At 38.5% G+C, this 72,089-nt stretch overlaps 2 protein-coding genes and 1 pseudogene across 2 annotated transcripts; all 3 read right to left on the reverse strand.

Moving 5' to 3' along the window:
- Positions 1 to 341: 341 nt before the first annotated feature.
- On the reverse strand, positions 342 to 29,279 carry LOC149250525 (uncharacterized; annotated as a pseudogene).
- A 74-nt stretch (positions 29,280 to 29,353) lies between these two features.
- Positions 29,354 to 30,823, reverse strand: LOC149250526 (uncharacterized). The gene has a single exon (XM_089453686.1). The coding sequence runs from the start codon at positions 30,821 to 30,823 to the stop codon at positions 29,354 to 29,356; it is 1,470 nt and encodes a 489-aa protein (XP_089309812.1).
- A 1,390-nt stretch (positions 30,824 to 32,213) lies between these two features.
- Positions 32,214 to 33,503, reverse strand: LOC149250527 (uncharacterized). The gene has a single exon (XM_089453687.1). The coding sequence runs from the start codon at positions 33,501 to 33,503 to the stop codon at positions 32,214 to 32,216; it is 1,290 nt and encodes a 429-aa protein (XP_089309813.1).
- Positions 33,504 to 72,089: the final 38,586 nt, after the last annotated feature.

A 72,089-nucleotide genomic window follows, 5' to 3' on the forward strand; every position in this document is an offset into this window, starting at 1 on the left:
AAGCATGTCCTTTATCCTTTAATTACCCAAAATAGAGCAGACTGCCACGTCCTTGATGTGTTTTCCACCATTTTCATGTACTTGTGTGATGACAAAACCTTTCAAAAAGATTTGCCGCTTTGTCAATCATAATTGATCAACTGAATTGTAACATGCAGCTACAGCTACGAAACTGCTGTGTAATTTCAAAAACACAGTCTTCCTTTCATAGCTAAATGATCGCCACTGTTCATGGCTTAAGCACCTTACTCCCTTGATCATTTTGAAAAGATTTGCTTGCAACTTTTCAAGAAACAGATATTTCTCCTGAGGAAAAGATGCAATGACACCGATAACACCATTCAATGTTCCAAATATAACTGTATGAATCTGGTTAATACCTCTTCTCCTCCTACATCAGAACTTCCACTACCAACCCAGTTAAACTCAAAATCCCTTTCACTATTTCCCTTCACTTCAGTGTTCATCCCCAAATAGGGATCAACTTCAGGGTCAGCACTTGAAGGTGTATTTGAACCACTTGATGACCTTTCTTTTATAACCTTTCTACTGTTTGTAGTTTCTCCATTGGGCAAGTTGATACAAAGTGCATTATCATCCTGTTCTTCCACTTGACAATTTGGTTTCTCTATCTGCATTTCTACATCACAGGATTCTTCATTACAGCTAGTTATGTTGGGATCTGAACTTGATGGTAAAACTTCTGGCAAACCATCAGCATGTCCAAACTTGGGACACGACAAACCTGGTATGCTAGGAAATGGTGGAAAAAACGTTTAGCTGTGAAGTTTGAACATCTGCCTTCATCTTCCCAGTTGTGTCAGAAAATGATCCGTTACCATTCAGTGTATTGATTGCCACACATTCTTCTACCCCTCCTTCAACATTTTGCACTGGAATATGTCTCGAATAAATGGATATAGGAACAGAGGCTTGATTTTCTCTAGAAACGGAATTCATGTTGTTATCCAGTTCAGATAGCAGCTCATCTGAGTCCTGCTGTGCTGTATGGATTTCCTTGTAGGGCATATTTGCATTTGATTCACCACTACCTTCGAGCATACTGGTCCCTGAGTCTGATGGTGGAATATTGGATGTCACCCCCGAGGCATTCTCAGATTTAACTACTTTCATTTTAGCCTTCACACCAACATTATGCAATGATCCTTTCATCTTTTCCAACTTTGAATTCTCAGGAATTTGACCATCTAATGAGTGTCTCTCCTTCTTATGAGACGTAAACTCTTGGAAAGCTCCTTTAACATTAACATCTAAGCCTGACTCATTAGTTGGAACTAAAACCGTCTGGCCAAATAGCTTGAGACTTGATGGTGAAATGCTTGTACTGGATGATTCCATATTTGTTTCCTGCAAGTTGATGTTATCATGTGTTTGAAGTGGTCCCCGTCTTGCATTGTATGGAGCAAATGCTGCGTTCTTCCGAGTTTCACCACCTAGATTGGAACCTGCACACAATCTGTCAGGTGCAGATGAAACTGCTGATAGTGACCTGTTCTCCTCTTCATTTGTTGATGGACCAATTTGACTAGCAGTGCCTGCCTTCCGAGGATATGGATGGATTGGCTTTCGTTTAGGTCGTGTATAAAAATCGCGGATCTCAAGTATGTCTTTCAGCTGGGTGAAAAATCTCAGAAAACATAATATCCAGTACAATGAGAATATCCCTGAAAACTGAGCTCAAGATTGTTTACAAGGAATAGTTTCAGACTGCTCCAAATTCGAAGAATAGAAGCAAAACCCACAAGAGCATTTCCCTGATTGCTCTGATACTATTTTGAAAACCCTGATTGAACGACCAAAAACCGCTAAGTAAAATACAACTGCAAACATGTGCCAGTACCAAGACACCTAACGACCTAATGATGAGGATAAGCGGTCGGATATGATAGACGAAGTGTATAGGCTGACAACTGTTGATGGATTTTGATGGATATGACAGCTGTGAAAGAATGGCTATGGATTCGAACAAATCCCCAATTTCGTAGCGCAGCCAGTGCAAAATATGAATTATGCGCTACGAAATCACCTAAAACATGTTGCGCTGCGAAACTGCTAAAAAGGATTTATGTGCTGCAAAACCACTTTAAAATGATTACAGGTGCTACGAAATCACCTAGACAATTTCGGCTTTGAAATGAGTTTTGGACATATGATATCCATGTGAGATGTGAGACCAATGATAGACTTAAAACAAAGAATTGACCCCTTTATACATACCAACAATACTCTTAACAAGACTCCTATGACTTAGACACTAAAGTAAACAAAAAATTAAACCTAGACTAGCACCTAACCTTTACAATCAAACTCATGTGAACAATTTGTAAATTGTTTCTTAAGTGATAACACTTTGAAATGAGGATTGACTGATATGATTTCTGCATTAGAATATCTCTCATTATCTGAGCTTTGTTGAGTTACTTGGGATAAATCAACAACATCATCGTTGTCAAAGTAGTTATCATAAATGATTTTACAGGTTTTCCTAGATTTCTCTTTTTCGTCATACATTTTCAGACAAGGAAGGTCAAGTGGTTCTTGTCTGAAAATGATCAAAGGATGTTCTATAGCTGTCTTATTATCTTGAAAACCTAATGATGATTCATTTGAATAATCCTCTGTACTTTTTGGGATATCTTTAATATTGAGAGGGGAAAAATTATCATCACTAAAAACATCAGGATAAAGAGAAAAATGTGATTCTGGAACAATGCATTTGAAAATATCATCATAGACATCGGGCTTTAGATCATACCTTTGTGTACTGATACTTTTTGAAAGAGAAATAGTTTGCTGTTCTAACCTTGGCATCTGCATTTGTTGATTTGCAATGATATTATCTGACCTTGTATCAAAGTCATCTCCTGGTTCCAAGGTAGGCTTTCCTCCAGCATTCTCGCTTTTGTCTTCTTGCATTAGAGCATGCATGACTCCTAGGCTTTGGGGACTTTCTTCATCATGGCTGATTTGTATATTCAACTTGGAATCCTCATTCACATTAGAAGAAAATGAGACAAAACTTGAACTAATTTATGCTTGATCAGACATAGGAGGCAGGGAATACTCAGCATAATCTGAAGATTCTTCATCCATGAGTTCACTTTCAAGATCATACTTTAGACAATTAAGATGAAATCGCATATTAAAACCCCTAACAGATTCATCTTGTTTCTGTAGATAATCAATTTCATAGTATACCTGGTCATAGTCATAACAATCAAATTCAAAAATGGAAGTCTTAACGAATTGGTCCCAGCTGTGAGTTGATGAAACTGGGAGGGTTCTGCACCATTTTCTAGCTTCCGCCGTGAATGTAAGAGTAAAAATTCTGCATAAAATGCCTTCATCAATTCTCTGAATATCAGAACTTGAAACTTTTTGAATAAATTGAAGAGCATGATTAAAAGCAGAAGAATTATTCTTACCATTGAATTTTACCTGAGACAAGAGTCTTACCACTTCTGGTGGAGTGTTGGAAGAGGTAGGAACATGGATGCAACTCCAAACGGGAAGTTTGTGAGTAGCCATCCTGATTCAGATGTTACAATTGAAAATCATTCCAACAGACACTATGTTCAGGCCCTCCTTCTAGCGCCAAATATGTTGAAGCCCCGAAAATCGGGTCGACAACAAGGGGGATACCCACCCGGTCCGGACCTTGGTTGGCAGCTCCTTATCCGTTTGGTATAGCGGGTCTGACTGGGGATAATGGGACCAGTTTCCCAATCTAAGGGGTGTGTGTGTGTGTAGAGCTGGATGATGCTAATCTAAGAGTAATTGAAGCTAATTTAAGTCAAACTTCTAAACTAACTCTATGCTATTGTAATCTAATGAGAAACAACACATCTGATCTACGCTAACTCGGGGTGTATTTCTTCTATTATGCGATCTAAAGAGATTTTGAACAATAACTGGTAATAAAGATCATTCAGCTATCATAAGAATAGAAATCAATTAAGATAAACCACTCTGCATAAAAAGTTAAGCAAAACAGTTGTGAACAGCATATCGCATAATAAGTTATTCATATATCAAACACAAATAAATGACTCCACCATACAGAAGTGCCAAATGGTAACCCACACATTCATGCATTAACATATAAACAACTGAAAATTGTATATCACTTTAAGAATATAAGCAGAAATTGGTCAAGAGATAAAAGTACCATTTATGACTAATCCTACTCACAAGCTTCAAGCAAAAACGATTTATCTCTACTTGTTCTAACATCTACTAAGAGTACAGAAGTGCAACATCAGTAGCAGACATCAAATGCAAACATTAATAAATCTCGATCCATCCATTCATCAAAACCTCCTCTGAGGGTGCAGAAGTGCATGTTCCAAGGACAAGTTTTTGACAAATTTCTGGACCTTTCTCCAAATGCAATGAGAAGGGTTAAAATACTACTTCCTAATTCTAATAATAGTATTTTTACAAAATTTAGGATGCGGTTTTCAAATGACCGTCCTTTTTCTAATCTAATTAAAAGAAAAAACAACATTCTAAAATAAGGCTACTTCTGAATTTGGTCCTTAAAGTTGCAAGTGTTCAGCATGGGCTTGAGGAGAGTCGGCTGACTGACTTCTACGCTGAGCTGGGCTGCGAAAACAGCATCTACGAGAGCTGGCACTACTTTTTCGGCCGCGTTTGTGATGCATTTCACCATCATCCATTGACTGTGTGGTTTGACCAAGTATGTCCAGTAACATTCCCAATTCAACCTGTTTAATGCTTGGATCGCTTTTCCATTTGCATGCGCTTTTTGCTTCCATTCTACTTCCAATTGTAACTTATTTGGTAGGTACCCCGGGGTGGTCTCTGCGATTAAATTTGCCATGTGTAAATTCTCATTTACACAGTCGATAAGAATGCTTGCCTGTGTAGCCGCTGTCTCCGCTGCTCACTCTGCCTGCCTAATTTGATCGTCCCATTTATTAAAGAGCAATTCTTTATGATTTTCGTTTATCCTGGGTGCACCTGCTCTTTTCCCTTCATCTTCATCCTGCCAAGTTAAGTATTCCGTCACCCGTCTGTCACTCTGATCATAGTCACTCTGCAAGTCTACCACTTGATTGGTGATTTTATCGCTCAGCTCGCAATAGTGACTCCACTGTGATATTTTACGTCCCAACTCTTCCTGTTGCTGCAGTAGTTGCTCATTTAAGCCAATAGATTCTGAAATAAATTATGCCAGCTTAGGCTCATCTTTATGCATTTCCTGTAAAGTCTGCAATTGTTTTCCTTTCTCGTCTAGACTTCTTTGATAGCCTATCTGCATCTGCTGAAAGTCTTCCTGCAGCTTCTTGAGCTGTTTAGAAGCTTCAATATTAGCATTGGCTTGTTGAAACTGTCGTTGTAGCAGCTGTATTTGATCTTCTTGTTCTTTCAATAGTTGTTGAACTTCCGATGCCTTGTCAATAGTTGCAGAAGCATATGCTCCTGCGATCTGAGACAGCTTAGTGAGATTTTCAGTCGGGTTATTATTGGGGTCTTTCCATAAGACATCCAAATGTTCAGCATCTTGTGACAGTGTATTTTCTAGTTTTCGTTTCTTCCTCTGTCTCCTTACAACTGCTTTGTGTTGGGGACTGTAGAATACATCCAGTGGGGGAATTTCTTCTACATTAAGTAGAAGTTCAGAAGGTGGAGCGATAGGAATGTGCTCCGTTTCTGTGACACTGCTGACTATGGTCGAAACCACTTCTTGCACTACCTGTGTATTGTTCACAGGTGTTTTTGGGGCTTGCACTTCAAGATTAATCAGTTCATTGAAGGTTTCCCATTCTTTGTCCAGTTCTGTTGTGACGAGTGGTGCTTCGATGATAGGAGGGGGGACATCTCTTGGCGGGGAGGCGATAACTTGCTGTACATACCGTTTTTGTCCTTTTTGAGCGGCTCCTCTTTTTTGGACCAATCTTTGGTGGTCTCTGATAGGTCTGGGTTCTCTGCCGCAAATTTCTTAACGAATTGTGCATTGTAAGTTGCCTGCGGTTCAGGAAGATGATACATAAGCTTCAAATCTTGTGCAGCGAATGATCCGATGAGCCCGTGTCCTTGAACCTTGAATTGTCTGTTGTTCATGTCTGCATTGTCAAGTATCCACTTGATCATATCCGTATATGGTAGAATTTTGGGTCTTGCTGCTATCCTGTGAAGAAATGAACATGCTAGCTCCTCTAAGGACACCTCGGAAGAGCATTGTGAGCCCGCGACAGCAGCAACCTTCATTATTCTAGGATTTTCCTCTTCAAGCAGCCTGTACATGCTTTCCCATGTCGATATCCCTGCGTCTCTGTTACAAGCTGTGTCTGTATACAAAGGCACCATCTCCTTCGTCTTTTCCTTCGCTCCAGAGCTTTGAGCTTTATTTTTCTTTCCCATTTCTTCCTGCGTTTGGGTTTGAATCATCTTAGCTCTTCGTTCCTGCAGATTACGAGTGAAATGGAAATGACTGATCCAGAAAGGTGATAGGAGAGTTTTAAATGCAACAGATGTATCAAATATGCCACCTTACGTGAATTAATTCTCTACAAAGGCACGCGTCTTTACTTCATTTAATAACTGACAACTAATTCATTTACTATCATTAAAAACGCATGATTTCGAGTCAGATTATGGTAAGTGGCTTTTCTCTGAATGGCTTGCCTGAAGGATTCGTAATGAAGTGATTTACGATTTGCTTACGTAACCTCGCATATCGCGCCATCGCAAATCGCACCATCGCAGATCGCAAGAACGCAATATCACAGCGATCGCAACATCGCAAATCGCAGAAGTTTGATGTTTGCAAAATCTTGTCGGCTCATTTCTGCGATATGCGATCTTGCGATCGGTGTTATCGCAAATCGGAAAATCTTTAAGTTTTTCCTTATGAGTATAACTTTGTTGCGACGCGATGTTATACTTAACACGAGGGTCTTGCGCATACTGATATTAAAGAGAAATGGAGGCATTTCCTATCTTTTTTTTTTGCAACGCGACTTTAAAGATTTTTTCCTTATCATAGACTTAGGTTTAAAATATTCAAAAGACCTACCTAAGCTTATGATGATAACCTTATTTTGAGGAAAGGAAACTTTTGTTCTTCCTAAAAATTAACTAAGGGTCCCCATTCATTTAGTATTTTGGTCAACACTTAAATGAACAAAGGGGGGGTTGTTGCCGGCCACAACATTTCCTCAGATCCATTGGGTGTTGTTACTCTGCAACTGCTGTTACTCCCGAAAATTTTCCGAGTGTTGGATGTTGTTACTCCCGAAAATTTCTAAGTGTTGGATGTTGTTACTCCCTGGATGTTGTTACTCCTTAGGTGCTGTTACTCTGCCACTGTTGTTACTCCCGAAAAAATTTTAAGTGTCGGATGCTATTACTCTCTAGATGCTATTACTCCTTGGGTGTCGTTACTCCGTAATTGTTGTTACTCCATAACTGTTGTTACTCCGCCGGTGCCGTTACTCTGCAATTGTCGTTACTCCACCGGTGTCGTTACTCCGCAACTATTGTTACTCCGCCGGTGCCGTTACTTCACAATTGTCGTTACTCCGCTGGTGCTATTACTCTGTAACTGTCGTTACTCCACCAGTGTCGTTACTCTGCAACTGTTGTTACTCCGCCGGTGCCATTACTCTACAATTGCTGTTATTTTTCCGGTGCCATTACTCCGCACTACCATTACTCTGCCGGTGTCGTTACTATGCAACTGTTGTTACTCCGCTGATGTCGTTACTCCACAACTGCCGTTACTCCGCAACTGTCGTTACTTCGGCGGTGTTGTTACTCCACCGCTGCTGTTACTCTGCCAGTGTTACTGCTCCGTGGTGAAATGTTTTCTAAGTACCTAGTGCTGTTACTCTACACATGTTAATACTCTGCCAAGGTAAGTCTTCAAGTACATCCCTAATCAACTCTATGTATTTGATTGTTGTTTCAATTATGACCGAGGACGGTCATATCTTAGTTGGGGGGAGGTGTTGCATTTGATAGAAAATGTATTATATTTAATATCAATGATGTCATGTCATCATTGTTATTAAAATTTCATGTCAACTCATACATCTCACGATTATTACCACCATAATCCATAAAAATTTGTAACCCCCACTTATCCACATACATTGGAACTTGAATCATGCACGACGAAATTAATTTGGTGAATGGGGAAATATATTTAATTGTCTAGGTCCTCTTTGACATAGTGATTGGGTAGTCAATTTATCTTTGTTTATCTAAAAACATGATTTTTTTTTAAGCAATAATTATGAAAATATGATTTCATCATGGAAACTTTCAACTTTCCTAATTTGTCAAGTCCCTGATTTTGTAAAATTTATGATGATGACCACAAAATTGTACTTAAATCTTTCCATCACTATCTAATGAATTATTCCTCAAACCCAAATCTTAATAAAGAAAAATATATTTATCAACAGTAATTAGAAGGTTATTAGTATTTGAGGAGCAAAATTACCCGATTTGAAAATAGTTACTACAAAACGTTTAATGCCATCGCTAGCTCTTAAGGAGCTGGCGTGCCACCCCACTTATTAAGTGATCTTTTTTTGATTAACAATAAGCATAGTTAAATTTTAAACATAAATAGCCAACTGGAGGATAGGAGGTCTCATAATGAGCCGACCTACCATGATCATAGGTCCTTATAGAATGACATTACCGCTACTGGTCACCAAGCTAGGGTAATGGCCTTCGGTCATAAAACTAAAGGACAAGAGGTCTCATCACGAGCTGACTTGTCTACTTTTATTAGTTCCTGTGAATGGCATTGTTATTAACTAGTTACCAAGCCAGAACAATGATCTTCAGTAAACATCTAAGTAAATTGAAATGATTTTGTAACTATGTACTTATTTCTAATAGATGGGACACTGGCATCTCAATGGGATAAAAAGGCATCCTTGTCGAGGCTATGGATGCCTACTGGCAGCAGTGGCCATGCCTATGGTATAGAGGTTAATTCAATACTATGATCTACTTGGTTACCTTGTTTTCTCAAAAGTAACTGCTGATAATGCCGCTGTTGCATATATAAGGTTTGCTAGAATTCGTGGTTCATGGGGTAATATTTAATCAATTCTTAGATAATGGTGGTCATGGTTTATATATATTATTGAGTTATCAATATTTACTTTACATGTTAGGGATGAAACTTTTAGGATATTTGATATTTAACATTTTGTATCATTTAATCTATCATTCCTTTATTCTACAAGTTTCATATCTTTAACCAAAGATAATTGCTTTACCCAATCAATATTTATTTAATCCTAGCTTAACAACACTACTATTATTTTGGGGAAGGATGAAGAGGGCTAATTCTGATTTTTAATCCTGATGAATTATTGATTGAGGATACTCATGAGATGTGCTATAGAAATCTTGATGACAGGGAAACTAATCAGTTTGGGGGAAGGAAATCCTGCTACACTTTTTGATTACTTTCTTTGAGCTTGCATGGCTTCCACCTTTCACATCACTTACACAAGCTCAACCTACATTAGCTTCAAAAAATGTTAATCCATAGATGTCATTCCATGTTATTTTGTTGAAAGCAACAATTGAGGTGAAATAACATGAGTGTTTGATTTATTAAAAGTTTAGGAGAATATCATAAAACAACCACTGAGCATTATTCACTCATATTTTTCAAACCATTATTTCCCCTACTTTATACAGAGGCATTGGGTTGCATGTGGACATGCAACATATTCAGTTTGGGGGAATGTTGGGCTCTTAATTGGTCATTATTATTACCACTTCTTAACATTCATTTCATCTATTTCCACTATTCTTTTATCACATTATTTACCATAATTTATTATATAATTCCATTTCATAATCATTTATGCTCTTGTGGATAAATAATATTTGATCTCATTTATTTTTAATAATTAATGATTATTATGCATGATTTTCATTTATTCATTCGTTATAACCTCACTCATGATTTTAGCCTCCAAGATCTCTTTGAAATTGCAGATTTGGTCTTCAACAGATAATTAGATATTCCAACTCAGGAATTCGTTGGCATAAGAAGCGGCCTTTTTGCGTTGGACGTTTTGTGGAAATGAAAGCGAATTTGGAAAATCCGAGGCATGGGTTTTGTTTAGAATAGACCAAATAATGAGCCATTTTCAGAAATTCGATTTGTATTGGGAGAAACACAAGGTTTTTCAAAGGAAATATTTGCAGATTTGTTGTTGCGGCCATTTTCCAGAATTACCCGAATTGTAATAACCAAACTTGACTTGTTCCAGCTGAATCATGATGGAAATATCTCTCAGATCTCATCTTGAATATTGAGATCAGTTTGTTGTAACTTTCCTTTGGATGTTTGTATATTTAACAAACCTAATTTAGAGAGAAAGGGGAGCTAGCTAATGGAAGAATTGAGTCTTGTAACAATGGAACTCTTGTTAATGAAATTTCCAGACTTCTGATATTTTTCTCAATATCTGAGTTAAGCACAACCCTGACTAGGGAGTTGGGCCCACTCTTCTGATCAAGTGCTATGCATGTGTCATTTTTATGTATATTTCTTTTACTGGTTGTATTTTCTTTATTGCTGTTACAGATTTCCATAGATTGTTGTGAATGCTTTTCTTTCTGCAATTTAGCTTTCATTACTTTTACAACGATGCTTTGATTTCTTAATTGCGAACCCTTGATTGATGTAGATTGTAACCTTGCCCCTGCATATACTTTGCACGTTACCTTGAAAAGAGTATGCACCCGGATTGACATATTAATGTAGGAAACAGGATTGAATAATTTGTTCATACTCGGACACCAATAACGCACGATGCCCATTTCAGAGCGTCAAAATGCTACTGTTCAGGCACTTCTCCTTTAAATTTGTTTAGGAATTCATCCACCGCTGTCAACCAATCATACATAGGTAGATCCCTCGCCTCTGTTGCTACACATCGTAGTGACCTTATCATCATGTTGCTGTTTAGTGTGGTTACCTCATGTAACCAATTCTTCCATTATTCTATTTCCTCATCTGAATTCGACGTGTAGGAGCTTTTGCGCTCCCATGAAATCCTACCATTTCCTGTTGGATTCACCTAGTCCTACTCTCGCGTGGTTATCTTGTAGATACAGTTGATATCATCATCATTATCATCGTTGTGCACCGGTTCTATGTAGCGCGCTCCTTCTGCAGGGTCTAGCGATACCACTACACGTAGTGACTTTTTCTCAAAAATCATCTTGTTCTTCTTGAGATTTATCACCCCATTCATATCAATGGCCCAATATATTCCCAGTAGCATACGATAGGGATTGTTTTCATCAACAATCTCTATCACTTTGAAATCTGCAAGTGCGCTCACACCTTCAATATCCATTGTTACTCCCTGCAATCCTCCCATGGGTAGGATCTTTTGTTGGTTCACCATTCACAATTGAATAGGAGACCACTGCAACGCAGGCCTACCCATGTGCTTCCATGTATGCTTTGGCAGTACATTCGCGTCTGATCCTAGATCCAGAATTACTTGGTCCATTTCATACTCCTCGATTTTTGCAGTCAATCTCATTTCCCTTCCTATTCGTGATGTGTGCTTTCCGAGCTTCTGGACTACGTGAGGTTCTCTTGACCTAGCATACCTAGTGATAAGTTCCTGCAGTCCCTTCACAACCTTGCTATCACGCAGTAGCTTCATGCATGTCTCCATAAAGGTAGTGAGCATTGAAGGATCCATCTTCGGTTCTAGTTTATCCTTACTACCTGAAGTGGAGGCCTCCGTGAAGCTCTTCTTAGCTTCCATGAATGTCTCCTTCATGCACTCCACATCAAACTCTGGTTACTTTCTAGGAGCCTTGCAAACCCAATAACTTTCTTCGAGTTTCTTTCCTTTGTCATCTCCTGTCATGATACCACTTCAGAGCACGATGTTTACATTCGGGTCCTCCTCATGTGGCTCAGACCTCATCATTTGCAAATTCTGAGTCGAGGGAGGCTGGAATATCCCTTTATCGTGCATCCTCGCTATTAGTGTAGGGAAGTCCTCTGTCTTCCGATCAAACTGAGTAGAATATAAACATGATGCTCTCGTTAGATTTGTACAATCACGGGCATAATGCCCTAGCCCTCCACAATTGTAACAAATTAGCTATCTGTGACCCCTTCCTGGTCCCATTCCACCTCAACCTCATCCACGCCCCTAAAATCCAGTGCGTTCCATCCCTGTATCTTGATCGAGGGCTCGCATTTTGGTCTGAATTTTGTAGGTAGGAGTCTGATCCATCATCAGCTCATAACTTCTGTAGGTGCGCTCATCATGGCCTACTGATCTATAGAAATTACAGAACAACTGCTGGGACGTCTATGTATACTTCTGCAAGAGATGAAAATTATCCGTAGCATGCTTTTCTCCTATCTAACAAATTGTGCACCATAATGCAGGTGCCATGCTCTGTCCTACTTTTGCCTCTGGTCTTAATGGCATCGGCCCTCCTGCTGCCAAGTAGTTCATGAAGACTGAACAATGGTCCTTGTCATGCCCTTAGTCTTTGCATTTTATGCACCATACCTCCTCACACGTCTCTCACTGAGTTGTCCTGTCCTGTTTCAAACTATGCATTTCCAGACACAAATTTTTCAGTTGCGCACGGATTTGTTGGACTCCTAGGCTAGGATCTTGTATTGGGGTCTCGTGCAGTCTCATTACAATCTCCACAGCTTCGACCTAGGTGGATAACTTATGTTGTGACAACGTTGTCCTTAAATGCGGCGTTAGTGACGCTACAAACCATGCGTGGTGCTGTCCATCTGTCAAGGTCATGTTGGCTTCAGGAAGCATACTCTTCAGTCTCTAATCTAGATCCTAGGGTTCTCACCTGGAAGCATCACAATTTCCTTAAACTTGATAATAGATTGTGTCTCCAATATTGGCCTGCTAAATACCTTGTTCAGCACATCCTGGATATCTGCAATCCCTGCATTTGGATGGTAATTAGAATTCTTAATGTACCATGTTAGTGCACGATCCTACAATGTGCTTACCAATGTTTCCTTCTTTATATTCTCATCCATGACTCCTTGTGCTTCCCATATAGCTTTTACTATGAACCAAAATTAGTCCGGATCTTTGTTCTCTACTCCTTTGAACATCGACAATTTTATCGCGCTCACCATATTGAACTGTAGTGGTGGCGGAGGTGGTGTGGGCAGAGATGTGGGTCAAGATGGTGAAACCGGTGGTGGTGTAGGTGGAGGTGGTATGCACAGAATTCGCTGCCTTATAAAACTAATTGCACTTCTTGGTGAAACTTTTGCGAGATCTTCGTCGCTTTCTCACCGAGGTGAAATCAAGGGGCTATTTTATATTTCTACACTACCTTCGTTTCTATAGATCCTCCCACTCCGCGTAGCCCCAAACATCAATTTATTCGCATAACCCACTTTTCACACAATAGAATTTTAATCCAACTGTTCAAAGATTTAATGTACTTACCTCGCAGTCCTTTGAGGAAGCGTCATTCTACCTCACTATAGCTGACTGAAGTATCTACCTCGAATTCGGTGATAAACCCTCCTATAATTTGATCAAGCCAATGTTCCACAATGCGCGCGATCTTATCTTTCGATGCTTCTAGTCTACACACCAATTATCGAGTCCACACAATCGGTTTGTCGAGCCTACACCTTCCCTCACTATCTTCTAGCTTTGCGATCCACTCATACAACTCAGAGGGGAAGGTTGCAAAGAAAATTTCGTGGGTTTTTGTATATAAGTAGTGCTCTAACCATTGTTCATTTGATACTCATAGATTCCTGTTTTCCTTTGCCGCAAACTCATGAATCTTTCTGTCCAACCACCCTTCAATTTCTTTCTGTTGGAAATAATATTGAGAGGGGGGGTGAATCAGTATTAGCAAGTCAATAATATTTCATTTCCATATTCTGATTCATATATGCTACTTTAGTTAATGAAACTTGCGTGTATACGCAATTGTATATAAGGAAACTAGCGTATACCCAGTAAACTTATAATTTAATTAATTCTTCATATGTTGATCTTTCATCTATGCATCAGAACCATATAAACAGTAACCAGGAGTAGTAAAAACAAAATAGATAGCCATACACATGAACAAAAGATATAAGGTAGAAACCCAATGTGGGTGAAAACCACCTGCTACAATCGTCTCTATCTTCCTTTTAATAAGAAACTTCTTTTTACAATATTTTGTATTGGTGTAGTCTTATACCACTACGTAGGCTTCTACCTGTAGAAGGCTACAACCTTCTCTCGTTATCCAGCTTCTCCTGGAAGGGAGCTACAACCCCCTAGCTCTTGTACTAGCTGATGTACTAGTACGTAGGTGCTGACCTACAAAAGGCTACAACCTTCTCTATTCTTCCAGGGACCATGTTTCATAAATTTTCAGACTGGATCCATTAATAACATCAATCAAACGTCAAATATATCTGCATCAACCAATCTCCTTGCACCAACCAAAAACTGAATCAAACAACCACTTCTCTGAATGTTGTAACTAGAATATAGTAACAGTAACCAGAACCCAAGCGAGAACCTAGAACACTGCAACAGCAATCAGAAGTAGTTAATTCATATTTTATGAGGTGTACGCTACTTCAATGTGACGAACCTACATGAATACGCATTTGTATCAACGAAAACCTGCATATACGCACTTTTGAAATGTCGAACCAGTGTGTATACGTGCCTTTGCTATAAGGAACTTGCGTATAGATCTGTAAACGATGATTTAACATTTACAATTATTCGGACATCAGATATACCTAGATCATCATATTTACATATTACGACATGCGCCAATTATTAAGATAAAATATAAAAACCACACAAAGATACTTCTCTTCAAGCCTTAAGATCTTGACCCATCAATAGAACTTATCCTTCATCAAGCGCTCAGGTTCATCCTTGATTCAAATCCAACTGTGCACCATAACCCAATAACCTGTAATCTCGATCTTACTCTTCATTAGATATGAAATTCGTAAGTGCCCTTGCCTAATGATCTTCTCCTCCTTTTATAGTCCCGGGCCTTACTCAATACCATGGTCCAAAACCACTTAGAAACAATACCTTGGTCCAAATACATGGGGTCAACACTTCAGACAAGATACCTTGGACCAATACCATGGGTCACAATACCATGGACCAAATACCATGGACTAAAACCAAGTTTTCCAACATGTACACACCTTTCCTTCCGTGAAAGTGTGTGTGTACACATACGTGCCTTTTAGTCTGCGGACCCGCGTGTACACGCGGCTTGGTCAATGGGAACCTGCGTATACCTTTCTTTCTTCATTTGGCGAGCCTGAACTGTGATCTGCCATCTATGAGAGTTGCCATCAAGGACAACACCCGTGTCATAGTGCCAAATCTATGTCATAATTCCAACAATATCCCCCTTTGGACTTGATGGCAACCCCAAGTCACTCTCCCCCTTTGTCATCAAGGGAAAAGGGTTATGCTCCCCCTGACTGCAAGCAAGGTCTACAAAAATATGTTCTAAAAGAAGAACATGACTCTATACATCATAAATGACCTTCCTATCACCAAAGACTCATACATACATCCATCTCCCAACCAAGTGGGGATATACCAAAAGTTTATACATTGTCAAAACAAGAACATTACATCATCCATCCCATGCATAGTGGGGAAACAAAATAGGTCGTTACATGACCTTGATAATAAAAGATATACATGACATAGAGACAAAATATCTAAAACAAGACTATGATAGTTATCAACAACTATCATCAACAACATCTGTCAATCACCATCCAGACCAGCAACCATGATCTTCCTCTACACCTGTTTCACCTGAATCAAAAACAACTGTGAAATTGTACCAAGATCTTCTAAGATAATGCCAACAATGAATTATTAGAAGTATATGCTCCCCCTAAACCTGTGCCAGATGATCACTGTCAGACCCATATTAGACTCTTTTCATCTTGAGTCTGGCCCACTATTTTTCTTCAAACCAACATATACTCGACTGTATCAACAAAAACCAGTGTATGTATGCGGATATGCTTCATGAAACTTGCGTACAACCACCTTTCTTTGAACCAGATAGGTTTTAACAGCAAGATGATGCATTAACTAATCCCAGCTTCTGTCTGAGATATTCAAATGTCTCTATGGGCAGCGGTTTGGTGAATATATTAGCAACCTATTCTTTGGAGGGAACATACTCCAAATTGACCTTTTGTTCAAGCACTTGTTCATGGAGAAAATGATATTTGATAGGTATGTGCTTGGTCTTGGAATGCATGACCGGATTCTTTGAAATACTGATTGCACTTGTATTATTACATAGAATGGAGATGGGTGGAGTACATGTGATCTGAATGTCTTGCAAAGTTTGCATCATCCAAAGGAGTTGTGTGCAGCAAGATAATGCAATTGAACTTTGTTTCTTGCTGAACCAAGATACTAATCTGGAGCCCATATAAAATGCACCACCACCAGTGCTTTTTCTGTCATCCACACTTCCTGCCCAAACTGCAGCTGTATATGCATGAAGTGTAAGATTTATATCTCTAGGATACCATAAACCAAAATTCTGAGTTCCTTGAAGATATTTGAAAATCCTTTTGACTTCCTGAAGGTGTGATTCCTTTGGATTTTCTTGGAATCTTCCAACTATTCCCACTGCATGCATGATGTCTGGTCAAGTACCTGTTAGATAGAGCAGACTGCCAATCATGGATCTATAGGTTGGTTGATGCACTGCTGCTGATTCATCATTTGAGCTGAGACTGCATCCTATTACCATAGGGGTACATACTGGTTTAGAATCTTCCATGCCATGTTTTTTCAAGATCTGCTTGAGGTACTTGGTCTATGATAGAAAGATACCATATTTATTTTGTTGAACTTGTAAACTAAGAAAATATGTGAGCTCACCAAGTAGGGACATTTCAAATTCTTCCTGCATTACCAAAGCAAAGTTTTGACTCATGGCTTCTTCGTTGCTACCAAAAATGATATCATCAACATACACAACAAGTATTAGTAGTTTATCATTGTAAATCTTTGTATATAGATTGCTATCAGTTGATCCTTTAGAAAAACCTTTTTGATGGAGGTATTTGTCAAGACGGTAATACGAGACCCTTGTGTTGGGTGTGGAGCCTGATTATCTTCTATATTCAAAGGTATCGCCACATAGGACCCCAGTTCAAAATGGGGGGCAGCAATGCCACCCGTAAAATATTCGCTCTAGGGGGGGTCCGGGGGGGCGGGGGGGTGGCTGCGACCTTTGGGAGCCCCCCCCTGGCGGGGGGTTTCGGGGGCAGCGCCCCCGAAGCTAAAAACAGCTGTAAAATTTCCTTGTAAAAGTATAGTAATTTCTAGTCAATCTGGGCCGTTCATTAGGCAGATGATCTGACGGTAGAACTTATGTTTAGTTTAGGGTTTTTTCCCTAGAAGGCAACCCCTCTCTTTGTATGAGGGTATTGTATTTGAGGCTGTGATATAGATGTGTATTCTGTGAGCGAGAAATAGAGAGGTGAGACTGTGAGAGAAAACAGAGGATATTACAGCAGATTTGTTGTAGGTTGTGTCTCTTCATTTTGCTGGATAATAGAAAGGAAGGACTGTCTGTTTGGGGTGGACGTAGCCCAAACTGGGTGAACCACGTATATCTGTGTCTCTCTTGTTTTCTGCGTTTTCTGTGTTTATATTTCTACAATATTTTATGTGTTCCATTGCTCCGTAATATATAATTTTCTAACAACTGGTATCAGAGCCGAAGGTCTATTTGGCTGATAAACTCGCAGGAAAGAAGGGTCCCTGGTTCGAGTGGGAGCAATGGCGGAAGATGGTAAGTTTAGGGTTGAGAAATTTAACGGCCAAAACTTCTCGCTGTGGAAGATGCATATGGAAGATTATCTGTATCAGAAAGATCTATACCTACCATTGGGCAGAAAAACAAAGATGCCGAGGGGTATGAAAGATGAAGAATGGAACCTTCTCGATAGAAAGGTACTCGGAACAATACGGTTGTGCCTTGCTGCGGCAGTCGCCTTCAACATTTCAAAGGAAACCACGACAAAGGGTTTGATGCAGACGCTGTCGAAACTATATGAAAAACCCTCGGCCTCAAACAAGGTATTTCTTATGAAACGGTTATTTAATATGAATATGTCGGAAGGTGGATCTATTGCAAACCATTTAAATGATTTTAATACAGTTACAAGTCAGTTAGGTTCTGTAGGGGTAAACTTTGACGATGAAGTTAGAGCTCTGTTATTCTTGTGCTCATTACCAGAAAGTTGGAATGGTTTGGTAATGGGCATTAGTAACTCCGTTTCTGGATCTAGTACTTTAAAGTTTGATGATGTTGTCGGTGTTATCCTTAGCGAGGAAATGCGACGGAAAAGCTCTGGTGAGACATCGGGAAATTCTTTGAGTGCAAAGTCTAGAGGAAGAAAAATGGAAAGAGGAAAGAGCTCAGGATATCGCAGTAAATCAAGGAAAGGTAGATCCAAGTCCAGATCGGGGATAGTGTGCTGGAAATGTGGAAAGAAAGGACACCTAAAGAAAGACTGTAGATCTCAGAAGGGAAAAGAAGGAGATGCACAGCAAGAAAACAATCATGAAGCAAATGTGACAGGTGAGGTGTTACAAGATGCTTTGATTCTTTCTTTCGAAAATATTACTGATTCCTGGGTGGTAGATTCAGGGGCTTCATTCCATGCCACACCTGATAAGAAATACTTTCATGACTATGTTCAAGGAGATTTTGGACAAGTTCGTCTGGGTGATGATAAACCCTGTAAAATTGTTGGAATGGGTAAGGTTCTTGTAAAACAGCAGAATGGAAACCAATGGCTATTAAAGGAGGTAAGGCATGTTCCAGATCTAAAGAAAAATATGATTTCAACAGGTCAGTTAGGCGGTGAAGGTTGTGTGACAACTTTCACAGATAAAGCTTGGAAGGTCACCAAAGGAGCCCTGGTAATATCAAAAGGCGAAAAGGTTGGTACATTGTATTTATGCAATGGTATTTCTAACTCTGTTAATGCTTTAACTTCCAAAGGAGCAGATGCAGCATTATGGCATCATAGGCTCGGACACATGAGTGAAAAGGGGATGAAGATTCTTCACTCAAGGAATTTGTTGCCGGGTTTGAAGAATGTTGATTTGGACTTCTGTGAGAATTGCATTTATGGAAAACAGAAGAGAGTCAGATTTCTCAAAGTTGGGAAAGAAAAGAAGAATGAAAAATTAGAGCTTGTGCATACAGATGTATGGGGACCTGCTCAGGTATCATCTCTCGGTGGCTCTCATTATTATGTTACTTTTATTGATGATGCAACTAGAAAAACTTGGATTTATTGTATTAAGAATAAATCTGATGTATTTGATACTTTCAAGAAATGGAAAGCTTTGGTTGAGATTAAGACAGGAAAGAAATTGAAGTGTCTTAGATCAGACAATGGAGGTGAATATTGCAGCAAAGAGTTTGATAGGTACTGTTCAGAACATGGAATTCGCAGAGAGAAGACAGTTCCAAGAACACCACAAGAAAATGGTGTGTCAGAAAGGATGAATAGAACAATCATGGAGCGTGCAAGGTGCATGAGATTACATGCAGGATTGCCTTTACAGTTTTGAGCAGATGCTGTAGATACTGTTGTTTATCTAATAAGCAGAGGGCCTTCAAGTTCCTTGGATGGTGGTGTTCCAGAGGAAGCATGGACAGGTAAAAAGGTAAACTACTCTATTTTAAAGCCTTTTGGTTGTGAGGCCTTTGTCCATATTGATAAAGAAAATAGAACAAAGCTTGAGGCAAAGTCAAAGAAATGTACCTTTATTGGATATGGTGTTAATGATTTTGGTTATCGCTTATATGATTACGAAAATCACAAAATCATTAGGAGCAGAGATGTAATATTCAATGAAAAGGTCTTGTATAAGAATCAGTTGCAGGAAAAGAAACAGGAAAAGGAAAACAAGGAATACGCAGTTCTTGATGAAATCACTGAAAAAGGAAAGGTGCCTAAAAATAATAATAATAATCAACAACCACAACAACATCAACCACCACAACAACAACAGGCACCCCAAACACCTGAAAGTAGTGTTAGAAGATCTACCAGGATAAGTAAACCCCCTGAACGACACTCTCCTTCATTATATTATTTATTGTTGACTGATTCCGGTGAACCCAAATGTTATGAAGAAGCAATGCAGGTTGAAAGCAGGAAGAAGTGGGAGGTAGCCATGGAAGAAGAGATGGACTCCTTAATGCATAACCAAACTTGGGATTTAGTCAGGTTTCCTGTAGGAAAAACTACATTGAAGAATAAATGGGTCTACAGGCTGAAGGAAGAAGATGGAGGAAAACAGAGGTATAAAGCTAGACTTGTGGTGAAGGGGTTTGCACAGAAGAAAGGTATTGATTTTGATGAAATATTTTCTCCTGTTGTTAAAATGACTTCAATCAAAACTATTTTAAGTCTTGTAGCAGCTGAAGATTTGCATCATGAGCAATTAGATGTAAAGACAACCTTTCTCCATGGGGATTTGGAGGAAGAGATATATATGCAGCAGCCACAAGGATATGAGGTGAAAGGGAAGGAGAAACTAGTGTGCAGGTTGAAGAAGAGCTTGTATGGCTTAAAACAGGCTCCAAGGCAGTGGTATCTAAAATTTGACAAGTTTATGTCTGAACAAGGTTATACTAGATGTCACTCTGATCATTGTGTTTATTTGAAAAAGAAAAATGATGGCAGCTATATTATATTGTTATTGTATGTAGATGACATTCTTGTTACGGGATCTAACATGGAGGAAATAAATGTGCTCAAAATAAAATTGGCAAATTCATTTGCAATGAAAGATTTGGGAGCTGCAAAACAAATCCTTGGTATGAGAATAACTAGAGACAAGAAAAATCGTAAATTAACATTGTCTCAGAATGAGTACATACAAAAGGTGTTGAAAAGATTTAACATGCACAATGCAAAACCAGTTAGTACACCTTTTGCTAGCCATTTCAAACTTAGCAAGGAAATGTGCCCAAAGACCCAAGAAGACATGGATTATATGTCTAAAGTTCCATATGCATCAGCAGTTGGAAGCTTAATGTATGCAATGGTCTGCACAAGGCCTGATATTGCACATGCAGTGGGAGTTGTAAGCAGGTACATGAACAATCCAGGAAAGGAACATTGGATGGCAGTGAAATGGATTCTCAGATATTTGAAAGGTACCACAAATCAAGCATTATGCTTTGGTGGTTCAAACATCTCCCTACAAGGATATGTTGATGCAGATATGGCAGGTGACAGAGATAACAGGAGGAGCACTAGAGGATATGTATTTACTGTTGGAGGAATAGCTGTCAGTTGGGTTTCAAAAATCCAAAGTGTTGTTGCACTTTCAACAACAGAAGCAGAGTATGTTGCTGCTACAGAGGCTAGTAAAGAAATGATTTGGTTACAAAGGTTTATGGGTGAATTGGGTAAGGAGCATGATATGGGCACGTTATACAGTGATAGCCAAAGTGCCATTCATCTTGCAAAGAACTCAGCATTTCATTCCAGGACTAAACACATACAGCTCAAGTACCATTTCATACGATTAGTGTTGGAAGATGGAGAGTTGAAGCTGGAAAAGATACACACTAGCCAAAATCCTGCAGATATGCTAACAAAAGTTGTAACCAGGAAGAAACTGAGAATATGCTCAGTTTCAATTGGTCTTCAAGGATGATGATGAAGATGAGAAACAGCGAGGTCCAAAGAGGAGTCATTGTCCAGCAAATGGAGCAGCGGTGGAGTTGCTACAAATCAGTCTCCAAGTGGGAGATTGTTGGGTGTGGAGCCTGATTATCTTCTATATTCAAAGGTATCGCCACATAGGACCCCAGTTCAAAATGGGGGCGGAAATGCCACCCATAAAATATTCGCTGCAGGGGGGGTCCGGGGGAGGCGGCTGCGACCTTTGGGAGCCCCCCCCTGGCGGGGGGTTTCGGGGGCAGCGCCCCCGAAGCTAAAAACAGCTGTAAAATTGCCTTGTAAAAGTATAGTAATTTCTAGTCAATCTGGGTCGTTCATTAGGCGAATGATCTGACGGTAGAACTTATGTTTAGTTTAGGGTTTTTTGCCCTAGAAGGCAACCCCTCTCTTTGTATGAGGGTATTGTATTTGAGGTTGTGATATAGATGTGTATTCTGTGAGCGAGAAATAGAGAGGTGAGACTGTGAGAGAAAACAGAGGATATTACAGCGGATTTGCTATAGGTTGTGTCTCTTCATTTTGCTGGATAATAGAAAGGAAGGACTGGCTGTTCGGGGTGGACGTAGCCCAAACTGGGTGAACCACGTATATCTGTGTCTCTCTTGTTTTCTGCGTTTTCTATGTTTATATTTCTGCAATATTTTATGTGTTCCATTGCTCCGTAATATATAATTTTCTAACACCTTGGAGCTTGTTTTAGACCATAGAGAGCCTTTTTGAGTCTGCATACAAGTTTTGGATCATTTCCAAGGATGAATCCATCTGGTTGCTCAATATATACTTCTTCTTCTAAGCCTCCATTAAGAAAATAGATATTACATCCATTTGGTATACTTTGAAGTTCTAAAAGCTAGAAAGAGCAAGGAACATTCCTATGGCTTCAAGTCTAGCAACAGGTGCAAAAGTTTCTTCAAAATCTATACCTTCTTGTTGAGCATATCCTTTACAAATAAGTCTAGCCTTGTTTCTACTAACTTCTCCAATTTCATTCAGCTTGTTTTTGAATATCCATTTGGTTCCTATGATATTATTATCATGAGGTCTAGGAACTAATTCCCAAGTATTATTCTTTTCAATTTGCTCAAGCTCTTCGTTCATGGCCTTGACCCAACATTCATCTTTGCATGCTTCATGTACATTTTGAGGTTCGATGGTGGAAAGTAATGCTAGATAGCTTGAAGCTTCTATAATAGTTCTTCTTGTCTGCACACCTGCCTCTTTTTGTCCCAAAATTTGAGTCTCTGGATGATTTTTCTGCACATACCTGGATGGAGTCTTTTCTTCTACCGTTATCTGTTCTTCTGGTGCTTCATTGGTTTCTTCTTCAGAATTAGTTTGATTTGATGTGGAAGGATAATCCTCATCTTCTTCATAATCTTTGGTTTTTACCAGCTTTGGAATTTTACCTACTTCATCAACCACCACATCAATACTTTCAAAAAAATTTCCAAGTCTTTTATTATAACACTTATATCCTTTACTTCGGGAAGAGTAACTAAGGATAATGCCTCCATCTGCTCTAGGTTCAAACTTGCTAAGGTTTTCATCAGTCCTTTTGATGTAACATTTGCTTCCAAAAACTTTGAAGTATTTTATAGTAGGAGTCTTACCATACCAAAGTTCATGTGGAGTTTGAGTTCTGTTTACCCGAACATTTATTTTGTTGAGAATAGTGACGGCACTAAATGCAACTTCACCCCAAAAGGTTGCAGGAGTTCCAGAATCATCTAGCATGGCACGAGCCATTTGTTGAACAGTTATGTTCATCCTTTCTACCACTCCATTTTGTTGAGGAGTTCTTGTGGTAGAGAATTCCCTTTTTATTCCATGTTCTTCACAAAAGTCAAAGAATTCATCTGAGGTAAATTCCCCTCCTCGATTAGACCTGAGGCATTTGATTTTGCAATCTGATTCATTTTCAACCAACACTTTGAAGGCTTTGAACTTTTCAAATGCTTCATCTTTATGCTTTAGAAGTCCTATCCAACACATTCTGGAAAAGTCGTCAATGAAAAATATAAAGTATTCTTCTCCACGAGGTGACTTTTTCCTTGATGGACCACATAAATCAGTATGAACAAGTTCAAGAGGCTTACTAGCTGATCCTTCCTTCTCAGGGAAATGAGCTCTGGTTTGCTTACCAAATTGACATGATTTGCATATTTTATTTTCTGGAATGTTGATATTTGGAAGATCACGAACAACCTTGTATCTGCATGCTTTTCTTATTTGAGAGAAGCTTAGATGCCCCAATCTTCTGTGCCATAGCCAATGTTCATCATTTTTGCTTAGGTAGCACTATTGTTGTCCTCCCTTGAGTATGTATAGGTTATTTGGAGTTCTTATACCTTTGATCACTATTTCTCCTATATCAAGCTCACGAACAACACATCCATTTGATCGAAATACTACCTCATTTCCTTGATCACACATTTGACTGACACTCAATAGATTATGCTTTAGACCATCAACACACATAACATTCCCAGCTTTAACCTTTTCTTTTAAGAGAACAGAGCCTTTACCTTTTATGATTGTAGGAGTGTCATTTCCAAATGAGACCTTCTTTTCCTTTTCTAATGCATTATATGACTAAAGTTTTTCTTTATCACTTGTCATGTGTTTCGAGCATCCACTATTGATGTACCACTAATTTTCTTGTCCTTCTGCATACAAGGCTATACCACATCTTTTTGTTTGCAGTTCTTTCTTTCTCTATGTTTTGGGACCTAATGAAGTTTTCTCCTTCTGAGATGTTTGCCGAAATTTACTCCTGCATTCAGAATCTTCATGACCGAAGTTGTTACAGATAGAGCATTCTATTTCATTTTCAAGAGCAGAAAAGTTATTGTAGGTCCTTTTCATGATCCTAGTCAGATTCCTTTGATTTCATGTTTCTCTAGTCATGATGGTCTTGTAAGCAACACATTTAGTAGCTTTGTGTCCAAAGTTATGACATGAAAAACATTGGCCATTAAAGAAATTCCTGCAATTATCGAACCTACTGACCTGGTGTTTGTAGTTTCCATTGACATTCATTCTTGAATCAAATTGAGTATGATTTACCTGAGGTTGGTTGTAGCTTCTGTTCATCCTTGAAGTTGATTGAACTTGATTTACCTGGTGGTCTGCTTTATTCCTTTGTTGATGATTGTCAAACTGTTCACTTCTCCTTGCTACATCAAGATAGCTTTTGGAGGTTGATGGCTTCTATGCTTGAGATGCTTCTTTAGTATATCTAAGACCTGTCTTTATCAGAGGAGAACGCTGCACTTTGATAATTTCATATAAAGTTTCTGATCCTTTGGCAAACATGAGATTGAGAGCTTTTGTTTTCTCAACATATTTTCTTAGACCCACAATTTTACATTCTAATTTTTTATTGTGTTTTTCCCTTTCAGCAAGTTGGAATGTCAGAGTATCTATAATCATATTCTTTTCTTCTAAACAAATTTTAAGTTTAGAAATTTATTCATAAAGACCATCTTTATCTAAAGCATCCAAGAAATCATCATCTTCAAAAGCCATCAGAAGTCTATAGTCATTACCATGTTCATCTTCTTCACTATTTTATAAACCATCGCTACCTTCATGTGTATAATATCTCTTCTTACTTACATTCTATTTTCTATTCCATTTTGCTGATTCATTACCTTTATCAAGCTTATCTTTATGATTGGTCGCATAATGACCGACTCTTCCACAAGCAAAGCATTTGAAAGGTAGCTTACCACTGAATCTTCCATAACCCTGTTGAAGGTTCTTGACAAAGTTTGTTTCTTCCTCTCCTTCTGAAAGATGTCCTGATTCATTGAGTTCTTCTCTTCCTGAAGCTATGGATGTGGCTTCTCTCATATCTAATGGACCCCTTTTCTCATTTCGAAAGCAGTTAGGATTCCGTGTAGTTGTGTCATAGTAATACTATGAAGATTCCGCTTTTATTCTATGGCAGAAAATTTTGATTCAAACTTAGAAGACAAGGATCTTAAAACCCTTTCAACTACAGTAACTTCTTTTATCTCTTCACCCAAGTTTTTCATGCAATTAACAATCTCATCTATACGTAAGAAGTAATTAGCTATACTTTCATCATTGTGCATTTTGAGAGTTTCATATTGAATTCTGAGAGATTGTAGTTTTGCACATTTTACCTGATCGTCTCCTTCATAGCTTAGAATGATTTGGCCCATATTTATTTAGCAGTTTTGAGCTGCATAACCTTGAAAATTTTTGATTCTGACAGACTCCCCAATAATGTTTATTAACAGCCTGGGCATTTGTTTCATACTACTTTTTACCTGTCGTATTTGTAGGAATTGTTGATGGAAATGTATATTCTCCTTCCACAATTTCCCAAACATCTATTCCAAGAGATTGAAGATAGGTTGTGGTTCTTACCTTCCAATAGACGAAGTTGCTCCCATCAAAGGTTGGTGGTCTAATGGATCCCTCTCTTTCGTAGGTACTCATGATGATAGATCTTCCTTCAAGTGATCAAGCTTCTTCTGAAGGACCGACTCTGATACCAATTGTTGGAAATAATACTGAGAGGGGGGGCTGAATCAGTATTAGCAAGTCAATAATATTTAATTTCCATATTATGATTCATATACGTTACTTCAATTAATGAAACTTGCGTGTATATGCAGTTGTATATAAGGCAACTAGCGTATACCCAGTAAACTTATAATTTAGTTAATTCTTCATATGAAGATCTTTCATCTATGCATCAGAACCATATAAATAGTAACTAGGAGTAGTAAAAGAAAAATAGACAGTCACACACATGAACACAAGATATAAGGTAGAAACCCAATGTGGGTGAAAACCACCTGCTGCAATCGTCTCTATCTTTCTTTTAGTAAGAAACTTCTTTTTACAATATTTTGTACTAGTGTAGTCTTATACCAGTACGCATGCTTCTACCTGTAGAAGGCTACAACCTTCTCTCGTTATCCAGCTTCTCCCGGAAGGGAGCTACAACCACCTGCTCTTGTACTAGTTGATGTACTAGTACATAGGTGCTGACCTACAGAAGGCTACAACCTTCTCTATTCTTCCAGGGTTCACGTTTCATAAATTTTCAGAATGGATCCATCAATAACATCAATCAAACATCAAATATATCTGCATCAACCAATCTCCTTGCACCAACCAAAAACTGAATCAAACAACCACTTCTCTGAATGTTGTAACCAGAATATAGTAACAGTAACCAGAACCCAAGCGAGAACCTAGAACATTGCAATAGCAATCAGAAGTAGCTAAATCATATTTTATGAGGTGTATGATACTTCAATGTGATGAACCTACGTGAATACGCATTTGTATCAAGGAAAACCTGCATATACACACTTTTGAAATGTTGAACCGGTGTGTATACATGCCTTTGCTATAAGGAACCTACGTACAGATCTGTAAATGATGATTTAACCTTTACAATTATTCAGACATCAGATATACCTAGATCATCATATTTACATATTACGACATGCGCCAATTATTAAGATAAAATATCAAAACCACACAAAGATACTTCTCTTCAAGCCTTAAGATCTTGACCCATCAATAGAACTTATCCTTCATCAAGTGCTCAGGCTCATCCTTGATTCAAATCTAGTTGTGCACCATAACCCAATAACCTATAATCTCGATCTTACTCTTCATTAGATATGAAATTCGTAAGTGCCCTTGCCTAATGATCTTCTCCTCCTTTTATAGTCCTGGGCCTTACTCAATACCATGGTCTAAAACCACTTAGAAACAATACCTTGGTCCAAATACGTGGGGTCAACACTTCAAACAAGATACCTTGGACCAATACCATGGGTCAGAATACCATGGACCAAATACCACGGACCAAAACCAAGTTTTCCAACATGTACGTGCCTTTTGTTGGGTGTGGAGCTTGATTATATTCTGTATTCAAAGGTTTCAGCCAGATGTATACCCTAGGAAGATTGTACACCACTCCACGCGGGGGCGTGGGGGTAATCCCCCCCGGCTAGGGGGTCTGGGGGCCAGCAGTACCCTGGCGTGGGTTTGAGGGCAATGCCCCCGAAGCAAAAAATAGATGTAAAATTTCCTTGTAAAAGTCTAGTAATTTCTAGTCAATTTGGGTCATTCATTAGGCGGATGATCTGACGGTAGAAGTTATGTTTAATTTATGGTTTTTTTCCCTAGAAGGCAACCCCTCACTATATATGAGGGAATTGTATTGTGTCTATGTATATATGTATTCTGAGTGAGGAAGAGAGAGGAGATTGAGAGCGAAGAGGATGTAATAGCGGATCTGCTGTAGGTTGTATCTCTTTAGTTTGCTGGATAATATAAATGGAAGGACTGGTTATCTCTCTATGGGCATAGCCCAAACTGGGTGAACCACATATATCTTTGTCTCTCTTGTTTTATGTGTTTTCTATGTTTATATTTTTGCAGTATTTTATGTGTTCCATTGCTCCATAATATATAATTTTCTAACACCTTTCCTTCCGTGAAGGTGCGTGTGTATGCATACGCGCATTTTAGCCTGCGAACCCGCGTGTACATGCGGCTTGGTCAATGGGAGCCTGCGTATACCTTTCTTTCTTCATTCTGCGAGCTTGAACTATGATCTGTCATCTGTGAGAGTTGCCATCAAGGACAACAACTGTGTCATAGCGCCAAATCTGTGTCATAATGCCAACACTTTCTTCATCGGATTCCAGTGACACGACATCAGACATCCCTTATGCAGATCTCGGTCCCGACAACAGAACCATTTGTTGGCTTATTGGGGCCTAACCCAGGTTCGGTGGTGATTTAGCCAAAAAAATCCTGGTACTACTAGCCTTTTCGGCAATAGCCCGTGGAGCACGAACTAAAGTCTCACTCGAAGTAGTATGGGAGGGTGCTAGAACCAAGTTTCCAGACCCTAGAGATGTCTGATGGGTTCAAGTGGTCCACGGTTCGACCTTGCATGCACGTCGCTATGTGCACTTACCCGTTCCTCGTAGCCTGAGATACTGCCTTCGTGCAGCGCTACTCGGGGGCTGAATAGTGTTACTACCAAAGTCCTTACTAGTAATGTAATATTAATTGATTAAGTTAGCTTATCTGTATTCTTTTTTTTCCCATGGAAAAAGTCGTAATTTCTATTAGTCATTTGAAATTACATTATGTAGATGCTGTGCATATTCAGACTGAGACAGTGTGTCTCTCAAAGAGTTCTGTAGGAGACTGTCCTGAGTTCCAAAAAAAAGAAAAACTGAAAAAGATACAGAGATATGATCATATGAATATAACCATTCTCTCTCCGAACTGTTGGTCCACGCAGGGAGTTCCGGAGAGGTGTCTGTCCAAAAAGCTTCTGTCTATAATAGAAAACAGAAAATAGAGATACCATATAAACTGTGTTTGCTGTGCTGTGCAACCGTGAGTTCTGCCTCCCATTTAAGGAGACACAAAAAAAATATAGTTTGCTGTCCATATTATCAGTTCTATCTAAATAGCATGTAAATGAAAAAACAAAAAAAGCATCTGTTGGGCATAATGGGACCCCTTTCAGTTCTGAGTGTCCCTTTGTGCCTGAAGATCATCAAAGGGTCGATGGTAGTGCTGAAAGAAGGTTCCATCCAGGTCTTCTTGTATTAGCCAGTCCGCTTCTTCCCTCTGCGCTGCTTGCTTGGATAGGTAGTCCGCCCGAGTGTTGCGCTCCCTGTAGATATGTCGACATTCAAATTTTTCAAAAGCATCTGTTAGTCTGAGTGCCTCTTCCAGAATGTGTCTCAAAGAGAAAACAGAACATGTTGATTTCCTTGTAAGCCAATTGCAGACAATCTGTGAATCTCCAAACAATTGTAGTTTTGTGCAGCCTTTTTCATGTGCAAAAGTGATGAGGTGTTTTGCAGTGATAAGCTCAGCAAAATTGTTTGTGCCCCTTCCCAGGTGAATTTGCAGCATGTAGTAGTGGCTTTCTCTCAGGTAGAGTAGGGCTCCCCCCCCACAGCCAGTCTCTTGGGCTGAGCCATCAAAATAGGCCCAGGGATAGGATTTATCTATGAGCTCCGGGGTGATGGTCCTATGGGGGGCAGGTGGAGGATCTTCAGGAATGAGAGCTAGGTCCGCAAAGAGGTGTGCTATAATGACAGGCCAGAGAGGAGGCTTTTGGTAAAAAATGGCTCTGTTCCTTGCTGTCCAGATGGACCAGCACATCAAGAGGGGGATATTCTTATCTTTTCCTTTGTGTCGAGCCTGCCAGTTTTCCCAGGCATCACTAATAGAGTGACCCTGCCATAGCTGTATAGAGGGAGACATTGTAGTAATAAGAGACCACTGTTCTTTGACAACCGGACATGTGAGGAAGAGGTGTTCAGTATCTTCGTCGTTCATTTTGCATAAATGGCACCAGAAAGGTCCATGGAAGGACCGCTTTTTTAGGTTTGCTCCTGTAGGTATCTTGTTGAAGAGAATTGTCCACATGAGAAGGCGTGTTCTGGCGGCAGCTTTTAGATGCCAGATAGATTTCCACCATTGTAGCATATTGTCTGGTTTTAGTGGCTGCATGAGCTGTAGGTATCCTTCTTTTGGGGTGTATGAACCACTTTTTGCTAGGGCCCAGACAATTTCGTCCTCTTCCTCTGTGATTCTAACCTGTGCTTGTGAGAGCGCCTCTGTGTAATTCTCCCATATCTGTCTCCACTGATTTGGAATGTGAAGGTCTCGGTATGTCCTCCAGGCCTGCTGGAGAAAAGTGGAGTTTTCCTGGTCTGCAATATGAGAAATATGCGTGACTCCCCAATTCCTGAGGTGGGTTAGGAGCTGTGCTGGAAGATTGTGCATATTCCCACAACCGATCCAAGGATCAATACCAACTCGAACAGAGCTTCCTTGTCTGATTCTCCAGGTGATGCCTTCTCGGATTAGGGGTAGAGAGTTTATGACCGCTTTCCATATGATTGATTGTCTACCACTTCCTCTTTGTTCCCTGCATACCCAGCTGTATATACTCTCTGGTGCGATGTATTTCTCCATGACTACCTTCGTCCAGAGGCTGTTTGTAGTGAGGAGTTGCCAGCCCAGCTTGGCTGCTAGAGCATTTGCAAATAGATCCAGTCTCTTTATCCCCCAGCCACCCCATTTTTTTGGTCTCGCGATGGAGTCCCAATTTACCCAGGCAAAGAGATTTCCTTGCATGTTCCCTTTCCATAAGAATCTGCAGCAAATTTTCTGTAGTCTGGAAAGAATCCCTCTCGGTATCCAAGCCAGTGACATCCAATACACTGGCGTTGCTTCAAGTACAGATTTAATAAGAGTGAGTCTCCCAGCCCTAGTGAGATATCTGTTGTACCAGACATTTACTCTTCTCTCCACTTTGGTAATGAGCCTAATCTAATCAGCTATTTTGTATCCTCCATGCTTCACCCTGAACCCTAGATACTTCAATCCTTCCTCCATAGGTTGGATTTGAAAAGGGAAGCGGTTTTTTGTGTAGATGACCTCTTGTGGGGTGCAGCCGAGCTCTGTTATGGTGGATTTATGAACATTTATAACCATTCCTGATGCTTTCTGGAAGAGATCAAAAGCCTGTTTTAGCGCCGATGTGTCAGCCATGCTTCCATTTAGGAAAATCAAAACATCGTCCACAAAAAGGAGATGTGTAAGGAAGAAGTTATCTGTGATTTTTATCCCTTTTAATCTTCCTCTTCTATGCTCAGATGCAATAAGTCTACTTAATCCTTCCATAATGAGAAGAAAAAGAAGGGGGGATAGTGGGCATCCTTGTCTAAGGCCCCTTCCAGCAGTGAAGAAAGGGGATGGTGTGCCGTTGAGGAGAACGCTGAATGGGACATCAGAGATGCAGCACATGATTCTTTTAATGAATAGGAAAGGGAAGCCCAGATGGGTAAGGAGCATTCGGATGTATAGAAGATTTACCCTATCGAAAGCTTTTGATAGGTCCACCTTGAGGATCATACCTTTTAAATTTTTTCTTTGCATAGAGTGAAGAAGCTCTTGTGCAGTGCCAATAGCTTCATGGATCTGTCGTCGATGGAGGAAAGCGAACTTCTCAGAGGATATGTTGGCAGATAGAATGGGTTTGATCCGATTTGCTAGGATTTTGGCCAATATCTTATAGAGGCAGTTGCAGAGCGAGATAGGTCTGAATTCATCAAAGGAGACAGGCTTGTCTGTCTTGGGAATAAGGGCTATAAAGGTAGCTTTGATACTAGAGGGGATAGATCCTATATGACAGCAGTGATTTATAGCATTTAGTAAGTCCTGCCCCAGCAGATCGAAAAAGGCTGAGTAGAATTCAATAGTCCAGCCATCCGGGCCCGGACTTTTGTCCTTCTGAAAACCTTTGATTGTTGCTTCCAGTTCCTCCATAGATATATCTTTAATAAGCTCGTCTGCTTCCTCCTCATCTACAAATCTTGGAAAGAGTTCTGCCACTCATGATTTCAAGAAGGTTTGCTTGTTCTAGGGCCTTGTATATGTTCCTGAAGTGTGAGGTGGCAAGATGTGCCAGTTCTCTAGGTCTGCTCACCGAGTATCCCTGTTCATCCTGTAGCTCCCAGATGGTATTTATTGCCTTTCGTCCATTTGCAAAATGGTGGTAGAACTTTGAATTTTCATCCCCTTCCTTTAGCCAGATGGCTCTGCTTCTAAGTCTCCAGGAGTCCTCCCTATCCCTGAGTATCTTGGATCTTTTTTTAATGAGCTCTTCGAACATAGACTTCTGGTCAGGGGATAAGTATGTACCATCTGAGTGGGATTCGAGGCCTTCAATTGCATGTTCCGCTTGAGAGAGAGTTTGGTCATCCAGTTGTCTCTTCTGCTTTGCCCATTCTCTTGTGACCACTTTGATCTCAGAGAGGTTCTTGACAAAACCAGTGGCTGGGTCTTCATTCTCCCGAATTGGATGTGCCTTCCAATAGTCCGTAATCTGATTGATGTAGGAGGGTTCCCGCAGCCAAGTAGCATTGAATTTGAACGGGGCTTTTTGAGACTGTTGTCTAGCACTTATTTCCAGGAAGATTGGTCTATGGTCCGATATCCCCCCACTTCCCACCCATTGTCTGGCTCTAGGGTGTAGATTACACAGACCTTCTTTAATGATAAAATGGTCTAGCCTCCTGGCTAAGCTCTGGTCCCCAGTTCTGTTGTTCTTCCATGTGTACTGGATTTTTGCAGAAGGGAGGTCAATCCAGTGAAAATCCTCAAGCAATTTCTCAAAGTAGTCCGAGAGGGGATCGATTTGAGCCTGATGACCCCAAGATTCAGAGAAGCCCATTGAAAAGTTCAAATCTCCCCCCAAGATAATGTTTTCATCTATTAGGAGCGGGGAGCCAAAGAGCTTTTGCCAAAATAGTTCTCTGTTTTGGCAGGGGCCATAAACATTTATGATTTTGAGATTTTCCTCCAAATCTTTTGAAAATATATCAGCCCCCAGATAACCCACTCCGCCCCAGATATTCTTTAAATTAATGGAATTGTTCTTAAAGCCCATAGCTATGCCTCCTGATCTTCCTGACACATCGATGGCTGTGAAATTCCATCCCGGCAGCCATGATTCAAGTATGGAGGTTGCAGAGTCTGCTTTACATAAAGTCTCTTGTAGGAAAATAATGTCCACATGATCAGTTATAAGAAGACGTTTCAGGGCCGATTTTTTATCGGGGCTGGCCAACCCTCTACAGTTAAAGGACATAATTTTCATGGAGGGGGGCGGGAGAGGGTGTCCTGCGCTCTAAGGGCCCTGGGGATAGTGTTCTGTTTACCACGGAGGACCTCATCCTCCAATTGTTTACGAGCAATGGTCATATTAGACGGACGGCCCCGCCCCTGCTTGGGCGAGAGAAAAGGAGCATCCACCGATATTCCTATGGCGTCCGTGACATGGAGCTTGGTGGTCGAGCGGGTGGGGTACCGGGGAGAGGAGTTTATAGAAGGGGAGGGCATGGGGAAGGAAATGTGGGGAATAGAGGGGATGGAGAAAGGGGAGGGGAAACCCGGTGGATTCGGGATAGGGCAGGATACATATAGCGATGGGAATTGTGAAGGGTTAGTGCCCATTACTAGGTCGAGGGCGGATGGGGAAGAGGGCGAGGGGATTCTAATGGGAGGAGGCACGCCCGCGGAAGATAAACACAATGATGCATTTTTAGAAACAGAGGCAGACGAAAGAGAGGACGTACCCGAGGAGAAGATCGCACCCTTTGCAGCTCTTGATCTTGTCAGAGGTGGAGAAGGAGGCCGAGCCGAGTTTGAGCCTTGCTTCTTTCGGCGCGGTGCAGTAGGCGCCTCCACCGTATCTGAGGTGATGATATGGTCTGTTCTGCGAGCCATAGCCACTGAGGGGTTTGGCTGTCCTACTTCAATATGCGGACCCTGGTCTGAAACCGTCTGCTCTGTCTTCTGGAGTAGGGGGCACTCCTTATAAAGGTGACCCACCTGGTGGCATCTTTTGCACCTGTAGGGGATGCCCTCGTAATCGAGCTTTTGAGTTCTTGAAGTTGTTTTCCAGTGAATATTGATGTTTTCCGGTACCCCCCCTCTGGTATCCATATGCACCAAGATTCTTGCATATGCCAGCGAGCCTGTTGTGATATAAGATTTATCTGATTCCATGAAAGTACCGAGTGCATTTCCAATTCTCTTGAAGATGTCTTCAGACCAGTACTGTAGTGGCAGTCCTGGGAGCCTGACCCAGATAGGTCCGATACCTATAAGCTCCGTCTCTGGGTCAAATAATGGCGTCCATCGCTTGAGGAGGACCGGGGCTTTCTCAAAATGCCAAAAAGATGAGAGGACCCAGCTCGTGTGGTCCGCCCGTGCAAACTTGAGTGCGAACCATCCTCGCACGAAGGTCTGGACTGTTGGAATATCCACTAGGTATTGGCCCCAGATCGAAGTCGCCCATTCCTTTAACTTTGCAGCCGTTGCATGCCGTCCCTTTATCCGACCCACAAGGACACAGTCCGCCAGATCCATAGCTTCCCCCCAACGTATATCCTCTTCCAATCTCAGGAAAGCGTCTTCCGCAGTCGATTTTAGACAGCGCTGCTTCTTGGAAGGCCGGGAGGACATACGTCCCGGAATAGCAGTAGCCTGTGAGTCCACAGGGGGAGAAGCAGGTGGGGGGGGGAGAGGGTTTGATCCAGGAGGGGGAATGGCTTCAGGGAGGGGAGGGATCGCGTGATAACTTCCGGAAGGGGCAGCGGGGGCTGAAAGGGGGATAGAAACCGAGGAAGGGGGGTTTGTCACCGGAGGAGGGGGGTTTGTGACCGGGGGAGGGATGGAAACCGCAGGGATAACAGGCGTAGGGACGAGGGAGAGGGGTTCCGTAGGTTGTGAGGGAGCGCCGTTCGGAGAAGGGTGTAAACAATCGGCCAAAAATCCCAAGGTGGCCGGGGAGGGGACCACGAAAGAGTTCCAAGAGGAGGGCTCACCTGAAAAAAAACCGGAGGGGGGAATAGGGTCGATTTGGGGGGAGATGGATTCGAAGCCGGCTGATAAGCTCCCACTGTTCAGACCCCCAGAAGAAGAAAACGTGGACCTCCAGATGGAGCTTTCCGCCAGCGGAGATGCCGAGTAATCCACCTCCTCTATGTCCATGTTGACAGCTGCGCTGTGCCTCCTTCAAGAAAATAGGTAACCGTCCGATAGAGCCTACCTCGAAACCCGATAACCGTTTTGGGGTTTCACCGGTAGCAGGTAGGTTAAAACCCAAAAGATCCCAAAGTAGGAAAGGATCGAAAATACCTGGTCGCTCTTGCCGATTACCGTGAGTCCCTTCGCCTTCAGGAACTGTCGGTCGATCCCGGATGGTGCCGCCGTTCCGATGCAGAGGAGTAATAACAGGTATCCAGGGAGGAAGGGCAAGGTAAAAAGGGGGTAAAAATTGAACAGGGTAAAAACGAGAAAGAGGGAGTCACGGGCGCGATAGGGTAAAAGCTATTACCGCACAGAAAACAATGACGGATCCAGGTGGAGGGTACGGGAGCGGGTGGGGTTCACAGAGCCGTGCAACGGCCTGCAAACCCCTGACAGGAGGGTTCCATGGCTATGTTGCAGACTCAGTTGACCTCACTTTTGCAATCAGCTTATCTGTATTCATTTAGTTGTACTTAACAATATTCACAATTCATACAAGTGCACGTAGTAAAGAAACAATATATTCGCCAATGATATCAAACATGTAATAACTAAAAAAAAAATACACATAATTGGTAAAAAAACCTTTCTTTATTAATCTCTTCTCCGGTTATAGACTCAACTCTACCCTGTGCACTCAGCTATAGGGGTTCGCGCATTCAGCTGCAGACTTTATTAGGCCTTTGTGCACTCAGTTGCAGAGCCTTTTCCTACTCTACGACCCAATACACACTTTGCACTTTGACTCAATCTCTAAGATCGTTCATGCCTATTCTCCCTTTTTCTATCTTTACAACTTAAAGCCTCGCTCTATTTATACAATCCCATGGTCCACAAAGAATGGGTAGGCCAACATTACATTCAAAACTTAGGGCATACAACCCTATGATTCTAACATACATTTCGTGCTCGCAATTCGCAGACCTTTACAACCATATCAAGTCAAAATTTGGGCTTTGAGTCCCAAAACATGTCATGGGGGGATTCCATGCCCAACACATTATCCAGGACTTTGAAAATTCAATGCTTACAAATGAGAGTTGTGAATTCTTTAATAGGAGGAATTTGGAATTAGTTGTTAAAGAATAATATTAAAATAATTAAACTAGTCATTAAAGAATAATAATAATAATAAATTATGTAATTAATATTTAAGAAAAAGGGTCAAGTCAATAGATTAAATTAAATTAAACATATAAATAACCGTTAAGAGGAAATGTCAAGCGAAAATATTTAAATAAATAAATGATTAATTAAATTAAATTAAAAGAGAATTAAAATAGAAAAAATAAAAGATCATTAAAATAGATAAATGGGATGGGGGATTAAGAGAAAATTGACGATAATGGAAAGTATAGAAGTACATGATCAATTAATTTATTAAAAAGAAGGAGAATACGAGTAAGATTAGAAAATATTGATAATATTGAAAGGATAAATAATCTGGAAAATTCATTAGATTAGAAAACAATATGTAAAAAAAAAAAATGTAATTAAAATTAAATGGATTTATTATAACATGAGATTATTAAATATAAGGATGCAAATTATACACTCTCTCAATACATGAATTTATTTCCTCAAAAAGAAATATAAAGTATTTGAGAAATTCAAAGAGTTTAAGGCTCTTGTGGAAAATCAAACAAAAAAGAAAATGTTGAGGATAAATAATGGTGGAGAATTATGAAGGAAATAATTCAAACAAATTTGTAAGAAGTGTGGTATATCAAGGAAAAATATTACTCCATACACACTGATCATAATGGATAAGGAGCATGCTCAATGGTGTCAGGTTAGGAATTTTGGGCAGAGACAATGGAAACTACATGATACCTAGTAAATAGATCACCCTCATCGGCATTACATGACAAGAATCCACATGAGGTATGGATTGGAAAAAAAACCCTCTTAAACATCTCAAGGTATGTCATTGTAATGTGAATGTACATGTTCCAAAGGAAAATAGGAGTAAGTAGGATAAGAAAGTTGATAAGTGTATCTTTATTGGATATAAATATGGTCTGAAAGGTTATAAGTTTTGGAACCTATAAAATAAGAAGGTTGTGTATAGTAAAGGTGTGAGATTTTGAGAAATTAAAGATGTTATCAAACAGGGAATCCTACCAAGGAAGAAAGATCAAGAAAAGATAGATTTTGAATTAAACGATGGTGAATCAAAATCTATGGAAGAATAGGAAACAAAATAAGAAGAAACACATACTTTGGTACTAAGGAGATTGGTCTAAGAAAGAAGGCAGCAAGAAAGGTATACTCCACCTTATTTTCATTAAAAATTTTCTTTGTTTTTTACTAGTGATGATCTTACAAATGTTTGGGAGGTAGTTGATTCAAAGGATGGAAAACTCTAGAAAAATGTCATGGTTGAAGAAATGGCATCCTTCGAAAAGAATGAGGCTTGGGATATAGTGGAGTTGTGGTTGGAAGAAATCTCATTGGTATCAAATGGGTTTTTAAGAATATGATGAAACCATAAGCAAAACTTGAGAAATTCAAAGCTCGATTAGTAGCAAAAGATTATTCCCAAGTAGAGGGAATTATCTTTGATGGTATTTTTTCTTATATTTCCAAGTTAGCTTCTATTATATTTATTTTATAAGTTGTTGTTTCCTTTGATTTTGAAGTAGAACATATGGATACAAAGACAACATTCCTATGTGGTAATCTGAAAGAAGAAATCTACACAAAGAAGCGAGAAGGTGTTGTTGTTAATGGAAAAAAGAGAGCTTATATGCACGCTGAAAAGGTCATTGTATGTGTTAAAGAAATTTCCAATGTGGTATCAAAAAATTGATACTTATATATTGGGACTTGGATTCACAAGGACAAAAGTGGATCACTATGTGTATTTAAAATTAATTTGTGATCATCTTAATGGGTTTTTAAGAATATGATGAAACCATAAGGAAAACTTGAGAAACACAAAACTCGATTAGTAGCAAAAAATTATTCCCAAGTAGAGGGAATTATCTTTGATGGTATTTTTTCTTATATTTCCAAGTTAGCTTCTATTATATTTATTTTATAAGTTGTTGTTTCCTTTGATTTTGAAGTTGAACAAATGGATATGAAGACAACATTCCTATGTGGGAATCTGAAAGAAGAAATCTACACAAAGCAGCGAGAAGGTATTGTTGTTAATGAAAAAAAAGAGCTAATATGCACACTGAAAAGGTCATTGTATGTGTTAAAGAAATTACCAATGTGGTATCAAAAAATTGATACTTATATATTGGGACTTGGATTCACAAGGAGAAAAGTGGATCACTATGTGTATTTAAAATTAATTGGTGATCATCTTATTTATTTAGTGTTTTATGTGGATGATATGTTGTTGATTGTAAATGACAAGGAAATCATCCATGAAGTGAAAACTCAGTTTTCCTATAAATTTGACATGAAGGATCTTGGCGCTACAAATTTCATTTTGGGCATGGAAAATAAAAGAATTGAGCAAACGGGAAACTCAAGATAAATCAAAGGAAATATTTGAAGACAATTTTGCAAAGGTTTAATATGTAGGAATGTAAATCAATAAAGGTCCCTATTCTTGCATGTGTAAAGTTATCTACAAAACATTGTCTCAAGACACAGGAAGATGAAGAGGACATGTCTCATGTTCTATATGCTAGTGTGGTTGGAAGTTTGATGTATGTAATGGTATGTACTAGACATTACATTGCACATGCAGTAGGAGTGTTAAGAAGGTATATGTCAAAACCAAGGAAGGTGCATTGGGCAATAGTAAAGAGAGCTTTCAAGTATTTTCATGGCATTACTAGCTATGGATTTGCTACCAAGGAAGAATAGGATTAGACATAGTTTTGGGCATACATTTCTTTGTTGATGTAGATAAGGCTAGATATCTAGATTGTAGAAGATCTACAAGTGGGTATGTGTTTAATCTATTTGGAGGAGTAATCCAGTGGATGAGAAAGAGATAGTCTATAGTGACATTGTTAACTACAGAAGTTGAATACTTGGCAACCACCCATGAAAGCAAGGAAAAATTATGGGTGAAGAGAATGTGTTTAAGTATTGGGTTGGCACAAAAAGTTGTGAGGATAGATGGTGACGTCCACAGTGCAATCTTCCTACCAAAGAACCAAGCAAATCATTCTAATAAAAATTATATTATTGTCCAGTATCAATTTGTGAGGGATATGGTTGAATAAAATAAAGTGATGTTGGTGAAGGTGGAAAGTTTGAATAATGTTTCAAATTAATTAACAAAATTTGTGACCACTGAAAATTTCCCCTTGGTGTAGAGAAGAAATGGTCATTATTTCCCTAGATTATTGATCGTGTACTTATGCAACACCTAGTGTGCAAGGAAAACAACAAGTGGGAGAATGTTGGTTATGTGTTATATTCTTTGCATGACTATATCCACGCATTATACATTGAGCTAGGTGCAGTGGGGGGGTCATAAGAGGGGTGGGGTCCCCCCTATTCGAGGGGGTGGTAGGACGGAAAGCTCCCCTTTTTTCAAGGGGGTCACAGAGGGGAACACCCCCTATTTGATAGGTTCATAGGGAATCATAATGCCCCATGTGTGGGAGTTTGAGGTAGAATTCTCTTAGAAAATAATAATAATAATAAATAGAATTGGGTAGTTTTTTGTTTCCATTTTTGGTGATTTTCATAACACAATTTTCACCTTTAACATTTTTGTGGTGCATGGTAGTTTTGCCCATGGTTTTGTAGTTTTGGTTAAGTAACTATGATTGTATTCTAATCCAAGGTAAATGAACTGGAGATTTATGGATACCATGATATATATATATATATATATATATATATATATTGGTTTTCCCGAATTTAGGTTTCAAGGGTAAAATATGTGTTAATGTGTGTGTTTTTTATTACATATTTTTTATTTTATTAAGAATATGTTTGTAGAAATTAATTGTATAGAGCTAAAACCTAAATTCAAATGACCATATATTGATGATCTAGACTTGAATTTCAATAAATTTTATACCATCAAAAATCTCTCGGTGATTGGAACTTGAAGGTAATCTCAAAAAGGAATTTGAGTTGGATAAGAAAAGCGAAAATGTGGTACCCCATATCCTTAATCAAGCATTCAGGGATCAGGTAGTGTTACAAAGTAGTATCATAGTAAACTTGTAGCTGGAGAAGATGAAAAATTATAAACCCCACACCTCCTTAAGGTAACTTAGCAAGTAGGGTGTGTTACATTTCCTAGAGGAGAAGTTCAAGACTAGATATTTCGACCATCACTTTTTTTCATGTCCAATCTATAACTAGTTTGGAATACCCCATAACCTAAAGCTTGTCTACAACCTATTTAATTGTGAAATGGAGAATGATCCACAAAGAATATAATTTGGATATTTTGGTTGTGCCCATACCTTGAGCATAATGAACATAGAAATAATGAATGTGTTCAATATACAACATTATGCAAACCCTGCATCTAGAGGTTCCCCTTGTCTAGAACCATCAAAAAATCCCAAAGTAATGACATCCAATTTTAGTTGGGGAATAATTGATATCCTCCTCTTATTTTGCTTCAACTTAGTCTTGTATTCGTTTCTTAGTTTCCCTATGAAATCAACCTCTAATTCGCATGAAACTTCCTTTGATTGAAAAATTCGTAAGTTATGTACCTACAGAATACCATAGGTCCAAATATGAGGAAAAACATTGAAGTATATTATTGTTAAGTTCTACAACCAATTGAGAATACAATCTTCTAGGCATTTCTTGTTCCAACTAGTTAATAGATTGAAATTGCATGTTACCAACAACCAAGCCTAAACTACAAAAGGACAATGAATGAAAAAAATAGAAATTGTTTCTTCATTCAATTGGCATACTGCACACCTATTTTGGTCCAATCCATCCTATTTTAATGTTGTTTTACGATGTCAAAACATTGTTGTTTAAGGCTAATCATAGAACGATTTTGAATTTTAATGAACCATAATATTTCCATATATAATTCCACCAACACTTACAGTTCCCCAAAAAAAGAGAGTTAGACTAAACGCTATAGCCAAGTTTCACAATGTAATCTCCTGAATTGGGATTCTTAGACCAACATAATGAGTCCTCATCTTTGTCTGAGAGCCTAATTAAATGAGAGCATATATTTCTCACATAATTAAACTATTATGTTTCTTCATGACCTCTTAACCAAGTCCCTTTTCCAATTCCCATCCTCTACGACCCCACTCTTGGGGGTGTTAGTATTTTGCATCCACAATGAAGAAAATAACTACATTATGGAGCAATTGGATCAGGTTTGTAGAGAGACATAACCCATTTATTGATCCTAACAAGGATATTCACCATTTCTAATCTTCCTTCCATCTCCCACCTTTCAAACCATTCAATTACCAAGGGAAAGGTCCCAACCAATGCATTCCATATAATGAATCCATTTTTGGTAGACTTTCAAGGGTCTCTTCCTCCATAATTTTTCATCAAGATATATATATCATATAACTCTTCCCTAGAGAGAGCTATTATGAGTGAGTTTTCAAGGGACTTTTCCATAAAACACTAGCTAAAAAGATCATTTTTTTAACTCCAACCTATGAGGATTTTTGGAATTACTAAGGTAGTCCATTTGACTAGTGCCATGTCTTCCAAAATTTATTTACTTGACAAATAGTATTGAAAGCTTGTTTTCCTGAATTTTTGTCAAGATCCCTTTTGTGACATTCATGATGGACATCCTTCACACATGAATATTTTTTTGCATAAAATTTATAAGAATCAATCATCCATTCGAGGGTAATCTATTCACCCATAAAGAGATGTATGCTTCAACCTTTATGTATAACCATATTTAATCGACATATTTGTAAGAATTTGGTTTTTGATCAAAACTCAAAATATTTAAATCCTAAGTCCAAATCCTTACACTAGAAAGGAAAGAGAACCGCCAACTCTGCCTTTATACCATGTAGAATCAAATTTAAGATTAAGCGTGACTTTTGCATATTAATAACCATTCCTATAACTTTCTCATACAACAATAGAATCCATTTTAGGGCTTTGGTATCTTAAACAGATCTAGCTACAAATAGCAAAGTATCAATGAAAAATAAATGATGATTCAAATATTCAATGGGATATACCATTGAATTTTGTGTCAGTAATTAGCTTATTGAAACCACTCCCACCAAAAAAACATTGAAGGGATACCATTGATTAGAATAGCACAAGAAATCGATTACACACATCCCAGAATCTGATTCATCATGTTGAGGTTCATTCCCAACTTAAAGATAATCAATTGCAAATAAACAATATCAATTCTATCATAAGATTTACATAAGTCAGTCTCTAAAATTTTCACCTCTTACTCGGATAACTAGAGCTACTACATCATGGATTTGGCATTGTTGTAAGAATCTAATTTTTTTAGGGATAATGAAATGAACATAGATTTTAAAATTCCAACTATATTACTTGATCATTGGGATTCTTGCACTATTTTCAACAAATCCCCTTTAAGGAGGTCAAAGAATCCCATAAATAATTCCATCGAGAGGTCATATGGGCCCGAACTATTTCCATTTTTCATGGATGAGAGTTTACTATATACTTCCTCTTTTGTCATGTCATATTCCAAAGAGGTGTTCATATCATTTGTGATTGACCAAGGTATCAAGTTGAGAACCTACAAAATCTCCTAAATCAAATAACCAAGAGGCTCTTTAAAAATACATTAAAATGAAAAACCTTGAGATTCATTATTTCTTTAAATGTTCTAAACATCTCCTCCTCCTAATTCTAAATTTCCCATATAGAATAGATATTTTTCCTATAATTGGCTTATTGATGAAAAAAATATTATTGTTATCACCTTCCTGAATCCAAATGGCATGGCACATAAGATGCTAGGAAATTTATTCCTTGCTAAGAAGATAGTATCAGATAGATTATAATGATATAAGATATGACAAGTTTTCATCATAGAAAATACTAGCCTTATTATCTTGATATATTTTACTTATATTGAGCTATATATTCTTTAGAAGATTTTGTGATTTCTCTTTAAAAGAGTAATACCATTCCTTCATTTTTCCTTTCACCTTAGATATGTGAATTTCAACAAACTATTACATATATTATTGGGAGGCATGCTAGCTAAGAGGAACCCAATTATCCTCTTTCAAATTTTTGAAGTCTTCTTTTTATAGTGATGCATGATTGAACTTGAGAGGAGCAATAGAATTTTTGGAGTCTTCTCCCATAATAAATAAGATAGATAGATGATAAGAGGTCCCTCTTAAGGCTACCATTGACTTAAGCCAAAAATAATTCCCAATATTATATTTAGAGGCAAGAAAACAATCAATTATTTTCAAGATGGATTCATCATTTCTATTAAAGTTTCTCCAAGTAGGAACTAACTTGGCCAAATAAACATCTTGAAGGTTGTCACTCTCAAAGTAGTGAATAAAAAATTACTCCAATGGGTCTTCCCTAGGATGGGTACCCCAGGCCTCTTGCAATAAGAAGGTGAGATTTAGATCTCCACTTAGTAGTATAGGGGTCTCATCCAAAACCTCTAAAGTTTCTTAAGACTCCTTGTATGGTCTTCTATCCAAATATGCACCCTATACATTTAGAAATCTCATATAGATACCAAATTCCTTTACAACCAAGGCCACTACTATCGTTGAAATCAAATTGGATGATGAAATAGCTTGAAATTACGGACTACATGCTTTCAAAAAACCTCTCAATAATTCGACAACATCCAATATCTAAAGAGACCAACATTTTAACCAGGGATCAAAACTTTACATGACCTTCACTTGCAATCATCATTTTTTGAATAAGAATAATTCCTAGCTTATGGACTCTAATAATTATTTTGAGGGATATTAATTTGGAGGTGACCCCAACCCCACGAGCATTGAAATAAAGGAACATCATGGGAAATCGCTAGTTTGGGAATTCCTTGCTCCAAGGGCCCTATGAATTGTAGATCATTTTGCTCTCTTTCTATTTAGCATAGTCTTCTATTGGGATTTCCACTGGTGGGATTTTATCCTAATATTAGGATAAAGGGTAGGGTCTAAGGTCTAACCCACTTGTTGATGACAAATCATTTTTTTTTACTTGGACATGAGGTCGTATATACTTTTGGAAGGGATCTACCTATGAGAATTTAGTTCAAGTGGGGCCCTGGTAGAAAAGGATAACTCCCATGCCATTTTATTCTCATTAGAAATAGGGTTGATGGATGGCTTATTTAGGAAGTCCTTAAGAGAATGCATGACCAAAGCAGAAGCGGATATCAGGGAGGGGGGAGGAGTATGATGATTTACAATAGAATCCCCATCGATTACTAAGGGAGAAATCTCCATAAATGCATCATTTATAAAGGACTCTCTCTTTTGAGGACTTTGTGAGACATCACGGAGAACAATGTTGTGAGTTAAGTTTACATTTGAGTCTTTAAAACCAATTGATTTCACCTAGACTAAATATTTTACCTAGATTTCATTAGTAATGTCTTGGAGGATATTATAGTATCCTATCCATTAAATCCAATTCCTACCTCTAAAAACCAATTCAATTTCATCCAGAAGTCCATATTTTAGGTCCACCTCCATCTGAATCCATGCACACCATAGGTGCAATAAATATTGCCTCAGCCTTCTATATAGAGAGAGGATCTCTTGTAAGGTCAAAACCAACACTTCAATGCTTCAAAACCATCATCAATGGAATCCAATACCAATCAAGGATAATAAAACTTCTACATATAAATTTGAGTTTAACATGAAACATAGCTAGACCCTAATTAAGATGTAGAACTTGGGGGTATATCTGAGAAAAAGGACCCAATTTTCTTTAAGCCAATCCTTTAGGGATGTTGGACATATAAATTTTCCAAAAAATCAACCTACTATAGTTTTTACAAGCCCTTTAGGAGTATCCAAAATATCACATCTTTCCTTATCACCATTTTCAGCTTCTCTATTCATGCTTTGATGCAACTCTTATGTGTTTGCTTAGCGTTTGAAACCTTATGAGCGAAACATATAGGATTATTTTCTTTATCCCTTAAAATAAAGAGGAGGAGGATCCAAAGTATGCATATCCTGGTTTGAGTATAAAATGAGGAAATAATAATTTCTCACTTTCCATCATTCATGGGATCAAAAAAGAAAAGGACATAACCACCATCACCTAACAAAATAGCTCCATGTGTCCATTTATCTAATTGATCGCTCTCTCACTCCACTAGATACAAATGTGACACTTATCATAATCATCATACGGGCATAATTTTTGGGAGGGACTAGGGCTATCGCCTCTACAATCCAATAAATACTCAAATATTATGGAGAAATAAAAAAGCCAACTAAGTTATCTGTCGACCGAATAGAGATTTGTTAGTATATCATGTATGAAATCCATCGTCGATACCGAGAAAGGAATTACAGTAACAAAAATTTCACAAAAGAGTTAATGGATAATGCCGTAAAAGCACCTCGACTAGGAATATTGAGGAAACCTTAGACAGTTTTCGTAGTACTGGAAACATTGATCCTTGTTGTATAAACACCACCCCCACACCTCCCCAACCCATAAGTCCTTATAATTATATTAACTTATTATTTAAACTAAAGTCCTTTCAAGATATATATATATATATATATATATATATATATATATATATATATAACTACAGTGTAGACTAACTTATAGATAAAATAGCATTTTTCACTAGAATCCAATGAAACAATTTTATGGAGAATGTGTTTTTTTGTTATTTAAGATACATTTTTTGAATGCATAAATGGATGTAGCACACAGAAGAACCTTTGAGGTACTTGAATTCTAAATATTAAACAACTTAAACTCAAGTTTGTAAAAATCTCTGTGAGATTTTGGTTAAAATTAAGCAAAAAAATGTCGTGAAAAAGGCCATTTAGTCTATAAGTTATATTGCACCTATAACTATCTTAAATCCTTTTTAATTTAAGGTTTTCTAAATATTTAAGCATATACATTTTAATTATTTTCTTAAATGTATTTAACATAATTAAAGTATAGAATGTTTTTAAAATTACTTTTATTTAACGACAAAGTGGGAGTGGAAGATTGGAAGCCATGGCTGGTTTGTGAAGTCTTGAACCAAAAACCCCTTCCCACAATGGATGCCCAGGAGTGGGGGTATTCAGACCAGTTTTTTTGGGGTCTCGACTTCGGCCTGTGTTGGCAATCAGAGATGAGAATCTTCTGCGGAGTGATGGGGGCAAAAGCCCGGTGAAAAAAGTGCAGCAGAGGGTCGTGTCTCTGTGTATCGGTGTCCCAGAGAAGAAGAGCCTGGAGAATGATTTGGTTTCTAGCTGCAAGGGCCCCTCGCCACCGCTATGCGAGGCCGTATGCAGTGCCCGTATGTAGAGGCGCAGTATGTAGTGGCCGTGGAGCAGCCGATGGAGATCAATGAAGAGGGTTTTCACTATGCGGTTTCGTGCAAAAAGGGCCGGCGAGAATTCATGGAGGATACCCACAAGGCCATTCTCATTGTTCACGGCGATTCCAAATAGGCTACAACCACAATCCAATCAGTGTTGGATTGCTACAGCCAGCAGAGGATCTACCTCTCGAAACTACCAGATCTGCCTGCAGAGGTACCAATGCTAGCAATACACAACGAATGGGTTGCAGAGCTAAAATAGCAAGCTAGTAAGCCTCTGCAAAGCGCTTTCTTTGGAAAAGATGGGGCCTTCGTCCTCTCTGTCGTAAGCAAGCAGTGGATCTGCTTTTCAAACTTGCCAGATATGATTTCAGAGGAGAAATCCCCTCCCTATCATCGCCATGGCAGATTTGCTCTCGGACGCACAAGAGGCCCTGGCACTATGTCTGGGCACTTCTTTGACTCCTTTCAGATCCAAATTTCTCAACGTACAGGCAGAACCATCCTACAATGGGTCAGTTCTTTAGATCTGGTGCTGGATCTCAAAATGGATCTAGAAAGGTGGATTGGGATCCCTTCAGGCCTTCAAAGGCTTCTCTTTCAAGGTAAACAACTTGAAGACCTTCTTCCCATCTCTTCTTACAACATTACCAGAAACAGCTCTTTGGTGGTAACCCTTCGTTTGAGAGGAGGTGCAGCGGGACAGTCATCCTCTGCTCCTCCTTTCTCATACAAAGATGCAGTTCACTCTGAGAACCCCAAACCCTCGAAGGCCCTTAAACCTAAGCCCTTTTTGGTTGATAAGATAGAAGAAGTTCCCTCTGTTGAAATCACCCATGAAGGTCTTGCAATCCAACTTCAAGAATTTGCAGAAAGAGCCATCATTTGCAGATTTAATGGACTGTGGCCACGATCTCAGGATCTCTATGCATGGATCCATGCAAATTGGACTCATCATTGTAAGATCAGTTTTTATTCAAAAGGTTACTTCATTGTTCTATTTGATAACAGTAAGCATTATGAAAAGGCTTTAGAAGAAGGCCCTTGGTTGATGGGAACTGCAAGGCTCTTCTTGACACCTTGGTTCCCAGATTTTGATCCAGCAACTGCAGTCATTACCAGGACACCTGTATGGATCAAGCTTCCAAACTTACCTGCCCACTTATGGCATACTACTGTCTATAGAGCTATAGGCAACACCTTGGGTAGTTTCCTTATGGGAGATTTCTGGTGAGAAACCAAAGGTCTCTACACATATGCCAGAATATGTGCGGAGTTAGATTTGAGCAAAGGACTTCCAGACCAAATAAATCTCAAGATAAATGACTTTGTTTGGACCTAGACACTAGATTACGAAAATACTGCATTTCGTTGCTGCCATTTCCACCAATCAAGGCATTTGCAGAACACATGCCCATCTCTCCCGGCAAAAAAGAATAAGGATTACCTCTCCAATCCCAAGTCCAAATGATGGGCTCCTTGCTTTCCACCTCCAGTCGTGGATTTTGATTCCTCCAGCTCTAAAGATGAAGGTAGCGATGTAGAATTGGATCAAGCCCCTCATTCCGTGATCCCTTCCATTGTTAGTCCGATGCAGTCCTCTAATACATCCATCTCTCAAAAACGCATCCATTTGACCTCCTCCTTTTGATTCAGAAAAGGAGGGCCCCCCTGTCGAGAACCCCAATCTTCAAGTTTTTATTGCTCATTCACCCCAGGAGGGTTGGGTTGAAGTAAAAAAAAGGAAAGAGAAAAAGCTTTGTGCTGAGGCTTCTACCCATTCTGATTAGAAGTCAGTCTTTTTGCTTCCAACCATACGTTGTAGCTTCTTGCTTGTTTCACTTCTTCTCCGGAACCGATGTTGATAGTCCTATCATTTCTGGTTGCCGGTTTTCTGTCTCTCTTGAATTTATCTTCTTGTACCATATTTTTTATTAATAGAATTAGTCCAATTAAAAAAAAAAACAAAAACAAAAAAAACAAAAACAAAAAAAAAACAAAACAAAACAAAACAAAACAAAAAATTAAAAAAAAAAAACAAAAAAACAAAAAACAAAAACAAAAAAAAAACAAAAAAACAAAAAAACAAAAAACAAAAAACAAAAACAAAACAAAACAAAACAAAACAAAACAAAAAAAAACAAAACAAAACAAAAAATAAAAACAACACAATTAAAGTATATGTATTTATTAGATAATTTTATATTAGTTTAAAAATTAATTATATTGTTCCATATGAAATTCTAAAATTAGCATTATATGGACAAACCATCTCTTTCATAATAAATATTAAAAAAACTTCCCACCTTTATAGGAATGTATTTTTGTGATCTTTGAGCAATAGCTCAATTGTTCGAGTACTTGTTGTTGAAGCATATTGCCACTGAGAGGTCATGGGTCAATTCTCCTTGACACTCTTGGGATTATGCTCTGAGTATTTTGGCCAGTGGGATGTGATCCCTTCGCGTGGATCTACCCAGATCTTCCTAGAAAAAAAAGGAATCCATTATTGTTTGATAAATTTTTCCTTTATATAAATTATATTTTTCTTTTTTCTATATCAGATTTTTTTTAACAAGAACTAGAAAATACATATTGATCAAAAATATATTATGGGAGCTGCTAGAAATAGCCATTGGAAGAATAATTTTTTAATTGATGGTCTTTGGGGACTCCATGATAGTCATTCAACAGGTGAACAAACTTAAAGTTATATTTCAAATAATTTCATTACAAATGATGATTTTTGAAATAATAGAGTTCTATCATGTTAAACAACAATTGAACTTAGTGGCAGATGTGTTTGCTAACAAAGGAGAAAAAATGAATCAAGGAATGATGGATCAAAATTAGAGTATAAAAATTTTTATTTAGTTGCCAGGGCAAGGGACATTAATTTTTAGGTAAGCCGTAATACATATAATGAAGTTAATGGTGGTAATATACTTTCTTATATCAATGATTGGCATTATGGATTCCATATACATCCTTGTTTATTAGTTCCACTAAATTTTCCAAATCAATAGCAAACAGAATGGTGGCCCATCAATATTTATGGTCATAAATCGAAGTACCCACTCTATAATAACACATGTTTGGGGCTGATATAAAACACCTATGATATCCCTTACGAAAATATTTCTCTCAATGTAAATAATTGTAATTATGTTAATTGGTGGAGGAAGGGACACGAATTCCATTGCTTGAGGTAGGAGATTACTTGAGGGAATGAAAGTTTTAAATGGAAGGCATGGGTTGTTTGAGGTGATCTTAAATGGGCTCACGGTGCAATACTTTTAACCAATAAGAAAAGGACAGGCTCAGGTTTCCTTAACCTCTAACAACAAGAAAACAAGGATAAAAAAATAATAGAGTAGTATGGACTTTGTTGTCCAAGGAATGGGTTGCATGGAACCTCGAGAAGAGGCACACACACATGCTCTCTCAAGCATGCAGGGGAATGTAAATGTAGAAGTAGCAAGAGAGCGAAAAGTTGAAGAAAAGGAATAGTGATCCCTACCCCTAAGTTTTGAACTTTGGATCATACCAGCAGCTGAGGAATCCTCTAACATGATTTTTTGTTGGGTAAAAATAATCATAGAGAGAGAGCAGTGGCTTGCATGTAAGGCTAAAGAATCCACTAGAATTTTGTGGAATGATAAACCTATTGGACTGGGAAGAATCACTCAGGAGTTGGTGAGGACTAATGAATCACTAGGAGTTTCCTTGGGGCTAAAGCTTTGGTGCTTGCCTCACTGAGGAAACCCCTAGAGAAGGGATTTATTTACCCATTAAAAGATTAATAACTTGTGAACCTTCCTTTGTGTCGGCTCTCTTCTCCTGAAAAGTGAGCTGAAGTTGTCTGCACTTTGGTATCCTAGCATGAAGTGATTATGCCTTAAATGTTTGAATGATCATGTGTGTAGCTAGTGAGTGAAGGAGTGTACCCTAGTGGCATCCTATTTTAGTTATTATTGGTCAAAATCCCACAAAATCAATCCACCTCAAGCACTGGAATCTAGTTTGGGGGTGATAGCTGCAAGAAATACTTGGTTGCATCTTGTCTATGGTTGGGTGGAGAGTTAGAGTCCCACTCTCAGTTGCCAGAATTTTTATAAGTATAATATCACATTTGTGCTTGTGACTACTATGTTGTCTCTATTATTTTCATGAGGATAATGGCATGTTAATGTTGATAGGTGTTGGTTCTTATATCTGTCAGCTATATAAATGTCATGTGGGTTATACACTTGTAGTGTGTTGTAGTTGCTAAAGAACCACCCTAAAAAATTTCCTATCACTAATTTGTTTAGGTCCCCCCCTTGCTTTTATAACACCTCAAGGGTTTTGTTCATATTTCAAACTGGTCAACTCACTCAATGACCCTAATGTCATAAGACCTTATCGAAGCTCAAATTTCATAATTCATATTTCACATTCTCACTTTTCTTCATTGTGTCCTTATACATTCAAACATATTAGGGTTTGGAAGAATGTTATCTTTTCCATATATCCTAAAACCCTAGATTATCATAACTGAGAATGAAGGGTTAAACAATGTGGTCTTGATCTTCATATTTTGGTTTGCATTACCTAGCTTGCACCCCATCAACTTTAAAAGGTATTTTTAGTATAATTGGCTACATCATCATCTCTTTAAGTATTCATGAACCCGGGCATTCAATTTCCAAAGGGAATTTTTGTTTATACATGAAAAACTAAGCTATCAGAGCTTTGCATTCCACTTGACATATCAATCTTTCATTTCACAAAGTAATCTAAATGTATTTATTGTAATCATTATGGAATCTACATTCACTGGGGATAATTTGATCATGCTTTCCAAGGTTCTTATTTATTATCTCTTCTTTGACCACCAAAGGATGGGCTTACAAAAAGGGAACACCAATTTGAAAAGGAAGAAATGAAGACTTTTCAAAATGGCTAGCTTAGGGCTAGTCGATATAAGGACCAGAGAAAGACATTTGAAACTGTTAACATACATGAGACTCTATCAAAAACCTGGCACACTATGAAGGTTATATGGAGTAAGCCCACTAAGGAGAAAATGTATATATTGTTGTATACATTTACGACCCTATGTGAAGAGGTATGTTGTTAAATGTTCAAGCATATGATGAAAGCATGATGCAAAGCTTCACCAAAGGGTGAGATGATACTGTATATATATTTGAGTGTAAACGGAATACATTATATGTATGCCACATCATTGTGGTAATTGTAGGTTTTAGCCCTGTACATAAATTACTTGAAAATAGATTCCTAAAAAAAATATACAATGGCGAGAAGCATAAAACAAATAAATAAAGATTTTTCCCTGGATCCCAAAACCGAGACTACTAGATTTATTTTTCATTATATTCCTTTCAATGTTACAATACGTATATATACATGCCGAAGATTTCATAAACCCCGATCCATTAACCCTAGATTAGAACATAATCGTAGTTCCCTTGAACATATATACAAAATACCATGGGAAGAAAACCATCATGCCCAAAACCATGTGTGAAACCCAAGCACAAAACCATAGGTAGGTCTGCCAATCTAATATAAAGTCCAATAAAAAAAAACTAGGGCCGTTGCACCTAGTGCAACAAAGGTAATTCACACCCCCCTCTAACCGCTCGCTTCACGTGTAACGCTATTCATGGAAACAATATAACACACACCCAGCATTCTCCCGCTTGTTGTTTCCTTTCCACACAGGGGGTCATAAGAGAGCTTAGTCACTAGTCTAGCCCTACAATGTCCATCGTTTCTCTACACCAATATAACTTCTCAACACTCATAGACTTCGTCAATGCATCTGCAACATTCTCAAAGTGCCCAATTTTACTAGCAACACCGTTTTGTCCTCAACCATATCCCTCAAAAAGTGATACTAAACATCAATGTGTTTTGTCTTTGAATGATACGCAAGGTTCTTTGCCAAGAAAATTGCACTTTGGTTGTCACAATCTATCGTTATAACTCATTGTACTAACCCCATACTTAAACACAATTTCTGCAACCAAACTACTTCATTTCTTGTATGATTGGCTACCATGTATTCTACCTCTGTAGTTGAAAGTGCCACCACAAACTGTCTCTTACTCATCCAACTAACTACACCTCCAAATACGTTAAACACATACCCACTTGTAGATCTTCTCTGATCCAGATTTCCAGGCCAGTCTACATCAACAAAACCATGGATGTCTAAAACTATTTCCAATCGTGGGCTTCCTTGGTAGCACAAACCATAATCACTAGTGCCACGTAATACCTCAAAACCCACTTCATTGTTGTCCAATTCTCCTTCCCTGGTTTTGACATAAACCTGCTCAATACTCCCAGTACATTAGTAATGTCTAGTCTAGTACAAACCATTACATACATCAAGCTACCAATTGCACTTGCGTATGGAACACGGGACGTGTCCTCTTCCTCTTCTTGTGCCTTGGGACACTCTTCGACAAATAAATTTACACCTATAGGAATAGGAACCTTCACCATTTTACTATCCTGCATATTAAACCTCTACAATATTATCTCGACATACTTCCTCTCATTTAACTAGAGCTTCCTCTTTTCCTAATCTCATTTAATTTCCATTCCCAAAATATAGTTTGCAGCACCAAGATCTTTCATGTCAAATTTGGAGGACAATTGGGTATTCAATTCCTAGATAATTTCTTTATTATTTCCAATAAGCAACATATCATCCACATACAAGACCAGATAAATAACATAGTTGCCAATTAACTTAAAATATACACAGTGATCTGCTTTTCTTATGGTGAAGCCAAGTCCCCGTATAAATGTATCAATTTTTTTATACGACATCCTTGGTCATTTTTTTAACCCATACAGAGACTTTTTTAACCTACATACCAGTTCTTTATTTCCCTTTACTACAAAGCCTTCAGGTTGCTTCATGTAGATCTCTTCTTCCAGATCCATATGAAGAAATGTTATCTTCACATCCATCTTTTCTACCTCAAAATCAAAAGCAACAACAACAAATAAAAGTAATCTAATGGAAGCTACCTTGGCAACAGGAGAAAAAATATCACCAAAATCAATTCCCGAGACCTGGGAATAACCTTTTTCTATTAGTAGAGCTTTGTATTTCTCCACATTTCCTTCTGCATTCATATTCTTCTTAAACACCCATTTTCTTCCAATGGGTTTCCTTCTAGCTAGCAACTCCACTAGATCCCAAGCCTCTTTTTTGTCCAAAGATGCCATTTCGTCAACCATGCCCTCTTTCTAGTTCCATCCTCTGAATCTACTACCTCCCTGACAGTTCTGGGATCATCATCAATAATATATAAAGAAAATTTTGAACAGAAAGCAAATGGACTATACATTTTTGGTTGCCTTCTTTCTGGAATTGATCTTCTCATAGCTGGAGTTTGTGGCTCTTCATCTTTTGATTCATCTTCTGTTGTAGAGTCTTATTCTTCTTCCTTTAGCTCAAAATCTATCTTCTTAGGTTCCTTTGGTAATAATTCATGTTTATAACATATTTCACCTCTCTAAACACCACATCTCGGTTGTACACAACCTTCCATGTTTTTGGGTTCCAAAGCTTATAACCTTTTAAACCATCCTTATACCCAATAAATATGCACCTTTCATATTTACTATATAACTTGGTTATTTTCTCCTTTGGAACATGTATATATGCATCAAAGCTAAATACCCTCGGATGTGAAAGAGAGGGTTTCTTACTAGTCCATACCTCTTGTGGAGACTTATCCTCCAAACCTAATGAAGGTCACATGTTTACCAGGTAACATTTAGTCTCCACTGCCTTTGTCCAGAATTCATTTCCTAACCCAGCACCACTGACCATACTTTTTTCCTTTCAACATCAATGTCCTGTTCATTCTTTCTACAACTCTATCTTGTTGAGGTGTGTATAGATTAGTCTTATGTTGTTCTATACCAAAAATTTTATAGAACTCTTCAAACTCCTTCTTGCAGAACTCTCCACCATTATCTATCATCAACACCTTTATCGTCTTCTTTGTTTGGTTTTCCACCAGAGCCTTAAATTCTTTAAACCCATAAAAAACTTCAGGATTCTTCCTGAAGAAATATATCTATGTATTCCTTGAGAATTAATCTATAAATTATACATAGTACACAAATTTACCTAATGATGGAACCAACACAGATCCAAATACATCACTGTGCAGAAGCTCTAATATTTGTTTCGCCCTCTTAACACCAGAGGGGAAACTCACCCAATTTCGATTCCCATATACACAATGTTCATGGAAATCAAAATCCAGAGAGAAATTAGACATACCTTCTACTATACCATTACCATAAAGTATTCGAAGGTCGTTCTTTCCAATATGTCCAAGCCTTTGATGCCATAGCATGATGTTTTCTCTAGAGACCACTAGATTTTATGCTCCAGTTTCAAAAACCACAGAACAGTTGCACCCATCAATAACAGTACTACCTAGAAGCTTGTACAGAGTTCAAATCAAAACTCCCGGCATCAATATCAATTCTCCCCGAACTATCTTGCAGGTATATTTCTTGAACATTGTTTTACACTTGCATCATCCATCTTGCTTACAAAAATCAGATTTCTGGCTAATGCAGGAATATGTAGAACACCCAAAAGTGTTCTAATCCTTTCACCTTGCAACTTCAGCTTGAATTTTATATGTCTGGTGATTCTAGCTTTCCTGTCATCCCCTAAAAAGACATCACCACCTTCATATTTCTCATATTCGCATAACCACTCCCTATGGGGAGTGAAGTGGAAGGATGCACCTGAGTCAATCAACCATGCCTCATGATCTACATGTGTACTTGAAGAAGAATCCAAGTACAAATCCGACCATCATCTAATGTGCTTTTAACCTTTTCAGAAGGAGTAGCATCATATCCTTTTCCTTTCTCAGGAGATTTAGATCTACAGTCCTTTTTGAAGTGCCCTTATTTTCCACATTTCCAGCATGCATTTACAGGTTTTATTAGAGATTTAGATATCCCTCTATATTTAGATCTCCCATTTGAGGACTTATTTTTATTTCTGTTTTGGAACCGTCCTCGTACATACAAGGCATTTCCATTCTAGCTCTCCATATTTTTCCGTCTCATCTCCTCCAACAGCAAGGATGAGACTATTTCATCAAACTTCAAGGTAGTTGTATTGCTACCTATTGTAACAACCAGACTATCCCACAAATCTGTTAGAGAACACAGCAAATTGATGCACTTATCTTCATCTAAAATTTTAATATCAACAAATAAAAACTGGCTTAGCACATTATTAAAGGTGTTTAGATTCTCCTTCACCGAGTCTCCATCCTTTATCGTCAAGTTATACAACTTTTTCCATAGGAACACTTTGTTCACCAGAGACTTGGATTGGTACAAAGTCCCTAATTTTCCCCACAAAGCCTTCGTCGTAGCTTCCCCTGATACATTCTGTTAGGTTCCTATACCAATAGGAATCATAATTTTGATTGACTAAGGTTAAGCCTTGTAATATTGTACATACCTTTGCTTTTTGCAAATGTTTTCCATATTAAAAATTAAAAAATGTAAAGAGGGTATGTCCTAAAAGAATAATCAAAGGACAAAAAGAATGAAAATAGGTAAAAAAAATGAAATATATGAACCCCAAAAGACAAAAGAGACCATGGAAAGTGTGCAAGTCAAAATTCCACTACTATTTACTTTTTATGCTTAATAAATGATTGTGTGCAGCTTGTTACTTATGCCACAATCCATGAATAGTCAAAATGTTTAAACTTGGCTATTTCATGATTTGAATTTTATGTTTATAGGTAGTGAATAAATCTAACCAAATAGTGTAATCTTGGCAGATCATTAGATAGGTAGAGTAAATAAAAGGAGCTCATCAGTTTAATCTGAGCCCTTGGATGATATAAGGTTAGACTTAGATAGTTTATTTTGTAAAGAAAAGAAAAGATTGATAAGGGTTTGCTAGCCTAAATGCACCCAAATAAAGTGAAGAAAAAATGGTAGGATGAGTAAGTGGGTAAGTAGTAGAAAGGTTGCAGAAATGTCTTGTGATTACATGAAAAGCACTTATGATATTTTTCCAAATGCATCTTTTAAATATGCATAAGTGGTACATAAAGCAAAGACAATGGTTCACAACATGATTCATTTAACATCCCTATCTTTCATTTTAACCCCTACATCACTCACTAATCTTCCCTTCATAATAAAAGATTAATATCTTTAGCTCCTTAAGTCAAAGAGGCTTAGAGCATTTATCTGACTTCTGGAGGGACTGGACCCTCGACTTGATGACTTAAGAAACAAAGGTGTTAAAAACCCCTTGCAATTCATTCACCCCCCCCCCCCCCCCCCCCCCGTACAAAAACTAATTTCCTAAAGGCTAAGTCATTTGCCTAGAGAAAACCCATAACAAACATGTTCTATGTTAAAAAACCCACCATGTAACATTTATCCTAAGTCAAGCACCCCCTACTCATTTCACTTCATATTAACTTTTATTAATATATACAAAAACCCCAAAAAACCCAATTTCACGTATATATTTCATTCGTGTGTATAAATTAACACCACCCCTTAGTTTAATTATAAACTATATTACTACCCATATCTCACAAAAATATATTAATAACCCCACCTTAGCCCTTAATCTTGCATTAGAGCACCTCGATGAGATTAAAGGTTAAGATAATCTCATACTGCCATGATTAGGCCCATAACCCCCCCAGCCCGAAAAAATTATGGTTAAATCACCGCGCAACTCCCATCTCCTGACCACTGTTGATCATCCCTCCTTTGCATCCAATGCCTCTCATCCATATCGGGCCAACCTGATGTCCGTCCTTTACTTGTCCGATGAGGCGATTTTCCCCTTGGCCCCTGATGCTACGTGTCAAGCACTGAATGGAATCGAGTGGCCCCTCCCAAATATTGCCCGCACCACAAAAGCGGTGTGATGGACCTCCCAAATCACTTCCCCTTTCCAACTGAAAACTACCATTGTTTATCTATTAGTGAAAACCTGCCAAAATTAACCGTTTTCCTATAAAAACCTGATTACCCCTCCTTTCGCGTGTTTGCCTTTGAGAACTCAAAGCATCATTGAAACTCCTGCAAACTACTGAAATAGCTCACAAACCTCCACAATTTCTCCACAGAAGCTGCTGACAGTCCAACATAGTCATCCATCCATACCAGAGCCATATAGACCCCTGCAAACCTCTGTCAACTACTAGTTATAGTAAAATTCACCCAATTCCAGGTATTTAACCGTGGAAAACCCACTCAGTCATCCAATTCTAGTAAATTTCCCTCATAACACTTTATATTAAGTCGAAAATAATCAAATTTATTTTGGTTTTTACACTTTAGAACAAAACCATCTACAAGAACACCATTTCCCTAAAAACTTTAAATTACCGCCCATACTCAAATCCACAAGAACTGAGTATGTCTACCCCAATTGCTATGGATGTGAGACCCATCTCTACACCCCATTTAGACCTGGACCACCTTCCCCTAGCTGATAAAGATTTCCTGATAAAAGATACCACTCTCATAGAGCTCCTGCTCAAAATACACTACCAAAGTAGGGACAAGTTCCTGAACCATGCTAATGAAATTGGCCTTTGGGAGTCAAATTTTCCCAAGTACCAGTTCCCCCAAGTCCACATTTTTCCTGAAATTGTGCATATGTGTTATGCTTGTTACGTCCCAAGTCACAAAACCATCATGTCTCATGACCGAAAGGTCCTTTTCACCATCTTGCTGAGTCTATAAATGAAATGTTGCGGCTCCAACCAAGGCCAAACCTAACTCCCCTCTCAATTGGAGACTTATTGGACTTATATCCCAAACTGAACTCTACAAAATTGGCCCAACTGCTCCAAACCTTCATCAGCGAAGAGAAGCACATCCATAACGACCCCCATCCATATGTAGCAGCTATATTTTCCCCTTGGGCCGAAATATTGTAGCCATGATATCTTGTGTTTTGGGTTACTCCACAAGTGAGTACATTGATGAAATTATCTTGGCTTTCATGTCCATCTATACCCCAAGACAGCCTCCTACAACCATTTATGACTTTTCCACATTCATAGCTAACAGAATGCATGAGCAATTCACAAGAATGGGAAATGAAAGGGTTTTCAAATACTCCTCAGTTTTGTACCATATGTTCTTATATTATCAATCAAAGAAATTCCCATTCACCTTCCAAAAACTGGACACCAAGGGTCAATCCAGGTTAGTCATTTTTTGGACCAGATTAGTCCACGAGTATCGATCTCCATACTCTTATTCAGACTTCATTGACTTATTTGTACATCCAGTTATGAAAATGTTGATTGGAAACCCTCCTCCAAGAATCAGTCCAGAAATAAAGAGAGTCCTTCAAATGTCAAAGCAGACCAAAGTGGGTGACTGGTACCTTTACCAAAACCACACAGAAATCAGGATATATGGTTGCATGCTTGCACCATATAAGTTGCCAAGATACCTCCCTATGAGGTTGTTTGCATTAGAATACTATAGGAAAATTATCAATGCAAATGAGGTAAACTTCGTCAATGCCAAGAAGAAGGCCAATTTCAAAATAAAAGACCAACTAGGCCCCTTCATATGCAACTCTAGAGAGGCTGGAAAAGAGGTAGATTTGATACTACAGAATATGAAGTTCCAGAGAAGTTTTGTCTGGAGATATGATCCTTTGGAATTTATCACAAAGAAGAGACAAAAGGTCAAGCTAGGACCTTTCATCCACCATCCCATACCTGAAATAGAAGCATATGCAAACCAAATAGAATGGGTGGAAGGTACCCTAGTAGACTAGGACAACACCAGAATAGATGTAGAGAATGCTCTCATTGATTTAGAAAAGCAGCTTGATGACAACTCTTTTCTGCAAGTACCAGAAGAACTAGAGACTGCTATGAGTACTCCTCCAATCATGCAAACTCCTTAGAACGAGGAGAAGATCCCAAAAAGAATTAGAGAAGGGGCTTCCACTTCAGGAATGAAGACCTCTAATTTATAGCAAGAATCAAACAAGAGGCAAAGGCTAAATCCACTATCTGAGCAAGAATGTACTGAAGACTCAGCTAAGATCACTAATATGGGAGTAGAAAGAAGTAGGCCTACGACTCCATCTAGAGGCATGCAAGAGCCTTCCACATCCTAAACTCAGATGTTGAAAAGGTAGCTTAGTGTTGAAGTGTCTTCTTTCAAAATGCCTCCTGACAAAGATCGATATATCAAGGAAAGATATAAAGAAATCAAGACTAGAAATGAGAGGCTTAAAGCCCAAACTTATGCTTAATACCTGAAGCACACCCCTACCAATCAAACTAGGCTAATTTTGGCCTTTGGCATTAAAGAAGGGAAGCTACATATGACTTTTATGAAGCCTACAGCCTACAACCAAAGATAGCATCAGATTTCAAAAGGATAGATTTCAAAGTGTTGGCAAGGGATATCCATTCCATAGACCGGATTGAGCTACAAAAATAGGCTGGAGAGATGATATAATCCACCCTGACAGGTAAATCCATGGCTTCCCATCAGCTACAGAACTCCCTGAACAACATCTCAGCACAATTCCAGTTGGAGAAGGCTTCCTCACAGGCCAAGGACATAAGGATCAAGTCCTTAGAGGACTTAGTAATTGAATTGGGACACAATCCCAAGGATATCAAAGCCACAGAACAACTTATCAAAAAGAAGAATGATGACATAGCTGCATTAAAGAAATAGCTAAAAATACCTCAATTATAGCATCCACAAACACTGGAAGTCCTAGAAGCCCAGCAATGGCATGAAGAACTCATGGACTTAGTCTTGAAATTAAACGATAAAATAAAAGAGACTAAAGAGTAATTGGATGTTTTGATCTAATTAAAACAGGAAGATGTGGCCACCTCTTCAACAAATGTTATCCCCACAATCTCTACAGTAGTTCCATCCACACTAGCAACATCTTTGGCACCTACAACTCCACTTGCAACAGCCTTGCCAGCAACAACAAAATCTACATCAGCAGCAGGTGCATCAAGAGAGAAAGCAATAGAACTTGTGAAAGCCATGGAAGAAATGACCATCCAGGCTACAGAGATGAAAAAGCTAAAGGAAAAGGTGGCAAAGTTGGAAACTGATTGCAAACTAGCCCAACTCAAGCAAAAAGAAGAAACATAAAAGGCACAAAGAATGGGTGAGAGAATTAAAATCCTAGAGAAGGATTTAACACTGGAAAAACCACTTGGACAAACCAAGGAAATGTTGTGGGTCAATATCATTGACTCTGTCAATGATATTTGGCCATCAATCCAAGTTATTTTTGAGCAAACAGAGCTAGTAAAGGTAGCTATTGAAGCTATCTAGAAAGTAAAGGAGGAGTTTGGAAATAAGCCAGAGGACACAAATAGACTCATCCACTCCCTCAATAGCAATAATAGATATGAGATCCAAGAGCTAAATATAGAAGACAGGATTGCTGCCATTTTAGAAGTAAGGAAGGTCCTTTCCAAAAGGAACCTTATACTTAATTTGGAAGAAAAGTGCCATAATATGCAGGTAGCCGTTGATAGGTTCATGGCTAAATTTCAGATTTTGAGGGAGAAAGGTCTGCCCAATCAGATGGTCGTCAATGACAAACTTATGACACAGTTGGACTATGGTGATAGACTTAGAAAATTGGCTAAGGAACAAGGCATTTCTTCATCCATTAAAGCCCTACCAATAGGAAAAGTATTATATGACACATTTGAGAACTTGTTTTTCCTTGAGCATGAGGTAAAACATTTGTTCCTCACCAAGAACAATTTTGCAAAGTATACTGAGGCTAATGACATCTATAGAAGAATGGTGAATGTGAAATTACCAGATGCAGAATGGTGGGAGAAAATGACAGATTTACTATGATAAATAAACAGCTGAAAGTTACAGTAAAAATGAAGGCAGCAAGGTGAAATAGGTAAAAACAACACAACAGGGTCAAAGAGTATCAGGGTTAAAGAGTATCAGTTGAAAGATGAAAGTAAAGAAGACTCCAGTGTGAAACTCCACAACTGTAAGCCAGCATAAAGGGCTACACCTCAACCATAAAGGCCAGCACAACCATAATAAAAGGGACAGCAAGAAATAGTTCATTCGTTGTCTCTATCTTCTTGCAAGAAGATATTTGTATTTCCTGAAATAAATCTCAAGTTGTTTTGAGATACTTTGTAATAATGCTTTTTTATAAATACTTCACAATTCGAATTATGTAGGGTGGATTCTTAGACATTTCTATAGTTTTCTTGATCAAATATTGTAAGCTATTGTATCATTGTTGGACCAACAAGCTGGATTATTGAATAAAGCAAAGACATTTCACTGGATTCATGTGTAGTGCAAAATATAGACAAGTGTGTTGTCATTTTTCTTTACAAAGTTTTTCCATAATCTTAAATGTATCCGAAATCTAAATGCTTTAATATGGAATGATATCTCAGAACTTTCTTCACTACACTCTATTTTGACTATTAGGTGTTTTGTATGTTTACTGCTAAAATTATCTAAGTTAAAGAATTCTTTATTGCTCCTTAGTTCAGGTAGTTTCCCTCTGGTCTATAGTAAAGGATTCTTAACTGCCCTTTGCTCGTGAGCATCATATGTTCCTCCTTTTAGTCCTGGTTTGAGGATTCTTAAGCACCCTCTCACCCTGGTTAAGATCATTTCACCCATTTGACCTGAAAACCTGTGTTTCGCTCTGCTAGCTTGCCCATTGAACACTCCCTTAATGATTTGATCCCAATTCTACTGCCCTTGTTTGACTCCATAGCCCGATAGCCAAAGACACCATTCTATCCATTTGTTTAAGGATTACACCATCCAACTTCCAATACAAATCCAAAACCCCCCTAAACTTTAAGAACTAGCCTAAAACCTCAACAAAAAAAGTTAAAACTTATAGAGAGAGCCTTCTCTGAGTCATAGGTTTGCTAGAGCCTATACTTAAATGATTGGTTTGTAGTTACCTCGGTATTTTCCTTCTTCTAATAACTTCTAGGGAAAAATTATGAGTGATAACATAGTGGCGACTCCACTGGGGATAACCCTCAGTCCTAATAAATCTTTAAGAAATTTTTAATTCTGTATTTAAAGCCTCTTAATGTAATTTATTAGAAGTTATTTCTCATGAAAAGAAAATAATTTAAAAAAATTCTGAAATTCTGGCTTTGAGGAAAACTCATTATACTAGGGCTAACCCATATCCAAACCCTCCCCCAATATTTGATAATCCCAACCTAATTTCAAGAAAATCCAAAACAGAAGAAAGTTCATCCAGTCACACACCCTTAGTTAAAGCTAATTCATGCCCTGATGAATGGTTGTTTTTAGAAGATCTTCCCTTTGATGAGCAATTCGATTTGTCATTATTTAGATCAAAGTCTAAAAGTGAAATTTGTGACACTGTCATAGATCTAGAGTTTATTGCAGACCTCAAAGCCCAAAAATCCAGCAAATCAATTGATGAGTACCTTCTAAATTCACCATAATCATCCCTTAGTACTACCAAGATCCCTGAGCTTTTTGAACAATTGTCCACTACTCTTAGTTCACTACTATTCCCTTCAACATCTGAAGCCCATTCCTGACCTCCATTTATACCCTCACTCCCTCACCAACCTATCATATCCCAGGTACCACCTACTAGTCCTAGTTCATCCTCTACTACTACATCATCTTCCAGTGCCTCAACCCCACATTTTAGCCCTTCCCAGCTTATAGCCATGGCAAATAGATATGCTCCCCTTGTCTTACCTTCTCCACTTGGTGCCATGCTAGTAGACTACCAGAGTAAAATCATCCAATTTGATTGCATAGGACACTACACTGCACAACACCATGTTAATAAAATGATAGACTACTTTGAACTTCATGAAATTGATATTGTGGATGTCCAAATGAGATTATTTGCCCAGACTTTAGCTGGTGATGTTAGGAAATGGTTTAGATCACTACCTAATAATAGTATTGATAGTTTAGAAGTATTTCAACAACAAATTTTAAATTGATGGGAAAAGAAAAAGAATCCTCTACAGATCCTTTCAGAATATGAAAATATTAGGAGAGGACCCAATGAGACTGTTCAAGATTACTGCACTAGATTTAACAATATATATAATGCAATTCCAGTTAATCTTAGAACCCCACCTGACTCAGCTTCGATAAAGTTCCCTTATGGTTTTGACACAGACATGGCATTCTAGCTCAGGGAAAGAAACCCCCCAACCGTAGAAGATATGAAAAGTGTAGCAGTAAGTGTAGAGGCTAATTTATTAGCTAAAAGAGCTAGAGTTAGGAATGAAAGAAGAGGCTCAGCTAAAGATAAGCCTTCACCCTCTAACATTAAAATAGATAGCTTAGTGAAAGGCATGGAAAAGTTAATGGATAGAATAGAGAATATAGAGAGAAAACCCCAGTGGGATAATCAACAGGCACCTCCAGTTAGAAACCCGAACTTTAGGAAAAACCAAAACCAAAACCAAAACCAAAACACTAGAAAAAATGGACTTGATCAGAATATTAGACCTCCTTTCCAAGAAAATTATGCAGAAACATCCCATCCTGAAGACCCAGAGCAAGACACGCATATTAAATTGATGGGATTAGATGATGAAGGTGTTGTTTTTGTGACCCAAGATGATCAGGAATTGCATATGCTGCAGAAATTGAAAATCCAGTATGGAGAGTCATTTGATTATAAACAATGTTATGATTCTACCATATTTGAAGTACATAAGCAGTATAACTCGAGGAGTAAAAAGAATTCTGATATCCCTAACCAAACCAAGAAAATAGTGCCAAATCAACCTAATTAAATGAAAGAAGCCCTGGTTTCTAAAATTCTCTAGATTCTCCCCAAGCAAAATTAGAACTCTTCTGGCCCTACCATTGAAGATATAAGTTATAATCAACCTTTTGATGATCAACCCTCTACTTCAATTCCCCCTAAGAAACCAGTGGACACACCTCAAAATACTAGATCGGAAAATTCACAAAAAGAGGTCCCCAATAAAGGAAAAGAAGACCATCCCACTCAAATACCTGTTGTCAAAAGTCCAAACCCTCAAACAAAGAAAGGCCCTTTGCCTTTTAATTTGGGAGCAGAGGTAACTAAGCTAAAGATTTCAATCCCTTTGACAGAGTTAATCAAGAATGAAACCTACAAAACACAGATAAACCAGACCTTGAACCTTGCTGAAAATGAGGATTCTGTTAACCTATTTGATGACCAACCTAAACTTATATTTGATCCAGATGTTAATGGCAAACCACTAGAAGGATGAATACCACCTTTCTACATTAGCCTTGGCATCCATGACAAAATCCTTCATAATGCAATGTTGGATTCTGGGGCCTCCCACAACTTAATGCCCAAATTAGTAATGGAAAAATTGAACCTAGACATTACAAGACCTTACAAGGACTTATTTTCATTTGACTCAAGTCAAGTAAAGTGTCTGGGGTTGATTAAAGACCTCTGTGTTACCTTAGTTCAATATCCTACCAAGAGCATCCTCATGGATATTGTGGTTGCTGACATCCCACCGAAGTATGGCATGCTATTATCCAGGTCATGGGGAGCCAAACTTTATGGATCTCTACAACTTGATATGTCATATGCAACAATTTTTGTTTTTGGACAACCCAGTTGTACCGAGAAACTTTAATGAAATACATGGTGAGTAGCCAGGATCGGCCTCAAAACTTTCCTATTTACTCTGTACACTCATACATTGATTCTTTTATTTTGTATAATACTGATGAAACACAAGAAACTCTTTTAGACAGTGTTGATACAGAACTAAAAGAAATTGCAGTTTGAAAACAAGAGAAAATTGTCCAAACTTTAGAACTTTCCACTAAACAAGGTAGTCAAGATGAGGAAAAGTTGGTGGAAACAAATGATGCTAATTATGAACATGAGATATTGTGGCATCTTGAGTTTGATGGGTCAGTCAATAAGTTTGGAGTAGGAGCAGGAGTTTGGATATACAATCTAGAGAATGATTACTCAGAAGGCCATGCATACAGACTAAATTTTAAATGTACTAACAATATGGCCGAGTATGAAGCACTAATTTTAGGTCTTAAATTAGTTAGGAAGCTAGGAGCTATAAGAGTTTCTGTCATGGGAGACTCTGAATTAGTGATAAAACAAATTAATGTTGTATATATGACCAAAGACCCTAGATTAAGTTCTTACAGAGGAACCATTGTAGAAATACTAAACACTTTCTTAGAAACCAAAGTTGTTATAATTCCTAGAAACCATAATATGCAGGATCATAGTTTAGAAATGTTTGCTAGCACCTGCAAGTTACCCTTTTAGCCTAACTATCAGTACACTACTGAAGTAAGGCACAAGCCTACAATTCTCAATAATTTGAAGAACTGGAAAATATTTTTTGATGACAAAAAAATAAACAACTTTTTGATCTGAGAAAAAGAATTTGTAAATAGCAATATAGATACTGACACATCAATAGATCCTAACACTCAAGATAAAATAGAAATAAGCAAGATAGAAGGTGAAGAGATAGATAGATTTCATCCCACTAAATTTACAAAATCAGATGTAGAAAACCTAGAGCAAGTTGAGATTGATGAGATAATTAACGAAGACATTGAAGTAATCAATCTCAAAGACAATTTCTTGCCTAAAGGATTAACCCCTTTGGAAGACTTGTTTGATTCAAATGATGTTCCTAGAAAGCCTAAAATGGAACCTTTGAAATCTGATATGGAGGAGTGTAATATAGGCACTGATGAAAATCCAAAATTGATCAAACTTTCTAAATCATTACCTCCCACTGAAAGAGTAAAATACATTGAGTTATTAAAAGAATTTCAGGATGTCTTTGCTTGGAGTTATGAGGACCTCAAATCCTATGACACCAACATCATACAACACACAATCCCTATAAAGGAAAATCAAAAATGTTTCAGACAAAAACTTAGAAGGATGAATCTTGTCCTATTACCTTCAATTGAAAAAGAAATCCAGAGAATGTATGATGCTAAGATAATTGCACCAATCAAAATTTATTGATTGGGTTTCAAACCTGGTGCCAACTAGGAAGAAAAATGGTGAGGTCAAACTCTGTGTGGACCTTAGAAACCTCAACAAAGTATCCCTTAAAGACAATTACCCTCTCCCCAAAATAGACCACATTTTATAGAGGGTAGTTGGAGAAACCAAAATCTCATTATTGGATGGGTTTTCTGGTTACAATCAGATTTTAGTTCATCCTGATGACCAAGCCAACTCAGGATGAACTTGGCACACTGACTGAGGTCTCACAAGTGTGTTTCTATGACCCAATACACATCAAGGAAAAAGACATTCAATAATACTGAATCTGAGATACACAACCGTATTATGCTCTTTGCTTTTTGATCCAACTTCGGCCAGTCTTCAGCTGAAATTTTAATTGGTTTAGTACTTGGATCTACCATGATCCATTGATATTTATCCACCAGCAAATCCTCCATCTTGAGTTTCCACAACTCAAAACTTTGACCATTAAATTTCTTGATCTCTATCTTTCCACTACTCGCCATCTTCTTTCACCTCAAGAATCAATCCCATAGATCTCCCACTGAACAGGGTCTACCACAGGCCCGAGAAAAGCCCCTCAGCCACAAACACGTCCCCTTGAAGCCGAAATAGCTCTCATACCAAATGTAGGTTTTAACCCTGTATAGAAATTACCTGCAAATGAATTCCTAAAAAAACAGAAAATATACAATGGAGAGAAATACAAAAAAATACACAAAGATTTTCCCTTGGATCCCAAAACTGAGACTACTAGATTGATTTCTCATTATATTCCTTTCAATGTTACAATACATATATATATATATATATATATATATATATATATATATATATATATATATATATATATATATATATATATATATATATATATATATATATATATATATATATATATATATATATATATAGATATAGATATAGATATAGATATAGATATAGATATAGATATAGATATAGATATAGATATAGATATAGATATAGATATAGATATAGATATAGATATATACATGTTTAAGCATTCATAAACCCCAACCCATAAACCCTGGATTCGGACATAAATGTAGTTCCTTTGAACAGATCTACGAAGTACCATGGGAAGAAAACCATCATGCCCAAAACCATGTGTGAAACCGATAAACCAAACCATAGGTAGGTCTGCCCACCTAATATAGGGTCCAAAAAAAAAAAAAATCTCCGGGCACTACGCCCGATGCAACGAAGGGGGGTCATGCCCCCCCTCTAACCCCCCGTTTCACGTGTGACGCTAGCCATGGAAAGAATATAACACACACCCAATAGTAATGAATTGCACTTTTCAAAGAATAATAGAACACATAATGTGTTGGTAGTCATTCATAGAAAGTACACTAAAACAAATTGCTAACACACTATACGAGTAATATGTTTTCAGTGATAAAATAGGTTTGCATAAGAGTTATTATTAAATCTTCATTCAAAGGTCATGCATTCGGAATTTGTATGATCGAACAGGTGTTTGAGGCTACATTCAAAGGTTTCATGTTTATGGACACAACAAGGTTGCATGAAGAAAACCAAGAAATGGAGGAACACGTGATGCATTGGAGGATCGGGATATGTCACACTCTAAGGATCTTATTGAAATAGGAATATATCAAAAAAGTGTAAAACAATGGATATATGAATATTTTATCCAAAGAACCCAAAAAATATGTGCCATATGTTGTGTCAGACATTACACAACATTTAAAGAAGGCATTGAATTGAGGAATGAACTTCGTGTATGTTTCGATTCATGGGATGTGATTCACGTGCTATCGTGCCATAATAGACAACGATCACTCCCTATAGTGATTGTTGGCTTGTTGGGGCCTGACACAGGTTTGGAGTTAATTAGCCAAACAAATCCCTGTACTACTGGCCCTTTCACTAACAGTCTACAGAGTGCAGACTGAGGTCTCACCTGAAGTAGTATGGGGGGGTGGTGGAACCAGGTTTCTGCTCCCTTGAGATGTATGAGGGGTTTGATTCGGTCCAACTGTTAGTCCTTGCACGCAGGTTACTTTGCACACTTCCCTGGCCTTTGTGCCCTAATATATTCACCTTCACGCAACCCTAACCAGGGGCTGTGGGGCTTCCGCACTAATGGAGCAACGCTCTACACTATTCCCCTAAGTCACACCCAAGTTGTTACTTATCTTCTTACACCAATTAGTTATCTTCACGTAAATGGATGCCTTATGTTATATTTATTTATACAGCACATTCATATGAGTTCACGCAACAAATAAGCAATAAACTTGCAATTCATACCAAATAATACATAAAACAGGAAAAGATACACAAAAATACGATAAAACTTCTCTTTATGAATACTTCCCATGGTCACAGACTCGACCTGCCCTACGCACTCAACTGCAGGGGTCCGCACACTCAGCTGCGGACTACTAGGCCTCTACACACTCAGTTGCAAAGCCTTCTCCTACTCTACAACCCAAAGACACAACTTATACTTCGACTCAATCACTTCCTTAGTCTCATCATGCTTCGATTAACTCTTTTCTACACTTAGAGCCTTGCTCTATTTATACAATCCCATGGTCCGCAGACCATGCGTAGATCTTTCAAACCAGCATTACATTACAAAAACAAGGGCAGATAACCTTGTGGCTCTATTATGACTTCGCGCTTTGTGCCCACAAATCACGAAGTCTTTACAATGGACTTGGTCAAAACTTGGGCTTTGAGCCCCAAAACATGCCTTGGAGGGGATTCCACACCCAACAAGCCCCCAACACAAACATCATGACTCACCCTCGAGTCACTCTGTCTATGCAGAGATCTTCACATGGAGTCCCACCAACTCTGCTCAAACCGCTGCAAGGTCAGTAGCGCACTAAGCAGATTCCTGTTGAATCTCCTGTACACATTGTTGTGATATGTGGTGTCGGAACTGCTTCCCTAGATCTATTCCTATCTCCCCTTCATCTGTTTATAGTCTCGCGCCTTCTTCTGGCTACTTGAAGCGCGAAGACTGTGCTTCTATCGATTAGTCTGATAGCTGAGCCACCCGTGTATGGCTTCAATCGACTGCCATTCACTTTGCCTGGGAATGGTTCTCCATTTAACTTTACCAGCTGCACCGCACCTTTTTCTGTGACCTCCTTAACAACATATGGTCCTAACCAGTGCATTCTGAACTTTCCTGGGAATTTATCAAACTTATTGTCGTACAGTAACACTAAATCATTTACCTTGAAGGTGCACAACTTAATATTGCGATCATGCCAGGCCTTTTCGCATTGTTTTTGTACCTGCTGATGGAAACCAGCCAGGAACCATTCATCTTCCAATTCTTCCAACTGCACAAGCCTCTCTTCCAAGGCTCCACGGGCGGTCATCCCAGTGAGTGCCGCTATGCATAGACTAGGCACAATATACTCCATTGGCATGACAACTTCCACACCATAGACCAACCAGAAAGTTGTCTATCCTGTCAATTTCTTGCATGTTGTCCTATAAGCCCATAATACTACAAGAACGCGTAGATCCAAATAACTTCATTGTGCATTTCAAACTTTGGTCAACACAGTCTCCAATATTTTTTTGAATGCTTCTATTGTCCCATTAGCTTTTGGGTGATACGGTGTGCATTTCTGATGATACACCTGAAACTCCTCTATTAGCACACTGATTGTTTCATTCAGGAAATGTGTACCACGATCACTCATCAAGATATTCAGAAATCCAAATCAAATCAATACGTTTTCGAATAGAAACTTCACAGCTGTGGTGGCCGTGCAATCTTTGACCGTTTGTGCTTCTGCCCAATGAGTCAGGTACTCTGTCGCGATGATAATCTATCTCGCGCCCATCTTTCCTTGAGGTTTGATAGGTCCTACAAAGTCGATGGCCCACTTTTTAAAGGGATGCAACGTCATTTGATGACTGAAAGGCATCTCATCCTTCTGCGATGATTTACCTATTCTTTGGCATATATCACAAGCCTTATAGTGTTCTTTTGAATCCTGATGAAGGGTTGGCCACCAAAACCTTGCGCTGAGAATCTTTTGTGTGGCCGCTCGTCCTGCTTAGTGTCCTCCTGTAGTGCCCCCATGCGCTTCAGCGAGGATCTAACTTCGTTCAAATTCAGGTACATACCTTCGTAGTATCTCATCATTTCCCATCTTATATAAGTGCCCCGTGATGACGGAAAAATCAACCCCGTGCACCACCAGTTCCTTCTTCTACTAGACAGAGTATTCTTTCGGCACAATTCCCATTGTCAGGAAGTGGATTATATCTTCAAAGTGTCCATGCGCTATGCGCACAGCAAAGAGCTGCGTTTCAGGTAATCCTTCTTCCAAACTAGTAGGTTCCTCTCCCATCTCAATGCGTGACAAGTGATATGGTCCCGCGTTCAGGTTTCTAGGCTTCACAACGACCTCAAAATCATATTCTTGGAACAATAAGAGCCACCTGCATATGCACCCCCCCAACACAGGTTTATCGACCAAGTATTTTAGCATGTAGTGGTCTGTATACATCTTCAAGTGTCCTCTTAGCAAATAGTGCCAGTATTTTTGGAGTGTGTACACCATATGCAATCCCTCACATTCAGTTGTGGAATAGTTCTTTTCTGCTTTAGACAACCTATTACTCGCGAACGTGATAGGGTGATCCAAGCCCTCTCTGTGGCATTATGATACAGGTGTTGTCCTTGATGGCAACTCTCTCAGATGACAATTCACAATGTAGCAGGCTGATAGCAAAGAATTACAAATCAGACTCCAAAGAATGAAGAAAGAGAGGTATACATTGATTCACTTTGTCCAAGAAGCGTATACACATAGGTTAACAGAACAAAAGAAGCATATAACATATACACACACTTTCACGGGAGGAAAAGCACGTACATGTTGTAAAACCAAGTATTTGATCCTAGGTATTGACCCAAGGTATTGGTCCAAGATATTTGGTCCTAGGTATTGACCCTAGGTATTTGGTCCAAGGTATTGAGAAAGGCCTAAGAATATATAAGGAGGAGAAGGTCATTAGGCTAGGTGTGCAAGCAATAAGATTCTAAG

The sequence above is a fragment of the Pinus tabuliformis genome, chromosome 7 (genome assembly GCF_031772625.1).
Source record: "Pinus tabuliformis cultivar Carrire ecotype Pingquan chromosome 7, CPIR1, whole genome shotgun sequence".
NCBI lineage: Eukaryota > Viridiplantae > Streptophyta > Pinopsida > Pinales > Pinaceae > Pinus > Pinus tabuliformis.

What these genes read in the sequence shown, in the direction of transcription:
- LOC149250526 (XM_089453686.1), bottom strand. Translation starts at nt 30,823, where the DNA reads ATGGAGAAATACATCGCACCAGAGAGTATATACAGCTGGGTATGCAGG.
- LOC149250527 (XM_089453687.1), bottom strand. Translation starts at nt 33,503, where the DNA reads ATGTCCTTTAACTGTAGAGGGTTGGCCAGCCCCGATAAAAAATCGGCC.